At 45.1% G+C, this 60,948-nt stretch overlaps 1 protein-coding gene and 1 long non-coding RNA gene across 4 annotated transcripts; both read left to right on the top strand.

Annotated features, from left to right (window-relative positions):
* The first annotated feature begins 3,206 nt into the window (after positions 1–3,206).
* Positions 3,207–47,730, top strand: COLGALT1 (collagen beta(1-O)galactosyltransferase 1). 2 transcript variants are annotated; one of them, XR_014521840.1, is made up of 13 exons: positions 3,207–3,476; positions 8,522–8,632; positions 9,722–9,839; positions 15,183–15,317; positions 16,433–16,637; positions 24,483–24,602; positions 34,579–34,655; positions 35,385–35,491; positions 36,210–36,342; positions 41,973–42,100; positions 42,658–42,864; positions 44,743–46,485; positions 46,573–47,730. XR_014521840.1 is itself a non-coding variant. In XM_083486671.1 (12 exons), the coding sequence occupies exons 1-12, from the start codon at positions 3,235–3,237 to the stop codon at positions 45,008–45,010; spliced, it is 1,851 nt and encodes a 616-aa protein (XP_083342797.1). In that variant the 5' UTR covers positions 3,220–3,234; the 3' UTR covers positions 45,011–47,730. The 2 variants fall into 2 exon arrangements, 1 of the variants encoding a protein (XP_083342797.1); XM_083486671.1 differs by having other exon boundaries at positions 3,220–3,476; positions 44,743–47,730.
* LOC310699164 lies at positions 27,218–34,216 on the top strand. Of its 2 annotated transcripts, XR_014521953.1 has the most exons (4): positions 27,218–27,761; positions 28,062–28,275; positions 29,034–29,936; positions 33,624–34,216. It is a non-coding gene; the product is annotated as an uncharacterized lncRNA (long non-coding RNA). The 2 variants fall into 2 exon arrangements; XR_014521954.1 differs by having other exon boundaries at positions 27,218–28,275.
* Positions 47,731–60,948: the final 13,218 nt, after the last annotated feature.

Here is a 60,948-nt window from a genome sequence, read left to right as displayed (position 1 = left end):
TAAACCACAGAGCCTAGGACTTGCCGGTCAGAAGGTCGGCGGTTCGAATCCCAGTGGCGGGGTGAGCTCCCATGTATAGACTCCTATGTATAGACTCTTTTTAGAATGGGAGGTGAAAGATGAGGAGGTAAAAGAGATCATGATTAAGTGGGTGAAAGATATTGGTAGGAACATCCAATTATCAGCATGGGAAAGATTGTGGAACAAAACATGGAAATACACGGCCTGTTGTACACTAAAGGAAAATATTTTGAAGATGTTCCACAGGTGGTATATAACTCCCAGCAAACTCCAAAAAGTATAAAATGAGATCGTAACACTTGCTGGAGGTCTGGTGGGATTGAAAAAAAAAAGGGGGGATTTTTGGGATATTATATAAGAGGAGCTGAAGAATTTGTTTTGTTTTGTTTTAATAATTTTTCATTAAACTTCCAATTTATAACAAATCAAAACATAATCCAATTCAAAATAATAACAAATTAAATAAAAATTAAAAAAACAAATTACAATCCGAATTATTAATATTCTAGACCTCTGAAGAACTGTGAAGAATATGTTTAAGCAAACCTTTATATATATAAAAAAACCCCAGAAGCTTTCTTGTTGAGTATTTTGGACTCGGATATACCAAACGAAAAAAAGAGAATATTCTTATATGCCACAACGGCAGGTAGAATATTAATAGCTAGGCATTGGAAAAGTGGGAAAGTACCAACAAAAAAGGAATGGCAGGATAAGCTATTTGAATATCTCGAGTTGGCAACAATGACAGATGCGATTAGGAGACAACCTAACCAAAAATTCCAAAAGGAATGGGGAATATATAGAGATTATGTGAAAAACCAGTGTCCCCAAGTAAAAACTTGGATTTGCTTTGATTAACTTTTGCAAACCACAGTATGAATTATTAGTATAGTATGTGGAAAACAGTAGAAATGAAGAAAGGATAATAGGAGCAGTTTAACAAATAGATAAAATAGACCTGTTTAGAGGAAGATGGAAGTCTATTTGAGAAGAAAAGGAATGAAGATTAAAGAATATGGTGACATAAGTCAATATGCAAGACTGATGGATTTATGGTTGCATGTATGTATTTGGTATGTTTTTTCTTATTTTCTTTTCTCTCTTTTTGCTTTTTTATTTCTATATCTTCTTTTGTTTGTAGTCATTATTTTGGTGATTTTATTGTGTATGTTTGTAGTAAGTAATAAAATTAATAAAAAGCAATTTTTAAAAAATGTGTTCCTAATCACCTGCATAAACCTGGCGGTTCAGAAAACATTTCAGCATGGAAGTAGAGGGCACAGCTGCTGAATCTCTCTTGCAACAATATTCCACAATACCGGAATGTGATTTGTTTTGAGGTACAAAGCTTCTCCGTCTTAGGATGGGCAAACAGGTCACAGAATTTCTTTTCCTGGCCCTTTTTCTGCCCTCCTCCTTTCCTTTCAGCAACACAAGTGAAGAGGGGGAAAGCCTTTTCCCTTTCCTTCTAGACCACCTTCTGGACTGAGCGAGAGGCAAATGTGCGGGAAGAAGAGGGCAGCCAAGACCTCTGGGCACCTGAGGCAGACCCCAAGATGGCACCTTCTCCCTGCCTGGGAAGAAGGGCTGAGGGAAGATCTGCATCAGGAACATGCGGGAAGGAAAGACTTGTCAGGATCAGCTTCCCCGGTGGATCCTGGCCCCTGAGGCAGCACCCTCCCCTTGCCTCCTGCCCCTCACTGAAGTCTTATCTTTGTCCAGGGGGTGAACTTCTCCACAAAGCCGCCTCGCTGTCCTCCATCCAGGAAAGGCGGAGGCCTGACCCAGCCGGGCCAATGCCCTCAGGGAGGTGTTGATGCACTGGAGAACCTTTATCTGTTGATGCTGCCATGCAAACAAACAACATTGCTTCTTGTACTATTAAAGTCTTAACATAAAAATAGTCATAGAATAGAATCATAGAGTTGGAAGAGACCACAAGGGCCATCGAGTCCAACCCCCTGCCAAGCAGGAAACACCATCAGAGCACTCCTGACATATGGTTGTCAAGCCTCTGCTTAAAGACCTCCAAAGTAGGAGACTCCACCACACTCCTTGGCAGCAAATTCCACTGTCAAACAGCTCTTACTGTCAGGAAGTTCTTCCTAATGTTTAGGTGGAATCTTCTTTCTTGTAGTTTGGATCCATTGCTCCGTGTCCGCTTCTCTGGAGCAGCAGAAAACAACCTTTCTCCCTCCTCTATATGACATCCTTTTATATATTTGAACATGGCTATCATATCACCCCTTAACCTCCTCTTCTCCAGTCTTTGCCTTGAACTGTGTGGTGGTGTAGTGTGGGAGGGACCACAGGGCGGCTGCCCCAGGCGCAAAATTGTTGGGGGCGCAGTTTCAATGCTTGGTGCTGTCTCAATACAGCTTTGCGCTTCTGTCACAGGGATCCATTGAAAATGGTGTCTCCATGTGAATCAAGAAGTGACCTCTCCTGACAATGGAACAAGTCTTCTTATCTCTGCACCTGCGGATCTCTTGGATGATGCTCTTAGTTGAATGTGCATACGCACTCCATCCGTTTCCCTCCCTCCACATGGCCCTGGGCACTGGCAACCCACACTATGGGTTCTGTGTGGCCATCCGGCAGAGTTGAAGAGCATCATCGCATCCCCAACGCCAGTCCTTTGATCCTTTTCTCATGGGACTTTCTCACCTTATCCCTGTCTATCTTTACTGCTCTCAGCTTCCTTGTATGCTGTACTTCTTAATATGTAGCACCCAGAAGTACCGTACTGATTTCATCTGTGTTTTAATTAATTTTAAGTGTATTCATTCCTTTGTGGGAATTTTTTTGGGGGGTGTCTTTAAGTTGTTTTTATTTACATTTTAATTTTATGCACTGTTGTAGAGAGTTGCTTAAGCGGTTTATAAATCTGCCCGCCCCCGCTATGTAGTCCGGATTTGCCCTTGCGGAGGAAGATCAAGTATTCAAAAAACCCAAAAGCCGTTGTCCCCAACCGTCTCTGCCCGCCTAAGCCAAGCAGCCCCCTTCTGCGAAGCGCCTCTGCGGCCGGGGATGCCTTCGCCGGCCGCGCGGCTCGCTCGCTGCTGGGAGCGCGCAGCCCGGGCGCGTCCTCCTGGCGGGAGCGAGGCGCGCCGCCGCCGCCCGGCCGGCCTGGCGTTGGTGTCGGAGGGCCGCCTTCGGGGGCGGCTGCTTCCTGCCGGGAAGGCGGCGCTTGGTGCTCCGGGCGAGGCGATGGCGGCGGCGGCGGCGGCGGGGCCGCGCCGGGGTGCGTGGCTGGCGCTGGCGGCGCTGCTGGCGTGGAGCGGCGGGCGGGCGCGCGGCTACTTCCCGGAGGAGCGCTGGGTGCCCGAGTCTCCGGCGCGGCCGCCGCGCGTCCTGCTGGCCTTGCTGGCGCGCAACGCGGCGCACTCGCTGCCCGCCGCGCTCGGCTGCCTGGAGAGGCTGCGCCATCCCAAGGACCGCCTGGCGCTTTGGTGAGTGAGCGAGCGAGCGAGCGAGCGAGGGCGGCCCAGTCCCAGGAGTCGCTTCCCAGTTCCCGCGCAGCCTCGCCCGCCGCCAAAGCCCAGCGCGCTCGCCGCGCAGCTTGCTCGCGAGGAGGCCGCTCCGAGCCGCGGCACCCGGATGATGGCTGTGCGGCTGCCACGCGCATGTTTCGCCCGGAATCCTAGCAGTGTAGAGGGGGGAGGGTACCGAGGGTCATCTAGTCCAACCCCCTGCCATGCAGGAAACTCAGCTCAAGCAAGCAGGGCCAATGGCCATCCGGAACTTGTGGAGCGGCGCGTCCACGCTCCACTCCCCACTTTCAACAGAGTGAGACTCCCCCCCCTTTTTTAGGGTAAAGGTAAAGGGACTCCTGACCATTAGGTCCAGTCGTGACGGACTCTGGGGTTGCGGCGCTCATCTCGCTTTACTGGCCGAGGGAGCCGGCGTACCGCTTCCGGGTCACGTGGCCAGCATGACTAAGCTGCTTCTGGTGAACCAGAGCAGCACACAGAAACGCCGTTTACCTTCCCGCCGGAGTGGTACCTATTTATCTACTTGCACTTTGACGTGCTTTCGAACTGCTGGGTTGGCAGGAGCGGGGATTGAGCAACGGGAGCTCACCCCGTCGCAGGGATTCGAACCGCCAACCTTCTGATCGGCAAGTCCTAGGCTCTGTGGTTTAACCCACAGCGCCACCCGCATCCCTTGCTTTTTTAGTTCCCAGTAAATATGGGTAGAGCCGTGTTGCTGCGACGATTGAGTCCATACTCGGGGAAGAAAACAACCACCTCCAGCCACCACCCAGTATGCCTCTGTGCATGCATGCATTTGGCGGGCTTTGGCCCATGTAGTCCGGCATCCAGTGGAAGCAGAACTCAGAGCAGCTCCCCGCTTGTGACTCAGAAAGTGGCTTGAGGCTGCAGAACTTTGCCTTCCCGTCTACTCCATGAAAGATTAGAAAGCAGCTTTGGGAATGAGCACATGAAAATTACTAGTCTTCAAAAAATAGAGCAAAAACGGTTTGCGCACAGAGTAGCCAGCTGGAGGAAGGGGAGAGGAAATGTCAGTGCAGGACAGTTTACAAAAGTTTGCCTGCCTGTTTGCCAAGATTACTGTACAGTGGTGCCTCGCAAGATGAAATTAATTCGTTCTGCGAGTTTTTTCGTCTAGCGAATTTTTCGTCTTGCGAAGCACGGTGTCGGGAAAGTTTTGGAAAAACTTCAAAAATCACCAAAAACCTCAAAAAAGGCTAGCACACCGCGTTCTATGAGTTGCTCCTCGAAGTCAAGTCACAACTGTATTAACGGTGTTAAGAAAAAGGAAACAAACTTGCAAAAAACACAAGCCCATAGGGAAATTTGTCTTGCGAAGCAGCTCAAAAACTGCAAAATCCTTTCGTCTAGCGAGTTTTTCGTCTTGCGAGGCGTTCGTCTTGCGGGGCACCGCTGTACCTGAGTGGCTTGGGCTGAAGTTGTTTTGCAGCCAATTCCATCCTCAGGCTGGAATTCAAAAGTGAATTTTCATTTTATTTTCAATATTTATCAAAATACTGTATTTCTTTGGATTTAATAAGCAGCTTTTAAAAAATGTGAATTATATCAGCAGTAGTAGATAGAACATCCCACACAATGATGGTTTACAAGCCATAAGGAACACCATATCAGATAAAACCACAGCGGACCTTGCCACCAAACTCTGCCAATTTGTCCTTACCCACAACAACTTCAAATTCGGTGATGACCTGTTTCTTCAGATCAGCGGCACAGCAATGGGCACCCGCATGGCCCCACAGTATGCCAACATCTTCATGGCAGATTTAGAACAACGTTTCCTGAACTCCTACCCACTCAAACCTCTCTTGTACCTGCGATACATTGATGATATTTTTATCATCTGGACACATGGTCAACAGACCCTGGACACCTTTCACCAGAAATTTAATGATTTTCACCCCACAATCAACCTTACAATGAATCAGTCTATGCAAGAAATACATTTTTTGGACACTACTATAAAAATACAGGATGGGCGCATAGACACCACCTTATACCGCAAACCAACTGACCGACAAACATATCTACATGCCTCTAGCTACCATCCCAAACATACCAAACAGTCCATTGTATATAGCCAGGCACTACGTTACAGCCGCATCTGTTCCAATTCTACAGACAGAGACTCTCACCTAAGGGATCTACAGCAAACCTTCTCAGAACTAAAATACCCAGCAGATGAAGTTAGACAACAGATCAACAGAGCCAGACTGATACCCAGAGAGAACTTGCTGCAAGACAGACCCAAAAAAGAAAATAACAGAACACCTCTAGTCATCACATACAGCTCCCAAGTTAAAACAGTACAACGCATCATCAGAGATCTACAACCTCTCCTGGACAATGACAGTTCTCTTTCTCAAGCTCTGGGAGGAAGACCTTTCATTGCCTACAGACAGCCACCCAATCTTAAACAACTCCTAACCCGCAATAATACTACAACCAGACTTAACACAGACACTGGCACCAGAGCCTGCAATAAACCCAGATGCCAACTTTGCTGCCACATACACCCGGACAACACCATTACTGGCCCCAACAACATCACACATACCATCTCGGGACTATTTAATTGCTCATCGTCTAACATTGTGTATGCCATCAAATGCCAACAGTGTCCTTCAGCTCTCTATATTGGACAAACAGGCCAAACCTTACGCCAAAGAATAAACGGACATAAATCTGACATCAAGAATCACAGAACAGAGAAACCAGTAGGAGAACACTTCAATCTCCCAGGGCATTCTATACAAGATCTCAAAGTAGCTGTTTTACTACAAAGGAATTTCAGAAATAGACTGGAAAGAGAAGCTGCTGAATTACAACTCATTACCAAACTTAAAACCATGAAAAGACCTGGGCTTAACAAAGACATTGGATTCTTATCTCACTATACATAACTAAACCATTTCTCACCTTCCCACCCCTTGCCTTTTCCTGTAAGACCTATTACAGTCGTTAAGAGTCGTCAACAGGCTCTCCCAGCTATCTGCCTATCTCCCATTCCCACCATCCTTCTGAGTAACACCCCTCCCCACCTTCTCACTATATAGAAGGATCTGGCAACTTCTATTTCAGTGTATCTGAAGAAGTGTGCATGCACACGAAAGCTCATACCAAGAACTAACTTAGTTGGTCTTTAAGGTGCTACTGGAAGGAATTTTTTATTATATCAGCAGTAGTGGCTGATAATTGATCCCTCCCTTGATGGTGGTCCTGAATAAAATCCCTCTTCTGAAGCTGACAGTCACTTTGGCACCAAAATGCCCGCCACCCAAACAGATACTGTATCACAGTAAGGAAGGGCAGGGTTAATTTTCCCCCTCCTTGCCTGCTTTGATACTTTTTAAAACACACCCAGCAAGTAGATACGTTTAATACCATATATTAATTTTGTGTGGTTTTTGAGGCTGTGCCTAGTTTTTGGCACAGCCAAAAACTGTGGACCCAAAATCGTCGTTCACTGTGAAATTGGTTTGCAAGCCTTTGGGCACCAACATTGCTCTCCATAATGGCTGGCAGCCTAAGTCAGAATCCATTTCAAAAAGATGTAATATGGTACCTCAGAACATGTGCAAAGTGCCCCCCCCAAAGGCAGCAACATTTCATTACTGGAACATCTTGCAGCTATGGAAAGTGTGGTAAAAGGAAACACTGGCCGCCTTCTGTCTCCCCCTCTCCTGTTCTGGCAGCTGGCCAGGAGGATCTGAGTGGCTTGACAGCCCCAAGAGGCCCTGATCTGATGGGGGGTGGCTCATCCTAATGAAGAATGGAGGCAGAGTAATAGGTGGCAATTTGTCAGGTTTAGGGAGATGTAAGGATCATGATGCACATAAGAATAAGAAACATACTCATTGTAAGTAGCAAGGTTTGGGAGGAGGTTAGTTACAGTCAACAAATTAATCTGCAAGAAACGTGATCCTCAACACACATGGCCTGAAGAACTGTGAGATCGGCTCACACAGATCTCCACACTGACTGGGGCTGACAGGAGTTTCTAAAATATCAGATGCTATGGGCTTAGGATGTCTCATCCTGGCTCGGAATGAGGAGTGCTGTCTGATCTTTTAAAAAGATGGTGGGGTAATCATAGCTGGGGCACTCACGGGTAGTGGGTGGGAGGTGGAGCTGGGCAGGACATCCTTTGTTCTCTTGCTCCCCCCCCCCCCCGCTGCATGGAGCCAAGTGCAGTTATGGGGCCACAGGATTCCCATTGCTGCTTTGGGCCTTCAGGACAAGGCTGTCCAAAGAGGCAGCAGATTTGCTGACCCACAGATAAAATCCACATGGGGGAATGGATGTAGGGGAAGGGAGAGGACCAGGCTCCATGGCTTGAGAGTGGTACAGTGGGAGGGAGGCAGAGTCTTCTGGAGAAGGCGTGGGAACTCTAGAGCCATTTCTGGAAACTTGCCTTTGTGTGGGCCTTTTCTTCTCTGAAGGGAATTGCTTTCCTAAGCCAGGAAGGGCTCTTGATGGTGCTGCACATCCCTGCATGCTGTGACTCGAGCATCTGCTTTTGACGTTGCAGCACCAGTTCTTTGAGATCCTCCTCCCCTGAGTGAAGCAGACCCCAACTTTGTTGTGTTTTTACATTTGTCAAAAGTGTTTCTCCCAAACTTTCCCAAGTTAGTCAGCTCTGTTCCTGCAGCTTGAGTTTTCTTTCACTCTTTTATGTTCTGTTTCTTGTACTTCACTTTCTATGCTTGTTTTTTCTTTAGCTGAACTAATTTTGTACATTTTTTAAATCATCAAGTGGGGTTGGTTTTTCTTGGAGACTGTAAGCTGTGCTCTGGAAGAAATTATTCAAAGTGTGGGGTATACATTTTCAAATGAAGTTTGTGCCCAGTTAGAAACCTGTGCAGATGCTAAAATACTGGTGTCCTACATTTTGGGTAACCTTGGCAAGTGGCTGTTTGCAAGCCTGGAAGTGTGAGGTGGGGAGGAATGAAGCTTCCAAATCCATTGCCTTGCGTGTCTTTTAGGGTGGCAACTGATCACAACGTGGACAACACGACAGCTGTGCTTCGGGAATGGCTGATGAATGTACAGAACATGTATCACTCGGTGGAGTGGCGGCCCATGGAGCAACCCAGGTGAGCAAACCAGCATTGTGGGGAAGGGAGGAGAGAAAAGGGGCTCCAGTATTTGTGGGGAGAGGTGAAGAGAAGGGAAAAGAAAACAGAAACTTGATTTGAAGAGGGATCCAATTCCCAAGGAGAGAGTGAGAACACAGAGACTGCTCTGTGGCTGAGTTCCACAAACTTGTTTTTTTACCTTATGTTTTGCAGACATAGCCTTGTTGATGGGCAGCTTGTAGAAAAGGGTGGGTGGATTGCATAAGCGAGTCAACTTGGGTAGCCCCACCCCTACCCCGTTCCCCTGGACGGCTCTGTTCAGCAAGGCAGGGTATTCACCTCGGACACTGCACCGCAGGCACATCAAAACTGCACATTGTGGCCATGGATGAATGGCCCAAACAAGGCTTCTGGCGAATGATACCCTGTGGCCAGGCTATGTTTACTCTGCATTTAAAAATAAAATGAATTCAAATTCTGTGCAAGGAAAAGCAGCTTCTGCTTCTAGTATAAACTATGCAAATTGAACAGAGTTGTGTAGTTTCCTCTTGTTTTACACAATTCTGCAATTTGAACTAAATCTACTTTACTAGTTGGGAGGAAAGGCAAGATTCTTTGCAGTGCCAAGACACTGGAAACCTTTACACTGTAATCCAGTCTACGTCTACTCAGAAATAAGTCCTACCAGATTCCATGGCACTTGCTCACAGGTAAGTGTGTAAAGGACCTTAGCAGCCTCTTCTGCTTTCAGCACCTACTCTCCCTGTTTTTCAAGCTTATCTGTGTCATAAGGATAAGAGCCAACTGATGAAGGTCACAAAATCCCTTGGGGTAGCAAAATGCTTCCACTAGTGCAATGGCACTCCCCCATCTGTTCTGGGGGGCTCTCTCAACCCTCCAGAGCAGATCTGGAGAGGGCATGGGGATGCATGGGAATGGGAGAGGGAGACGTTCTGTAGAAAACCTTGTGCTGCCTGAAGCACTTTGTTGGGTAGCCCCCATCCATTGGCATTTAGCACATCTAGATTCCTCTGTTGGGGCAGGTAGTGTGGGGAAGAAGGTGATTTCTTTATGTGACCTCACCCTGAGCCTCACTGTCCCTGGCAGGTCCTATCTGGATGAGGAAGGTCCCAAGCACTGGTCCAATTCCCGTTATGAACATGTCATGAAGCTTCGCCAGGCAGCGCTGCAGTCTGCCCGGGACATGTGGGCTGACTACATCCTGGTAAGGAGAGGCTTGGGAGGGAAGCCAGGGTGGGGGAGCTGCATTTCTAAGATCTGATGGCTGACTTCCAGGGATCTTCATTTAGGGCATCACTGTATGCTGTGTGGCAGCCCAGCAGTCTGCACATGCAGGAGGGCTTTCAGTGCATGCTAGTGCCCTGCTCAGCTGCACAGCTGAGAGAGATAATCTGGAGACCAGTGTGGGCTGCGCAGTTTTAATTCCCATGGCTGGGAAACAAGCCTGACTTTTCTAGGGATACTTCAGTAAACAACTGTGTAATTTAATGGTTATAGTGTTTGGGTTGGGAATGACTCCTTTCAAACCAGCACCACTTTTTGCTTCTGTCAGATTGTGCAGCTGTTCCTTTCCCTGTGGTTCATTCCCTGCGTTAATTGTAGGTGGGAAGGATGTTTTTGGATTTTGGGTTTATATTTTTTTAAAAAATAATAATATTTATTAGTAGTTTTCAGAATTATAAGAAGAAAAAACATTAAAAAACAACACTATAATAGACAAAAAAACCCCCAACCAATACACCAATACAACAAAAAGATAAAAAGAAAAAAGAAAACAACACAAATCCCAGATTACATATTTAAAACTTCCATTTGCTTGTTTCATTGACTTCCTCACACCTCCCTTTTTGTATTCTAGTTTAATTAGTTATTTCAGCAAATTCTTTCCATCTTTCTCAATTTTTGTTAAAAAATTTATCCTAACCTAATTTAATCTAATAATTAACTCAACCAATCCTTTCCATCTTTCCCCATATTCTATTATTCACATTACCTTAATTAATTTAACCTTATCTTACCCTAAAACACCTTAAAGCTTGAATCTTAGTTATCAAATATACTTTACTCCTGATATCATTTCTGCTAAAGTCATATAGTTTCATTCCAACATTTCCCCTAATATTCATTAATTTTTAGCCAATTCCCCAAATAGAAAATTTTCTTTATAGATTTTCTTCCAATCTTCATCCAACGTCCCTTCTTCCTGCTTGGCAGGGGGTTGGACTCGATGGCCCTTGTGGTCTCTTCCAACTCTATGATTCCTGGTCTCGGATCGTGTCAGTCCTTATTGTCCATTCCATCTAGTCCATCAACCTGGAAGCCTTATGTCCGAGGCCCTTAAGTCTCTTCCATGTCCCTTCTACAATTCTTCTTCTTCTTGTTTATACTTGCCCTTTTCCTTGTCTTTTGTTGGTCTCTTTCTTAGTTTCTTTCCTTTCTCATTGAGGGGTAGGCCTCTGGGGGATTCCAAGCCAAAATTGTCTCCATCTCCCTTCATCAAACCCGCCCATTCCCCACAGTCCGACTCCCCACAATCCTCAATATAGTCCAAAAAGTATTTAAAAGCATATTCCAAGGTCTCTCCAACGTTGGGAACCTCCTCAACTCCAGACGCCCCCTGGCCCACTCCAACTTCAATCTTCAATGACAACGGCTCATACTCCTGTAGAGCCTCGGGACTCTCCATTTGTATTATTTGGGGTGCAACCGCATCCTCCTCCATTATCTTCTGCACTTGCCCAGTCAGTACAGATTCATGAGTTGGTCCCTGGATAATTTCTGTATCAATATTCCCTATTTGCCCACAGTTATTAACTGCAACAGTCAAATCCATTTTCTCATTCATCAAGTCCATCTTCTCATGCATCTGTTCCAGCAGGGCACTTGTCTTGCATAAGGCAAGCACCCATTCTTCTTTCCAACTCATCTTTAGTCAAGGTCAGAAAAGCCTGTTCCCACGGTCTTAATCTCACATCTGTTGAGCCCTCAAATGTACTGCAGCAACAATTTGACAAGCTCCCTCTAGAGGAGGCAATTTCTATTTGTATCCATTTTTTTTAGGCAAGTCCAACAAAGGAAAATTACTGTATTTTTCGCTCTATAACACACACTCGACCATAACACGCACATAGTTTTTAGAGGAGGAAAATCCATAGGCATGCCACCCATAGGCATTCCCTCCATAGGCACAGACATTTCCCCTTACTTTTTAGGAGGAAAAAAGTGAGTGTTATGGTGCAAAAATACGGTACTTTCGTTTTTCAGATATTTTTCAGATATTTTGTTTCTTTAGGATGCAAAAGGCAACATTGAAATCAGCTTGTTTCTCTTCTTTAGCTATCTGTCAAAATATTCCATTGACAGTCAGTGAACCTCTCCAACAATTTCTGTCTCTGACACCCCGTTCCCAGGTCAGAGACGGTGGAAACTTATCCTTCTTCACTTCCTCTCCTGCTAGGGTTGAACAAAGCCCCCCCCCCTTTTCTCCTGCTTCCAAGGGGGTTTCCGTAATTCTAAATGAAGGAAATTTAGACTTTTTTTGACAGCTTTCCAGGCTTTAGCTTACAAAGTTTTTGCTTTAGTCTATATACAAAAAGCGGAAGGCAGACTTCCTGTTTTGAACCTTCCCGCTTCGTTACCAAATTAAGAAATTTCTTGATCCAATTTTCCGTTTCTACTCACGGGTATTTGTTTTAAATCCAATTGTCCACAGGAAAAAGTCAGCGCTCTCCGGCAATGGCTGTGCGGCTTCACTCCGTGAAAGTAGCAGTCAGTTCGCAGCACCGCGCTTCTCACCCTACTTCGCTCCGGAGCCCCTAAATGGGATTCCCTGCGAGTAGGGGGGCGCTCCTGGTGCCCTGCCGAACCCCACGTTCCCAGGCTTCCTCCGCCTGGGATTTCTAGCGGGTCCCCACCTTCGCCGCGGCGGGAAGACCCAGTTTCCACGGAGCCTGTTCCTCCAAACGGAGGAACTCCGCAATTCACCGATGGCGCTGACCCGGAAGTCCCCCGGATTTTGGGTTTATAGGGTTGTTGTAGGGATTACGGAGAATGATGTGAAGCTCTTTGTGAATAACTTGCCTAAGCGCTGAGGATTGTTTTTGTTACATCCCCTACCTCCCAAGGAAATTTGGGAGAAGTGAGCAGACTTGTTTCCAAGCTTTCAATACATTCTGAACCAGGGCCTCCCCTTTGACCTGGGAAGTAGCTTTGGCCAAGCCAAGGGCCCCTGACGTTGCACAGAGAAGGGAAGGATGCGTGTGCCACCAAGGGCCCTAGGGCAGAGGTTGCTAAGATTACGCCTGTGGGTGCAAAGGTGCCCTCACGACATTTCCCCTGTTCCTACCAAGCCTCTGAGCCCCCCACCCATGGTCTTCCTCCTGAGTCATGAAGTGATGAAGTCACCCATCTCTCCTCAAAAAAGCACATAGAACTGAAAGTGGAAGTTGGTGGAGCACACTTGACTTCATTTCCTCTTTCCTCTTTCCCAAACCTCTGGATAATTCTGCTGGATCTGACTTTTAACCAGATCCCTTGGGAAAGTGAAGCATGTATGTTTGCACTTTTCTCTCTTCCTTTCCCCTGGGGGAAGGGAGAGAAGTGAAGTGCGGGGGGTGGGGGAACAGTTGCTGTGACCACTGGCCGAAAAGCTTGGTGGTCCCTCCATTAGAGATCTCAAGTCACAGCCCTTGGACTCTCCATAGGGAAAGGCAGCCTTTCTGCCCCCCGCCCCAGCCCTGCAGTGGGGAAAGACCTCTTCTCAAAACCAAATGTGGTATTTGATCAGAACCCTCAATTTCTTGTAATAAGATTTTGGTTGAGGACAAAAGTAACAGAAGAAGAGAGCTCACGGCAGGCCCTTCATTTCTGGGGTGAGACTGGCTTTGCCACGGCAGTGCCTTGTCCATTGAACTTATCCAGCTCTTTTCTTCTGCCACTTTGCTGTTCTGCAAATACTGCCAAATCTGGCATTAAAAGGAAACTATCCAATGCAGATCACAGCAGGTGATGCCCTGCCTTGCCTCACCTGATTCTTCTAGTACAGAGTGGAATATCTTTGGGGGCGATGATGCCACTTCCCTGTCTCCAATGCCCCTTCGTGCCCCCTGACCTCCTCAGCCTCGCCTCGCTGGGGGCGCAGCCGACATTCTTATGTGGGCTGCTCTTTCCCTTGGTGCTTTTCAGTCCTGGGCAAGCACAACTGGGGTGGGATTTGGGGGTGGAGTGGTAGAAGTCCAGCTGTTCTCACTGGGAGCCAGCCCCCTTGGCTTGTCATGACTTGTACTTCTGTTCTGGAATTAGGTGCTGGCCTGCAGCCCAGAATTGCTGGCAGGGAGTGATTTGTGTGTCTCTGTGCCTCTTGCTAGGGCTGGAGGGAGCTGCCCTGCTCATGAAAAGCAGAGGCACCTGTTTGTTTGTGGAGACGTCATCAAGTTTCTTTTAATCCTAGCAGTACCTTGGCTCTTAGGAGATAAGCCCACAATGGACCTCAGTTCCTGCACAGTTCCTCAAAGGATTTCTTATGGAAGGAGTGTCCTCGCATGCTTAAGCTGGCTTTTCTTGTAGTTGTCCTCAAAGCCAAGCATACCTCCTTCTGTTTCACAGATGAAAAAAGGGACACACTCTGCCATTTGTTTTTACAGCAATCTGAGTGGCGTCCTCCTTGTGTTACATGTGCAGAAAAGGGCCTCCTCCACTTTCTGTATTTTAATGGCCTCACAATATACTGTCCTATGCTCTTTTAGAAGCTAAGATGGTGCTGGTGCTTTTAGTTAAAAGGAAAAGCAAACGGGTGCCTCGCACTGCAGACCAAAATAAATATTGCCAGCTGGAAAATGGCAGGCTGTGAATTCCACGGAGCCTTAGGGCTCTTGTGCTCACACATTCACGTCTCTGCCTCCTGCATAGGAATGACTAGTAGCTTGAATGTTCTAGCTTCTTGTGCTACAATGGTGGTTATCCCCAAAGCTGCCCTTGCAAGCAAAATACGGACAAGAATTTACCAGGAACAGGTACCAGAATATCAAAGCCTTGGTCCCTACTAAATAGTGACCATGAGAAGGTACATATAATGCCCCTTAGAAAAGCAGCTGCCATCCGAGTTTGGGGTCCCTTCCTTCTGAGAAGGTATAGGGGGCAATAAGAAAGGTGGGGGGGGGCAACATGTCTTTCCTTTGCCAAGCAGATGGCTGACTCCTCACCATCCTTATTTTTCCCTTTCACTGACATCACAGCTGTCGCCTCTCATTTTCATACCTGTCTTCCTTTCTGAAAAGTTATTTTTCTGGCAATTGGATCTCAAGGCTGCATCTGCTGGACCAAAATCTCCTGGGTCCAGATTTGGCCCAGCAGCTGCCAGTTTTAAAATGTTGGCGTATCATAAGCATAGGTTAGAAGTTGAGGTCCTAAGACAGGGGCACAGTAATTTGTTGGCTAAGGTTTCTTGCTCACCAGCAACCTTGGACCTTGGGGATTCACAACATTTAAACTGGAACAGCTGCTGTAGAACTGACTTTTCTCTTCTTTTTCTTGCTGCATAATTCTGCAGTTTGTGGATGCAGACAATCTCCTGACGAACCCTGACACTCTGGGCCTTTTGATAGCTGAGAACAAGACTGTGGTGGCTCCGATGCTGGACTCACGGGCAGCCTATTCAAACTTTTGGTGTGGGATGACCTCTCAGGTAGGTGGATCCCAGCCTCTGGTTTAACTCTGTTCTTGCCATGTGTGCTTGAGACCACAGCCAAAGACTATCACTGAGGCAGTAGGCATGAAGGACTTGGTATATCCATGGCTAAGCACATTGTCAGCTGACATGACCTCAACGATCTTCTGTCCTTCAACAAATTCAACACAGAGAAATATCTACCAGGCATATTCTCTGCAACTTCCTTGCCTCCTAGCCAATACAGTTCTCACTTTTTCAGAATCTCTCTTTGTGTGTGGATCAAGGATGATGAGCATCTGCACTCATTCATTGAAAAAATGTTTATTTAAGAAAAGGATATGTTCTTCAAATTAAGAATCAAGCACCTAGAGCCATAACAAGATAATAAGGTATTTAAACACAAGTTAAAATTAAATCCATGTTTGCACATTTCCTTGAAATATTCTCTGCTATAGATATGCAAGATAATGAGGTTATGCATTTTGTTGCAACAGCTATGGCATGAACCAAGAAAGCAAGTTCTGACTTTACCCTATTGGAAAAGTGTAAACATCAATTGATTTCAAAACATTATGTGTCTATGGTGTGTTTTTGGAAACAGTGGCTTCTTTTCACAGTACATGGTAAAAGAGGACCAATATCTTCTGAATTTATTTTGCTATCTTTTTTCTTTAGATCTAATACAATGTGTTTTCTCTAAAATAATGAGTTAGTTTAACTATTCAGGCAAGTCTTTTAAAAACCGTGCAGCTAGAGCTCTTAAGTGCTGTCATCATGTATGAGACTGTTTTTTTATGCTCCTGCCTTAAAGGTAAAGGGACCCCTGAACGTTAAGTCCAGTTGCAGACAACTCTGGGCTTGTGGTGCTTATCTTGCTCTATAGGCCGAGGGAGCCGGCGTTTGTCCGCAGACAGCTTCTGGGTCATGTGGCCAGCATGACTAAGTTGCTTCTGGCGAACCAGAGCAGCACACGGAAACGCCATTTCTCCTGCCTTACTGTTCATATAATTCAGCACAAAGTCTCATTTTGCACATGATGCTGAAGTGTTGCAAGTTTTCCTAGGCTGGGCTCTATTCCTGCTTCTCTTTTCAGGAAATCTCATGTGGAATTTCCCTTCTGCTTCTCCTAGGGCTATTACAAGCGCACACCTGCTTACATCCCCATCAGGAAGCGAGACCGCCAGGGCTGCTTTGCTGTTCCCATGGTGCACTCCACCTTTCTTATCAACCTGCAGAAAGAGGCGACTCGGAGCCTTGTCTTCTACCCACCCCATCCGGATTACACCTGGGCATTCGATGACATCATCGTCTTTGCCTTTGCCTGCAGGCAGGCAGGTGAGTCAAAGCCCTATCTTTGCTCACAGAGAAGGATGTCGTCTTGGTTTGTGTGTGTTGGCCTTGCAGAGGCATCTGTTTGTGAGGATCTCCAAGACTAATTGAGATGGTTTTTCTTTGTTGAGCTGCCTTGCAGACAATTCTTCAGCATAGCTGCATACTTTCCCTTATTTTGCCTTGGAAAATAGGGACGCAGGAAGCTGCCTTACGCCTAGTCATACTGTGATTTCATCATTGCAGGAGGTTGGAGCAGATGGTCCTTGTGGTCCCTCCCAACATTGCGTCTCTATGATTCTATGAAACTATTCGCCAGTCTAATTCAGCATTATCAATAGTGACTGGCTACAGCTCTCCAAGGTTTCTTTTTTTTTTTTATAAAATTTTTATTGGTTTTACAACATTTTTAAGAAAAACAGACAAACACTAAAAATGACAAACATACACGTATAGTTTCAAACATATTTTCATAAACCTCTTTTCTTGGACTTCCCCATACCCCCCCTCTCTGCATCCCAATGTCCATAGTTCAACTAGCAACTCCCAATTGTTACTTTCCAATCTCTATCATCTTAGTCCTCTTTTATAATCTGACCTTATATCCCTGTACCCCTTTGTTTCTGGAAACCACGGCATTTTAGCATTCATTAAGTTTATAGTAGTCCTTAAGATAGCTTTTGAATTTTCTCCATTCTTCTTCCACCGTCTCTTTTCGTTGGTCACGGATTCTGCCTGTCATCTCGGCCAGTGTCATATAGTCCATCACTTTCATCTGCCATTCTTCCAAAGTGGGTAAATCTTGTGTCTTCCAATACTTTGCGATGAGTATTCTTGCTGCTGTTGTGGCATACATGAAAAAAGCTCTATCTTTCTTTGTCACCAATTGGCCGACAATGCCCAAGAGAAAGGCCTCTGGTTTTTTAGGAAAGGTACATTTAAGTACCTTTTTCATTTCATTATAGATCATTTCCCAGAAGGCCTTAATCTTCGGGCATGTCCACCAAAGGTGATAAAAGGTACCTTCAGTCTCTTTACATTTCCAACATTTGTTATCGGGCAAATGATAGATTTTTGCCAGCTTGACTGGGGTCATGTACCACCTGTATACCATTTTCATAATGTTTTCCTTTAAGGCATTACATGCCGTAAATTTTATACCGGTGTTCCATAACCATTCCCAGTCAGCTGACATAATGTTATGTCCAACATCCTGAGCCCACTTAATCATAGCCGATTTAACTGCTTCATCCTGTGTGTTCCATTTCAACAACAAGTTATACATTCTAGATAAATTCTTAGTATTGGGTTCTAACAGTTCAGTTTCTAATTTTGATTTTTCCACCTGAAAACCGACTTTCCTGTCCTGTTTAAAAAATTCCATTATTTGGCGATATTGGAACCAATTTTCTACTTTATGCTTCAATTTCTCCTGACTTTGTAGTTTGAACTTATCTCCATCCTGTTCTAAAATTTCCCAATACTTCGGCCATCCGACCTCCATATTGAGTTTCTTCACTGCTTTAGCCTCCACTGGTGACACCCATCTAGGGGTTTTGTTTTCCAATAGATCTTTATATCTTATCCAAACATTAAACAATGCTTTTCTGACAATGTGATTTTTAAAGGCACTGTTGACTTTATCATACCAAAGATATGCATGCCAACCAAAAGCGTTATTGAAACCTTCCAGATCCAAGATGTCCGTGTTCTCGAGGAGCATCCATTCTTTGAGCCAGCAAAAAGCTGCTGCCTCATAGTACAATTTTAGGTCCGGCAGGGCAAAACCCCCTCTTTCTTTAACATCTGTCAATATTTTAAATTTAATTCGGGGCTTTTTGCCCTGCCAGACAAATTTCGAGATATCTTTGTGCCACCTCTTAAAACATTCCATCTTATCAATAATCTGCAAGGTCTGAAACAAAAATAACATTCTAGGCAATACATTCATTTTAATTACTGCAATTCGGCCTAACATTGACAGTTTCAAATTTGACCATATTTCTAAATCTTTTTTAATTTCTAACCAACATTTTTCATAGTTGTCCTTATACAAATTCTGATTCTTAGATGTTAAGTAAACCCCTAGGTATTTGACCTTCTTGACCACAGTCAAACCTGTTTCCTCTTGAAATTTCTCCTTTTCCATATCTGTTAGGTTTTTCCCTAAAACTTTGGTTTTTTGCTTGTTCAACTTAAATCCAGCTACCTGACCAAACTGTTGTATTATTTCTAAAACCTTTTTCGTACTAGTGTTTGGCTCTTGCAAAGTCAATACTAGGTCATCTGCGAACGCTCTTAACTTATAATGTTTAGCTCCGACCTGCACACCTTTGACCTGCTGGTCATTTCTTATCATATTCAGCAACACCTCCAGAACTGAAATAAAAAGTAATGGGGAAATCGGGCACCCCTGTCGTGTTCCTTTTTCTATCTTAAGTTCCTCAGTCACAACATTGTTTACAATCAGTTTGGCTTTTTGTTCAGAATATATTGCAGCCATACCATTCTCAAAACCCTGACCTACCCCCATCCCATGAAGATTCTTCCTCATAAAACTCCAAGAAATATTGTCAAAGGCTTTCTCCGCATCCACAAAGATCAATACTGCTTTAGTGTTTATATTCACCTCTAGCTTTTCCAAAATATCTATTACATTCCTTACATTGTCTGCTAGATGTCTTTTAGGGAGAAAGCCTGCTTGGTCTTTATGAATCTTCTCCATCAAGACTCTTTTAAATCTTTTTGCCAAAATGTCTGCAAAAATTTTGTAATCCACATTAAGCAGAGATATTGGGCGGTAGTTCTTAAGTTGGGTCTTTTCAGTCTCTGACTTTGGTATGAGTGAAATATATGCCTCTTTCCACGATTCAGGTGCCTTTTTCCCCTCAAGGATCTCATTACAAACTTCTCTTAGTGGTTGAGTCAACCATTCCTTCAGCGATTTGTAGTATCTGGAAGTCAGTCCATCTGGTCCCGGAGATTTGCCCAGTTGCATATTCTGAATGGCAGCCTCTACCTCTTGTTCTGAGATTCTCTGGTTCAAATCCATCTTACTTTGATGAGAGATGTTTTGTAGTCCATATTTTCCGAGGAATTTGTCTATATCTTCTTCATTTTGCGGGCCTTGGGTGTAGAGTTTTTTAAAATAACTTAAAAAGCAATTTCTGATTTCATTGGGTTTGGATATGTTCTTTCCATCCACCTCTAGGCTTGTAACTGTATTTAGTTTCTGCCTTTTCTTCAGTTGCCATGCCAAAAGTTTGCCACATTTATTTGCTGATTCAAAAGTCTTTTGCTTCATTTGCCTTATCTTCCATTCAATCTCTTGGTTCATCAATTCCATATATTGTGTTTGATATAATTTGATCTCTCTTAAAATGTCCTGAGACTTTGGTTTTGTTCTTAATTTCCTCTCTCCTTCCTTTATCATTTCCAGAATCTTCTCTTTTTTCTCATTTTGTTTTTTCCTCTTTATTGAGTTTTGTTGAATCAAAAATCCTCTCATCACCGCTTTACTTGCGTCCCAGATCACTCTTTTCTCCACGTCGGTCCTCAAATTTATTTCAAAATAGTCTTTTAGGGTCTTTTGGGCCTTCGTGAGAATCTCCTTATCTCGAAAGAGGGTGTCATTCATTCTCCATCTAAATTGACCAGTTGTTGTGAGTTTCATCTCCATCTTCACGGCGTTATGGTCGGAGCAAGTTTTTGGGCAGATTTCCACTTTCTTAATCTTTGGAGCCATTCCACTAGTAACCCAGATTTGATCGATTCTGGTCCAGGTCATCATTGCTTGGGAGAAAAAGGTTCCCTCTCTCTCCAGAGGATTCCTTGTTCTCCAAATATCTATCAAGTCCATGTTTTCAGTCATTTCGAAAAAAGTCTTAGGGAGTCTCCCTTCTTTGGTGACTGTAAGTCTTTGTGCCTTATCCATATTGGTGGAGACCACGCCATTCATGTCTCCCATAATTATCATATTGTAATCCAGATAGTCCATCAAAGTTTCATGAAGTCTCTTAAAGAAGTCGGATTTGCCTTCATTTGGTGCATAAATTCCAACAACTAAGAATTTTTCTCCTTGTACTTGTATCTCCACAGCCAGATATCTCCCTTGTTCATCTTTAAATATCATTTTTGGAGCCCATTTCTCCTTCACATATATTACAACTCCTCTCTTCTTAACTTTGTCTGATGAGATAAATTCTTGTCCTAGCCTTTTGTTTGAAAGTAATCTCCTGTGGGCTCTGGTTATGTGAGTTTCTTGTAAGCATATCAAGTCCAATTGTTCTCTATTCAATATATGAAATACTTGTCTTCTCTTCAAAGGCCCATTGAGCCCATTACAATTCCAACTAAGGAATTGCAGAGCCATCTTGTTATTTTCCTAAGGCTCCTCCAACAGCTCCAAGTTGTTGCTCTTCTTCTGATGGTGGTGGTTTTTGTCCAAACGAGAGATTCAGGATATCCAGTGCTCTCCTCTGTTCTGCAAGTGCGTCCACAGTCCCCTTCTGTAAGTCCTCCTGGTATCTTGCCAAAAATTTGTCTTTATCTTGAATTGTCTTTATTTTCACTTTCTTTGCCTTGTAGTCGAATGACAGTCCTTGTGGGAACTCCCACCTGAAGCGAATAGAATTCTTCTTTAGCAAGAGAACCAAGTCCTTGTAGAAGTTTCTTAAATCCAAAATGTATTTTGGGATGTCTTTAAAGATCTGTACAGCTGAATTTCCAATTTGCAAGGCCTTTTCAAAGTGTAATCCTAGTATTTTGTCTCTTTCCTCCTTGGATCTGAGTGTAATCAGACAATCTCTCGGTGTCTTTCTGTCTTGCTTTTTCCCCAGTCTAAAGGCAGTCGTAATTTTGAATTCGTCTTCCTCAAGGTCCCAGCAATCCGCAAACTCCCGTGTCAAATATTCCACAAGGCTGTCTCTTTCATTCTCCGGAATCAGTCTTAATTTTAAGTTTCTCTCTTTCCTCTGTAACTCCCACAAGGCCAAAGTTGCATCATGCTCATAGACCTTCTTGGCAAGCGGCTCTAATTTCTCCTGTGTCTCTCCAGCAGTGGCTTTGGCCTCTTCGGCAATTTGGCGCGTGGTGGCGTTTTCCTCTACCAATTTATTTATAGATTCTGTATTCTGGTTTAATCTTGCTGATATTTCTGTTAATTTTTGTGTGTTCTCTGAAGTCTGTTTTGTCAAAGACTCCAGAGTTTGGTTTATCTTGAGCAGGGCCTCTGTCACAGCTTCCATAGAAACGGCTGCTCCTTTGTCTTGACCTGTTGTTCCTGCTGATCCGGCTGTTGCGCCTGAGATTGAGCCTCTTTTCTTTGCCTGTTGCAGCTGCAACTGTTGTTGTTGTTGTTGTTGCTTGATCTTGGCTCTTGTGACTATCTCTTCTTGTGGGCCACTCATGTCAAGGTCAATTCCCACGGGATTTATTCTCCCTTGGAAAATTCCACTGTCTTAAGCCGTGCCGAGCTTTACTTTATCCTCTAGAGGGAGCAAATCAAAATGGCCATAGAGCAAAATTTCCAAATACAAAAACAAAGGAGACAGTCCAAGGAGTAAGAAAAAAGGAAATTAACACAGTCAAAGTCAATGTTGCTAAATGCTTATAACTTCAAATTGCCACAGTTGCCCAATTTATACTGTTTCTTCTTATAATATACAGTAGTCAGGCACTGTGGAAACTTTGTATCAAAGTATCGCTTCACAGGAAAAAGTCAGTTCAGTGTACTGAAAAGGCAGACCGTTTCGTACTTTCAAATAGATGAGACAGCAGAGGTTTTTTCCCCCAAATAAATCATGCAGTTATTGGTCAGATTCACCTCCCCTCTGCCCTGCTTGCTAGAGGGGAGATCAAAGGTTTAAATGTCCGGTTTAGCTGATCAAAGAGCGGGTTTAAACGGATGCAGGTTTAGAGCTCCGTTGCTTTCGCTTTCATACAGTCGGGGGGAGGCAGACTTCCTTTGTTTAAATCTCCCCCGTTTTTAGCCCAATTTTTAAAATTCAAAGAGTCCCGGTTATTTTTCAGCTCTTACTCACGGGGAATCAGTCCAGATTTTCTTTTCAGGAAGGAATCGGCGCTCTCCGCTTATGGCGACGCGGCTTCACTTCGCAGGCTGGGTAGCGACTCTCAGCACCGCGCTCACTCCCGATGTCGATCCGTAGCCTTTAAAAAGGCTCTTTCACGGTACCGGGGGGCGCAAAGGTGCCCACCGAGTCTCCTTGTTCTCAGGCTTCAGCGCCTGGGATTTTAGGGGTCCCCCGCTTGCCGTAGCGGGTAAGACCCGAACTTGCGAAGCAGTCCTTCTCCGGAGCTCGGAGCTAGGACCGCCATTAAGCGCTGGCACCGACCGGAAGTCTAATTCAGCATTATCAATAGTGACTGGCTACAGCTCTCCAAGGTTTCAGGCAAAAGTCCCTCGTAGCCCTGCCTGGAAACACCCAGGATTGGTCCTCAGGGTTTTTGCTTTCACCATTGAGCTCCACCATTGAGCCACAGTATTTCTTCAGTCCCCAACTTGTTGCCTGCTAGAAACACTCCATTCTCATCACATACAACTGTTGCTCTTTGAAGCCAGGAGAAGAAGATTGGATAGCCCCATGCTGCTCCCTGCTGTTAGGAAATAGCACCCTGTGGAAATTACTACTCCAGAGGTGGGGAACATCTGGCCAGGGGGTCAGTCTTACCTTCCCTGGGGATGCAGTTTGGCCCATGAGGCCATTTCCCCCCCAACCACACCCTCTGATCAATCAGCTGGCATCACTCGTGGCAAGGGACAAGAGTGTGGAGTTCAAGGGATGTCTCTCCCAGGCAGCTTCTGTTTCCAAAAGGCCCATTGCCTGCACGTGGGACTCAAAACAGGAGGGGTGTGGATTGTGCTGAACTCCAGTTCCCTTCATCCCGGACTGTTGGCTGTCATGATGGAATGGTTGGGAATTGTACTCCCACAACATCTGGAGGACCACAGGTTCCCCATCTCCGCTTTAAATATTGCTGCACCTGGGCTAGTGTTGCCATGGAATGGGCAACCAGGTGGCAGCATGGGCAGGGAGAAGCAGATCTACTTTGCTGCCTGCCTGCTTGCTTGGGGCCAGTTCAGTTCAGCTGAGGCAAGTGCCTTCTAAACAGAAGCACAAATCCATGAATCCAAGGAGGCATTCTTGGGATTTCCAGGCACAACCAGTTCTACTTTGATCTTTGCTCCTCACCGTAACTAGGGCTATATGTTTTCCTTGCTAGCAACAACTAAAAACAAAAAATAGATGTGGATTTCTGCAAGCTATATAAATGGTGCCTCTTGAGGGGGGGGGGAATCACAAATTGGTCTTATTTTGCATACTTTGTTCTTCTGTGTTTTAATATTTTGAATTTTTTGTTCTGGGTTTGTTGGTCATGGGAGAGGCAAGGGTGCCGAAGCTGTGCCCCAACCACAGAAAATTTCGTTCAGGCACCTCTTTTGCTATTGAGAATTAACATAAGGTCTAGAAGCTTTGAAAAAGAAGAAAAGCTTCCCGAGAGTCCTGGGAAGCTGACTTCAGCACCCCTTCCTACATTTTGAGCTCCTGTAGAATTGCATGTAGCCCAAATAGTGCAGATTCCTTGGGCTGGTTCTCTACCTAGTTTTACATCTTTGAACAGGGTACTGGAGCATTTTGTGGGCTGCCAAGTGTACCATCAGAATTTATTTTAATCACCAATCAGCCCAACTTCATGCATATGGAGGTGAAACGTAACAGTGGCCATGACTCCTTGACTTGGAAAGGATACAGAGAGGGGTCTGTCTTCTGCTGCCCAATGACATCTTGATTTTATGTGCTCCCTTTTGTGGTTCCTCCCCGCTTTGTTTAGAAGTTCAGATGTACGTGTGCAACAAAGAGGTGTATGGCTTCCTTCCCGTGCCTCTGCGATCCCACAGCACCCTCCGCGACGAGGTGGAGAGTTTCATGCACGTGCAGTTGGAGGTGATGGGTGAGTTCTATGTGACTCTTGTCCAAAAGTTAGCAAGGCCTTTGCAAGTTGTTGTTTTAAACCAAAGAGGAAATTTTTATAAACAGACACCAGATTTTACCTTGTGTAAGGGTTAGGAGGAGGGTTGGAAAACTACCCTGGGGGTGGGGGCTGTGCATATCATTGAATACACCATGATAAGCGTTTCAGCAAGGCGCTGTGTTTCCTGCTTTGTTTGCTCTCTCCCTCCTTCCTCCTAAGCAGATCTAGGGTTACCATATTTCAAAAAGCAAAGACCAGGACACCCCAAAAGTTTCTGAGCTTTTTTTTTTTTAGGAAACCACTGGAATTGTTGAGCTTAGGAACTCTATCGGCTTCACTGGAGTCTTTCCAGTGATTCAGTGGCAAAATATACAAAGAATATAAATAAAGCACTGGAAAGCTCTTCTTTCTTCCTCACACTCACCCCCACCTGTGGAAAAAAAGAGGGGGAAGAGTTTTCGTTTTTATTTTCTGGGGGTGTTTATGTTGTTGGTTCCCCCTAAATAGCTTTCCACCATATTAAAAAGGAAGGGTTTTTTTGTTTTTAAGGAGACTATCTTTTTGCTTGTTTGCCCTCCCTCTCTGCCTTTGATAAAAAGAGAGAGAGATTGGTGGGATGAGGGCTTTTGGGGGGGCCTTCTGGGGGGGTGGAGGGGAAAAGATTTAGCTGGCTGCCTTATGCTGAAATGGGAGGTTGGGTACTATGTGAGCATGATGCTAAGGGTGTTTGTTGGTAAGCAGTGCAAGCAAATGTGTGTCTACTCACAAATAAGTCCTACTGAATTCAATGGGGCTTACTCCCAGGAAAGGAAAAGTAAGTTTAGTTGAATTCAGTGGGGCTTATGCACGCAAATATTCCACTTAGACCTCTGAGTGGGAAAGCAGATGCAACTTGACTAATAAATCACAAACTACTGTATTTTTCGTCCCATAGGACGCTCCGTCCCATAGGACGCACCTAGATATTTCCCCCCCAAAACCATGTCGGGGAAGCCGAACCAGGTCAAGGAACAGTGGGATGGCGGCGCTGCGCCTCCCTGCTGCCCCCTGAGCTTGTGGGGCTGGCCGATGTCTGCCCGGCGCGCGGGGCGCTCTGCTTCAGGGCGCCCTGCGCGCCGGGCAGCAGGCTGCTATCCGCAGTGTGGGGAGCCCTGCGGGGAACTCCTGCAGGGCTCCCCACCTGCGGATGTCTGTCCGGCGCGAGGGGCGCTCTGCTTCAGGGCGCCCCACGCGCCGGGCGGCAGGCTGCTATCTGCAATGTGGGGAGCCCTGCGGGGAACTCCTGCAGGGCTCCCCATGCTGCGGATGTCCTGCCACTGAGGTTTTATTTATTTATTCATTGACTTTATATACTGCCCTATAGGGACGCGGGTGGTGCTGTGGGTAAAACCTCAGCGCCTAGGACTTGCCGATCGCATGGTCGGCGGTTTGAATCCCCGCGGCAGGGTGCGCTCCCGTCGTTCGGTCCCAGCGCCTGCCAACCTAGCAGTTCGAAAGCACCCCCGGGTGCAAGTAGATAAATAGGGACCGCTTACTAGCGGGAAAGTAAACGGTGTTCTGTGTGCTGCACTGGCTCGCCAGATGCAGCTTGTCACGCTGGCCACGTGACCTGGAAGTGTCTGCGGATTGCGCTGGCTCCCGGCTTCTAGAGTGAGATGAGTGCACAACCCTAGAGTCTGGCAAGACTGGCCCGTACGGGCAGGGGTACCTTTACCTTTACCTTTATGCTGCCCTATACTCAGAGGTCTCGGGGCAGTTCACAGAACATAATCTAAAACCACAATTATATATATAAGCAAAATAAAAACAACCCAATAACATCTCCCCCCCCAAAAAAGAACCACATTTAAAAAGGGCATAGGATGTCAATCAAATCAACCCAAAGCCTGGCTAAATTGAAACGTTTTTGCCTGGCGCCTAAAGGTGTATAATGAAGGCACCATTTTTTTCAAACTATAGTCCGGCCCCCAACAGAGTCTGAGGGACAGTGAACTGGCCCCCTGTTTAAAAAGTTTGAGGATGCCTGTTTTAGAGAAAAGGTGAGTCTCCTATCGTGGAGAGAGGAAAGTTGAAGCTGAATTTTGGAAGGTTTAGGGCAACTAAAAGAAAGTCCTTCTTCCCACAACACACTGTCAAACTTGCTACTCCCAGAGACCCATTAGGCCCATTCATGGAGGGGGGGGGGAGAGGGCTGTTGATGGCTCCTAGCCAGGATGGCCATTCTGGAGGCAGCAAGGCTTCCAAATAGCAGTTGAGCCCATGTTCTGCTTCCTGGTTTCCCTCAATGGGCATCTGGTTGGCTGCTGTGAGACCAGGATGCTGGACTAGACATTGTTGGCCTGATCCAGCCGGCTCTCTGTACTTCCTGATGCTGCCTTGGGCAAAGCTTTCCTTCTCAGCCTGTGTTCCCTGGCCGTCAAAGAGGAAATGTATTTGGCCTACCTCCCAGGGGTCGCTGTGAAGACAGCATATAAAGGTACAAAAGCAACTTAAGCTTAAGCTTCTATAGCTGGGAGTAAACCTCACTAAATCATCAATCTATTATTATTATTATTATTATTATTATTATTATTATTATTATTATTATTATTAATTAAAGTTATATTCTGCCCTTCATCTGAGCATCACAGGGCAGTTTACAGTATAAAAACAGAAAAAATAAAAGTGTAACAGACAAAACAACCCCAGCCCAGACACAAAGTTTGAAAGGCCACAAATTGTTTAATCTGCCTAAAACCTGGTTATAGATGAACAGTTTACTTGTTGCCTAAAGATATTCAACGAATGTGCCAGGCAAACCTCCCCGGGGCAGCCTTCCTCAAATGGGGAGCCACTGCAGAAAGCCCCTGTTCTTATGTGGCCACAATCCTCTCGCAGAGGAGCACATGAAGAAGGGCCTCCAATGATAATCAACATGGCTTCCTTTTGCATAGGGATGCATAGGACCATGCTGCAGAAAGTGCCACTGAAATTGCAGGACATTGGACCAGAGCCTTCCTCCCTGGCTCATGCTTTCTGCTTCTCCAGTTCAAGGCAGCCTGACCAGCCCCGCTTGGCCTGTGTGAAGCCTCTCAGAGCAGCCTCTGCCATCAATGGTGCTTGTGTTTAGCAGTCGCCCCTCCTTTGGGTTCTGGAGGAGTTTGCTAGACTCCGTCCCTTGGGGATGATTCACAGTCGCTCTTTGTACAGGGCTGCAGCTACACAAAGGTCCTTTCACTAAATTTGACTGCCCTTAAAGGCAAAATGGTCACCTCTTTGAGAAGGTGACGGAGGTGGAAGGTAGGAGAGTTCCGTGTGCACCCTCTTTTCATTAATAACTGCTTGTTTTTCGCTAACTGAAAGGGCATTCTCTGTGCTGACCTTCCCTTGGGAGATTTCTTCGAAGGCAAAACTTCTGTAAGTAGCAGATGGCTTGTGGGCCCCAAGAGCCCATTCAAGGGTGCTGCTTTTGAGGTGGACTGTACCGCCTCAGAATGTACATGGCTTGGCTGCCATGCCAAAAGCCTTTCTGCATGTGGAAAGGTACTGTGTCGGGGAGAAAACGTTTAGTTTCTCAACATTTGCCTTTACCAGTGGAGTGGGATTTGTTTCAGGCATGTTTCTGCTGCTATGGACAACTGGTTTCGGTTCTTTAAAGTTGCATCCTCTTTGTGTTGAAACATGGGTGTCAGGGGTTTAGGAGCAGAGGCACGGGCAAGGGAGGAAACAGAGAGCGAAGGGGAGGAGGCAGAAGAAAAGATGAGTGATGACGACGACCCGAGATCTCCTAGTCTTTCCAGTGAATCAGAGGATTCACAGAAAGGAGCACCAGTGGCCAGGGCAAGGGGGGAGTCTAGGGGGGCACCCCAGGAAGATAGAGCCAGAGGGGACTCAGGGGGGAGCAGCTGGAAATCGGGACTAGCGTCACCGCCAGGAAGCAGGGAAGAGGAAGGGAGCCAGGGGGGGAGCGCTGGCAGCTCACCACAGGAGGGAGGGCATGAGTCAGGAGTGGCCACACCTCCATCGGGGAGCGAAGAAACGGTTAAGAGGAAAGTGGAAGGTTGGGCGCGCGCGCCAAGTTCAAATGCAGAGGAAGGCGGCGCAGTAAGCAGCCCCGAAAGGGAGCCAGGTCCTAAAGCCCGGCGCAAGGAGGCAGGAGGGTCCGGGTCAGCGTCAGAAGAATCCCGGAAGGAAGAAGCCCCGGGGGGTAGAGGGACCCAGAGGAGGACAGTCAGGCGGAAAAGGTGGAGCAAGGCTAGGATATTAAGTTGGTGCACACGGGGCGGAGACTCAGACGGAGCTTCGCCGATCTAGCTACTAGACGTAGAGTTGCGCGCAGCAGCGTGAGAATGGAAACTGTAATTCAATAAAGACTTTTACTTAATGATCGCTGGCTAGCGTGATCCTCTGTGAGCTAGGATCTTCAAGCAGCTCTGACAATGGGGGTTGATTTTTGTTTTTTGTTTGGCAAAACACAGCACTGGTCATTTCATGGGCAAAATAGCAGTGCCTGGTGTCTGAATATAGAAGCCTTCTAAAAACAAGACTTTGGAGGGTAAAGAGACATTCCTGCCCCCCCCCCCAACTCCCACCCAGCTGCTCCTTCAGATCTTTTCCTTTGGCAGGGCAGGATCTCGTCTTCTGTGCTTCCATGGAATGCAAATGTGCAAAAGCACATTCATGTAAGAAGAAGAAGACCTTGCCTTTTCTGTCAGGCACACTTTCATCCTTGTGGAATGCATCTGTGAGGAGTGGGACAGTCAAGTCTGTTGAAAATAGTGGTTGAAAAAGGTTGTGTGGAGGAAGATTTTTCTTTTTTAAAAAAAGGAGAACTTGGAGTTAGAGGAAGATATGTCATCGAAGCTTCTAGCCCACACTGAGAGCCAGCCTTGTGCCCAAACCCCCTCACCCACCCTCCAGGAAACGGCCAAGGGCACATTTCAACTTAGCCTTGAATCTGACTAGAAGATATTTGGGGTAATCTTGAACCCAAGCTACAGTGATAAAATATTGGCCAGGGGATGAGAAAAGAAAACCATGAAACCTTAGATATGTAATGAAATAAATTTAAAAGGACTTTAGTCTCCCACCCCCATATGCTTGTCATTTGCAGCCAGAGGGCAAGGGGCAGGGACTTTCTGAAATGTCCTTGCCTGGTTTCCTGGAGATCTATTTACAAAGTTAGTGTAAACTCAGAGGGAGTGAACTGTCTTCCTAGGGCTCTTGAGAAGTCAAAATTGCATTTTGCTAAGGCTAGACTGGCCCTCCAGATGTTGCTGAACTACAATTCCCACCAGCCCCTACCAGCACTGCCAGGGGTCAGGGATGAAGGGGGTTCTGTAGATATATCGATCAGTCCTTGACGTGCTAATTGATTTATAATCCGCAATTAGCTCTTTATGGCAGCTTCGGCAGGTCCGGCACACTTCCTCTGCGCGATCTGCTCCTTCTTCCAGTCAAGCCTCAGCAGAGTGACTCACAGCGGTAAAAGCTGTCACGTAGCTTCACTTAGTTTCAAACACACAGAGCACAGTAATGTCCATTTACAGCTCTTTATTGCATCATTTTCTCAGAAATTTCCAGGACTCCTCGCAGCCATTACGAACTGCGTCTCTCTCTCTCAACGACCGGAGAGGCACAGATAGACTCCTCCCAAATCTCCTCCCAGCTTCCAAAGCTGACGTCAGAATGCTGAGGCATCATGGGAAGAACTTAACCTGTTAAGTTCCAACTCCCATACCCCCTCTGCATCACATTCTGACAAGACCCTTTTGAGTTCAACACCTTCCCCTTTGCCTTGTGCCCCTTCCCGGCATCTTTCCCAGGCACCTATTGAACCCCTTCAACACTCCCAGAATCACACTGTGCGAATTTTGCCCACGCACTTGTCGCTTGGTATCTTTCAGGTGGAATGCCCTTTGTTGAGCGACTAGACCTTCTGGGCACAAACTCAGATGTTACCTCTGACTCACTGCCACCAGGAATTGTGTCCTCAGCATCACGGGATTCCCCCTCTGACTTAAAACATTTTCGAATCCTCTCCATTACACTCACAGGAGAACTGGGCTCGCTTTTGGCCTCCCTTTTTACAACCTGTGGAGAAACTACTGATACCTCCTCCTGTTCCTGACTTTGGTCAGTTACCTGATCGTCATCATCGGACTCAGCCTCTCTTTCCTCCCCCTCAGAATCTTCCTGTTCTGAATCAGAGAGACACTCTGAGAGAACATCACGCTTGACAGCAGTTTTTGACTTTTCATCCTGCTCATAGAACTCAGCGTGTTTACTGATCAGTAACTTACTCTGATCACCTGATGGAAACGCAAACCTCCATGCACACGCTGCTGGCTCATACCCACAGAAGATCATTTTCCGGAACTTGGATCCATCTGGCCCCTGCAAAGCAGCAGGTACTGACACCGATGCATGTGACCCGAACATACGCAAAAAATGAATCTGGGGTTTCCTGCCATGCAACAACCCAAACGGTGTGTCCCCTACCATGGAATTGTAGGTGCGATTCCAGGTGAAGCTCACATACTTGATTGCCTCCAACCAAAACCTTGGAGGTAACCCAGAATCTTCCAGCAACACCTGTGCAGTTTTAACCAGAGCCTGACACCGGATCTCTGACACTCCTCTCTGATTGTGTGAAGTCACTGTGTGACGTATCCCTTTCTTGCGAAAGAACTTCTGCAAAGCAGAACCTGTAAACTGAGCACCTCTGTCACTTGTGACAGCTTGCACTTTGGTGGAGAACCTTACTTCCACCTCCTCAATCCATCCTTTGATCAGCTGTGCTGCATCATCCTTGGATTTGAGACCGTGCGTCCAGGAATTCTGTGTAAAATCCTCCTGCATCGTAAGCAGAAACCTTGACCCTCCCAGACTTGGTTCCCTCACAGGACCCCACAAATCTATGTGAATCATTTCAAAAGGTTTTGTTGTTATCCTCTCTACTTTTGGATAACTGTATCCTTTTACCTTTGCCAGCTTGCAAGTTTCACAACTTATAGTATACCCACATTCTGCGATCTTACAACCTTTAGAAACTTCCGGCAGCACCTGCACTTCTTCTAGAGAACCATGAGCTGTTCGTGTATGCCAAGCATGTACGCATGAATCATGACTGGGAATTGTAGCACGCAGTGCTTGTGCTCTCTCAACCTTCCCATCACCCTCCAGAGACGTTTTAAGAATAAAAAGATCATTCTGCCCCTTTTTAACCTTGGCAAGCATCCTCCCTCCTTTGGAGATTGTGCACACATCATCCTGAAAACAAATCTTAAATCCTTTTTTCAGCAAATAAGGCACAGATAAAAGACAGTGGTTCATCCCAGGAACGGTATAACACTCCATCATTTCCTGTAAAATAGAAAAATGCACATTTACAGAATTAGTCAGAGTTCTTTTCTGTCCATTTGCAAACAGTACAGTTTTCCCGGCCGGAATTGCTTTGCAATTCCACCCCTCGACAGCAGGTGTCTCTGGAATCAAATTGCAGTTAGCTGCAGAGTCAATAACAAAACTTAGCTCTGTCCCACAGCTGTCTTCAGCCAACGCCAGACTAGCCGTGATCTGATAAGTCTCTTCCTGGCACCTGGCACGTCCACCAGCCTCAGTCCCACGCCTGGTTGTTTTCCCAGTCTGGTTGCCATGGAAACCCGACTGGTTCCCATGAAAGGTGTCCTTGACAACATCCTGTCTTGCCTCTCTGCTCCGGTAGGGGCAATCTTGTCGCAGATGTCCCGCTGCATTACACACGTAGCAACGGCGAACTCCAGTGGAAAAACACTGCCTGGGGCTCTTTTCAGCTGGCCTGGCCCTCCTTCTTCCGGAAAAGCACTCCTTGCCAGATCCGCCCCCCCTGAACTGCCGCTCCATTCCAGCAGGTTCGGTGGAAAACTTTTCAAACTTGCCTTTGGAACTTTCCGCCCCCCCGACTTGCTCACTAGCACTCCTTGAGGCTAAATCATCAGGAACAGGGGTTCCAGCCATCTCCAGGCTTTCAGCTTCCACCTGCCCTTGGCCTCCTGCTGAGTCTTCACACAGACGTTTCAGCACTCGCCAAGCCTCACACGCAGATTCAACGCCCTCCAGGTTGCAAATTAGCATGAACACCTGCTCTTAACATGCAGAACTCAGCTTTCATAGCTTTCTCCCTCTGCATTTTCTCCTCCAGAGAAACAGATTGCAGCATCTCTGTATCTCTGCCATCTCTGTCCACCAGTTGCACTGGTTCCCTCTGGGAAATGTCCCAAACCTCCGTGGCTATGAACCACGCTCTCACCCATGTTGCCCAGGTATTCCACGCTTGGGCGGTGAGTTCCTCAAGCTGTTCAAACGGAGCTTGAATCACCTCCTGGCCATCTGCCATGTTCTCCCGTTCTCCCAAGCGCCCCAAGCTGTACTCACAAAATCACCAGCTCCCCTGGCGTGGAGAAACGATTCCTTGCTGCTCTCAGCTTTCAGCAACACAGCGTTTTTCAGCTTGCTTGCCTCAAAGACAGGCTTCTGCTTCTGTCCGCCTGCTTTTCAGCTCGACACCGCAGACTTCAAAGCTTTCGGCAGCCTCCCGTGACAGTTTTACGAGCGGTAATTTAGGGTCCATAACCTGTAGATATATCGATCAGTCCTTGACGTGCTAATTGATTTATAATCCGCAATTAGCTCTTTATGGCAGCTTCGGCAGGTCCGGCACACTTCCTCTGCGCGATCTGCTCCTTCTTCCAGTCAAGCCTCAGCAGAGTGACTCACAGCGGTAAAAGCTGTCACGTAGCTTCACTTAGTTTCAGACAAACACACAGAGCACAGTAATGTCCATTTACAGCTCTTTATTGCATCATTTTCTCAGAAATTTCCAGGACTCCTCGCAGCCATTACGAACTGCGTCTCTCTCTCTCAACGACCGGAGAGGCACAGATAGACTCCTCCCAAATCTCCTCCCAGCTTCCAAAGCTGACGTCAGAATGCTGAGGCATCATGGGAAGAACTTAACCTGTTAAGTTCCAACTCCCATAGGTTCTAGCCCGGCCACATCTGGAGGGCCACAAGATCCCCATCCTTGGGCTAAGAAGAAAATCCATTTTAAAAATCCACCTAGACACCTCAGTGGTTCTCAGAGGGTGTGGCAGAGAGGAAGGCAAGTGTGGCAGGAAGATTCAAGGACAAACAAAGAAAGAGTTAAACATTTCAGTATAGTATAGTATTAAAATATTTTTTATATCTATCTGTGCCTCTCTTCAAGAGTATAGCTGTTTTTCTACAGTTCTCTGCAACATATTGTTGTGAACAGGGATTGTCAGCTCTGACAAATATGAAAGATCAGAAAAGAGAAAGGCTTCTTTGTGCTGATGAGGAGATAAGAGTTTGTTTGTATCAAATAAGATCCAATATAAATAAGTTTACCAGGCAAAAGCAAGTTCACACCTCTCTTTGAGTTTGTATCCATACTTATATTTTGGGAATGATTTGTGTTCTTATGTGGTTGCATTGTTTTATGCTTTCTAGATTCCGCCTGATCATATTATAAAGTAGTTGTGTTCTGTGTTATAATCAAGCACTTTTTGTTTTCCAATGTATTTCTTATCAATAAAAAAATCAGTGTGGTGTGAGCAATTTCCCCCCTGAAAGTTTGGGAGACTCAGTGCTGCAGGACTGGGGAACAATTTATGTATGTGCCTCCACATCAAAATTTAGGGTGCAGATTTATTCATGTGGCCTAGAAATGTCTTCGCGGACCAGAGGCAGCTCTTGGGGGATTCAGAATGGGAGTCTTTTCCAGCCCTGCTTGGAGATGGCAGGGACTGAACCTGGGATCTTCCGTGTGTCAGACAAGCTCTGCCACTGAACAATGGCCCTTCCCAGCATCTGACACGAGGCCAAGAATCTGGGGGGAGCTTGTCATAAAATGCATCTCTGCTCTTCTTTTCGTTAAATGACCCACCACATGACCCAGTTTTGTCTTTCCCTACAGTTAAAAACCCTCCAGTGGAATCTTCTCGATACCTATCTGTGCCTCCTAAAATCCCGGACAAGATGGGATTTGATGAGGTGAGGAAAAACAAGCAGACCTGTGTGAATGTGCTTGAACGGCATAATCTAAGTCACAAGATTTAAGCAGAGAACAGAATTTGACCGACCCTTGATTGTCATCATCTCCACCATCATGTACATCTGCTTCCATGGGGTCTGGGCAATTTCCTTTGGGTTTGGCCTAGTAGAGGGCAGTTTGAGGGACTTTTTCATTGGTGGGCTGTGATGCTGCTGCCTTCAGTCACCCTGCCTTCTGAAAGCCAAGTTGCAGACTTCCCTAGTTCTCTGACTTCTGGAGCCTTCTTTGTTCAGCTCTGCAGATAGATCTTAGAGTGTAGTGCCATAGGGGAAATGTCTAGACATGAGAGAGCTGGTGCCAGAATCCCAAGGGGATGAGAGTGGACTGTACCACTTCAGACTACAGGTGTGTGTTGCAAGTGTGGAGAGGAAGATCACCTTTTATAATGCCCCCTGCATAAAAGAAAACTTCCTGCAAGCAAAAAGGTTGCAGCCCAGCTTATTTCCTGCTTTGCTACTTGGCCATTTGCAGGGAGCTCAGCATCTTCTGCCTACACTCTGAAGCAATGCAGAGTCCATTCTGACTCTCTCCTCAAAGCTCCGCTATGTCCTTCAGTTGCTTGCATAGCTATGGCAAAGCCTGGGGCACTGCTTTGCTCCCTCCTCTGCCTTTCTGCCACGGTGGGCCATCGCTCTGCATTCTTGACGCCGCAATGCTTCCTTTCCCAGGTCTTCATGATTAACCTGAAGCGTCGGACCGACCGCCGGGAGCGGATGCTGCGGGCGCTTTATGAGCAGGAGATAGACTGCAAAGTGGTTGAAGCTGTGGATGGCAAGTGAGTGCCCGCCTGGGACAAAGACAAAAAGGGCGAGTGTTCAGGGTGGAATAGGGTGCTTGACCTTAGCCATGCCAATATCCTGTGTACTTAGGGGCCCAATGGTGTTGTAGTGGAATGGGCTCACACTCACCATATCTAAAAGGAGGGGCTGTAGCTCAGGGTTGGAGCCCCTGCTTTGCATCCTGCAGAAGGTCTTGGATCTGCCGTCAAAAAGGCTCTAAGGCAACAGGTTTGACATGAAGGGTCTTCTGCCTGGGACCCCCAAGATCTCCGGCCAGTCATGGCCAAAGCAGAAACTAATCTGCCCAAAGACAACACCCTGTGCTCTTTATCTTCCTTGTTTAATCTTCGCTTGCACGGAGCAAAAGATGTTGCTGCCAAATTGCTCACAGAAAGTAAGAAATAATAGGGGAAGTGAAATCTTGTGTTGGAGAAACTTCAGCGGCTGTAGAAAGAAGTAGGCAAGTTTTGGAGTGGCACACAACCCTGCTTCTTGGGCTTGACTGTTCTGTTCAGTGAAGAACTCTGTGCTGACTAGAAGCTTCTGCACCAACAGAAGTTGATCCAGGGAAAGAGAATTGTTTCTTCTTTCTGCATTACTTTTCACCCTAGATCACACAGCCATATATCTTTGGCATGTATCTCTGCCGCTCACTTCATGAATAGCTTGTGTTCTACTGACTGTCCTTTATTCTTTCATTCCATCTGTCCTCAGAGCAATGAACACCAGCCAGGTGGAAGCCTTGGGGATTAAGATGTTGCCAGGTTACAAGGACCCATACCATGGGCGTCCACTCACCAAGGGGGAATTGGGTTGCTTCCTCAGCCACTATAAGGTTTGGCAAGAGGTAAGTGATGCTCATCATGTCAAACAGCAGCCATTTTTTAATTATTCATTCAGGCGCAGTTCCAAGATGGCAACAGCTTAGCAAGCAGGCTTCGAAGCTCCGCAGATAACAGGACTGTAATTAGCGCTGGTTGCTACCCAGGGAAGTAATATTTCCTCTTTTTCTTTTTTTTTACTTCTGTACTTTTAAACTTACCAACCTATTGGGATTCTATCAGCACCCTCTTATCTATGCTATGAGAAACACCTTGGGCATCCTGGGCAGGCCGCCAGCTGCTAGATATTAACCGCCAGCTCCCTTTTCTACTTTGTTCCTGGAACTCCTGGCAGTCACCTCACAGAGAAGCTCTTAAATTGAACAAACTGAACACTTTCTATTTTTTCTCTCTTCTTCGGTTAAGGAAACCTCTCCTTGCTTACTCCCCACCGCAACACTATGCCTGCTAGTAAACGCTACAGGGACCCAGAGGAAGCAGCTCTCTCACCAATCTAATTAGATTCCAAACAGTCTAAAACAAATCTGCATTTACAGTTCCAACAAAAAAATGATTTTCTCTCCTTAAATATGATTATGAATATGGGGAGAATACTGGATCCAACAATGGGGCAAGTTGACCCTGTGCCTCTAAGAGAGGAAGGAATAACAAGTAGGGAGAGCACCCAATTAACTCCAAATTCAAGAACGGTTGAGCATATCTTTCAACAAATTAGAGGTATTGCCTCTCAAATTATCCAAAGAGGTCCACAGTTTATCAGTTAATAACAAGCAGGCATTAACAGAACACCAAAGTACCAAAGTGAAATGGCGACAAGAACTAAGTTCGACATAGAACGCGCAGAGGCTCTTAAAACAAACTCTTCTTATTTAATCTTCCAACCAAAAAAGATCTGCATGACAGTTTGTGGAAGGCCAGATCAAACTCCTAACTGGAAAGGTGCCTAGCGTTCCAAACGACATTTATCAGGCTTACTTGGCATTGGACTTACAGAGATCGACTTAGTTGGGACTGAACTCTTGAATACCACAAACCAAATCCAAAAATTATGTTTATGTCAAACAGCAAGGCATAGACTGTCTTTTCAGGAGATTAGGTCATCTGTTCCCAACCATGAAACCTTCAAAACCAGTGTATATGTGTGGTTCTGCACAAGCAGTTAAGGACTGCAAGACACAGTACTTGGCACAGAATCCAGTTCCCAAAGAATCTCCCCTTTCATTGGGGAAGTAGGAAAGCTTCCAATCCTCCTAGCTAGGCTTCAAAGTTTGTGGCCCATGGGGTTGAGAGATCTCTCTGTAGGACAGGGATGAGGAACATGTGGCTCTGGGGTGATGATGGGCTACAAGTTCCATAATCCATTTCCTCATGTTGACTGGGACTGCTGGGAATGTGGAGGGCCACAGGTTTCCCATCCCCACTATAAGATTTCCAGAAAGTGTGTGGGGCTTGTGTACCATTCCATGCCTAATTTACATAATTCACACAGGTTGCAGAATTCAGCATTTTGTGTTGCAGAATGTGGGTTAATGTGGCATGGGATTTCAGTGAGTGGATGTTTTAAAATGGTAGTTGGTAAACACAGTGCCTTCTCTGGCCTTCTTGCATACTGAAGAGCTCACGTAAGTGGCTTCCTTCTGTGTGGAGCCTATTGAATGCTGCAGATTAGCTTTCTGGAAGTGAATTAGATCTGGAAACAGAAATGCCTTTCTACAGATGCAGATCTGCAACCTTCCATTGGTCTCCTCATCCTTTTTGAAATGGGTGAAAATGGTTCAGTTTAGGCAACAATTGTATTATTGGCCCAAGATACAGATATAAAAGGAGATGAAGCAATATGCATTGGACCAAGTTGCATCAGTGGAGAAACATGGGGGCTTTAGTGTTACACAGAATTCCAGAGCAGTCCCTTTTGTGCTGGCACAAGTGGGATGCTGGCCTTATTTTGGCACAAGAGCCAGACTTGGGGTCTGCTGTGTGGCCTTGCTTGCTTGCAGTCTTGCCAAAGGTTGCAGGCAGCTTTACCTGTAGCAATTGTATGTTGATTGCCCTCTTAGAAGACAAAGTCCAGCAACTGGAGGAACGTGTAGCTACGCTCCAAAGAATTAGAGAGCTGGAGCTCTTCTTGGAAGCAACAGAGAACACCGTCTCCACCAAGGAGGAGACAGGGGACACCCCTGAGAAGGAGGTTAGTTCACCAACACAGGTGCCAGATATACAGTGGTGCCCTGCAAGACGAATCCCTCGCAAGACGAAAAACCCGCTAGATGAAAGGGTTTTCCATTTTTCGATGCGCTCCGCAAGACGAATTTCCCTATGGGCTTGCTTCGCAAAACGAAAAAGTCTTGCGAGTCTTGCGATTTTTTTCGCTCCCCCCCCCTTTCCTAAGCCACTAATAGCCTTTTAGCCGCTAAGCCGCTAAGCCTTTAATAGCCGCTAAACTGCTAAACCGCTAATAGCGCTAATCCGCTAAGCCGCTAATAGGGTTGCTTCGCAAGACGAAAAAACCGCTAGACGAAGAGACTCGCGGAATGGATTAATTTCGTCTTCGGAGGCACCACTGTATGGAGAAACGTGACTCGAAGAAGTAGGAGGCCCAGGGTTCGCTCTGATTGTTTAGAAATACACAATCGCTTTGAATTCCTCTTCCCTAGCATGGAAGACGAAGAACAGACTCCATTTGAGGATCTCTCCCTCATTACAGTCAATCAGGTATATGAAGACGAGCAGCAAAGTCAGTCCTCAGGGAATGTGCAGGCGACCTTGGAACGCACAGCTCACGGAAGAACCTCGACCAAACCTAAGAGGAGGCGTGTAGTGGTGATAGGGGATTCCCTACTGAGGGGAACAGAAGCAGTGATCTGTGGGCCTGACAAGATGTCTCGGGAGGTGTGCTGTATCCCCGGGGCTAAGATCCAAGATGTAACTTAACGACTGTAAGGAATCATAAAACCCACTGACAAATACCCCTTCCTCTTGGTTCATGTGGGAATCAATGACACTGCAAGCAATAGCCTCCAGAAGATCAAAAGAGACTACGAGGCTCTGGACAGGAAATTGAAGCAATTAAATGCACAAATTGTCATCTCATCTGTCCTCCCACTTGAACGACGTGGCCCAGGGAGAGAGGGGAAAATAGTGGAAGTGAACAGCTGGCTTCGCAGATGGTGTAAACAGGAACGGTTTGGATTCTTAGATCACGGACTGCAGTTTCTTGAAGATGGACTTCTGGCAAGCGATGGGCTGCACCTCGCAACGGTTGGGAGGAATGTTTTTGCCAAAAATCTCAGAAACCTCATCAGGAGGGCTTTAAACTGACTAATGTGGGGGAGGGAGACAGTGCTCCTGAAGGTAGGAGTCTATCAATTGATGAAGATGATCATCCAAATGTCATAGACCAAATGGAGCAAACAGCATGCAGACCTAGTGGTGGGAGGAAAAAATCCTTAAATAAGAGACACGGGGGAATGATTAATGGACTTCAATGTCTGTACACTAATGCGCAAAGCATGGGAAATAAACAAGATGAGCTTGAGCTCTTGGTACAGCAAACTAAATATGACATAATAGGCATCACTGAAACCTGGTGGGATAAGTCCCACGATTGGAATGTAATAATGGAGGGATACAATCTATTTCAGAGAAACAGACCAGACAAGAAAGGAGGAGGAGTGGCGTTATATGTCAGGGATGTGTATATCTGTGAAGAGATCCAAGATTTAGAACCTCAAAGCCAAAGTGAGAGCATTTGGGTCAAAATTAAGGGAGAGAAGAATAACAGAGACCTCATTGTGGGATAAAAAAATTCCTTCCAGTAGCACCTTAAAGACCAACTAAGTTAGTTCTAGGTATGAGCTTTCGTGTGCATGCACACTTCTTCAGATACACTGAAACAGAAGTTGCCAGATCCTTCTATATAGTGAGAAGGTGGGGAGGGGTATTACTCAGAAGGGTGATTGGCAGATAGCTGAGATAAGCCTGTTGACCACTCTTAACGACTGCAATAGGTCTTACAGGAAAAGGCAAGGGGTGAGAAGGTGAAAAATGGCTTAGTCATGTATAATGAGATAAGAATCCAATGTCTCTGTTCAGACCAGGTCTCTCCATGGTTTTAAGTTTGGTAATGAGTTGCAATTCAGCAGCTTCTATTTCCAGTCTATCTTTCTCTTTCTTGGATTCTTATCTCTTATCTTAACAGGGAGAAATGTAAAGTATTGCACTTGGGCAAAAAAAATGAGAGGCACAAATACAAGATGGGTGACACCTGGCTTGAGAGCAGTACATGTGAAAAGGATCTAGGAGTCTTGGTTGACCACAAACTTGACATGAGCCAACAGTGTGACGCGGCAGCTAAAAAAGCCAATGCAATTCTGGGCTGCATCAATAGGAGTATAGCATCTAGATCAAGGGAAGTAATAGTGCCACTGTATTCTGCTCTGGTCAGACCTCACCTGGTGTACTGTGTCCAGTTCTGGGCACCACAGTTCAAGAAGGACACTGACAAACTGGAACGTGTCCAGAGGAGGGCAACCAAAATGGTCAAAGGTCTGGAAACGATGCCTTATGAGGAACGGCTAAGGGAGCTGGGCATGTTTAGCCTGGAGAAGAGGAGGTTAAGGGGTGATATGATAGCCATGTTCAAATATATAAAAGGATGTCACATAGAGGAGGGAGAAAGGTTGTTTTCTGCTGCTCCAGAGAAGCGGACACGGAGCAATGGATCCAAACTACAAGAAAGAAGATTCCACCTAAACATTAGGAAGAACTTCCTGACAGTAAGAGCTGTTTGACAGTGGAATTTGCTGCCAAGGAGTGTGGTGGAGTCTCCTACTTTGGAGGTCTTTAAGCAGAGGCTTGACAACCATATGTCAGGAGTGCTCTGATGGTGTTTCCTGCTTGGCAGGGGGTTGGACTCGATGGCCCTTGTGGTCTCTTCCAACTCTATGATTCTGTGATTCTTCCAAAGCAGCAGGAAGGAATCCCTTAGAACCGGATTTCTCTGCATTTTTAGTATGTGCTGCCACCTCTTGGGCACATTGGATTATTACATCAGCTAGAATATGGAAAACATTCATGGTGTGATGATCTAGAAAGGAAAGGGACCTTTAGGGGATATTTGCCACTCAAAATCTGAATGCCAGTTTTGTTTCCCTGCTCTGGGAGGCAGAGCTACATACAATCTTACAGGGCTTTGTATATGCTGTGGTTCTGAAAGACTGCAGAAAAAGAGTGCCGAAGGTGGCATTGAGAATACCATCCGCCTTCTGAGTAAATAAGCTTTCATATTTAAAAATAAAAAAGCAAGTTTCTAGACCAGCCTTCCCAATCCTTGTGTCTTCCAGGTGTTGTGCTGATGGGACTGATGAGAGTTGAAGTATCTGAAAGACAAAAGGCTGGGAAAGGCTGGTCCAGACCCAGCAGAGCTACCAGTTGCTGGGGGGGGGGTCTCATCAGTCCCCTGCATGACTTCTTGCCCCTCTCTGTGACCATCAAACTCAAGCCAAGCAGCCAAAAATAACTTGGTCCAAGAAAGAACAGATTTAACCCCTTGAGCACCTTAGTGGAAAAACAGGATGGAAATATTTTCATTAAATAAATGAATCAATAAACAGTGACGTGTGCTGATTTTTGCTAGGTTGTTGAGAGAGGCCTGGAGAAGTCGGTGGTGTTTGAGGATGACCTGCGCTTCGAGATCTTTTTTAAGCGACGCATGATGAACCTCATCTATGACTTAGAAGAGGAGGGCCTGGACTGGGATTTGATGTAAGTATGGAAGTGCTGACTCGGGCAGCGGGAAGTCTTGGCAAAAGCATCCTTCAGTGGGGAACCTTGTATGGCAGAGTTGGGCAACATTTTTGCTTCTGGGGGATTCATGTGGGCAGGAGCGGGGAGTTAAGGGACCAACACCTCCCTGCTCCCTTTCACATTTACACGAGTTGGGTGGCCATATGTCATGGATGCTTAAGTTGAGGTTCCTGCATTGCATTGGTCCCTCAGGGTCCCCTCCAACTCTAAGATTCTATGATACCTGCCCTGCCATTCACACTCATAGGCACCTAGTTCCCCCCATGCCTTTCACTCCTGTTCACCTGCCTCACACACTCACACTTTAATCTCTGCAGCACTGTCTGCCAGGAACCCCATTAGCAGTGCAGGGACAGCAACCTTTTCCCTGCTGATGGCTGGTGGCTGAGCAGCTGGGGGGGGGCGCCGGGGGGCTTGGTGGGCTGCATGGAGAGCAGTGGAGGTCTGCCTGCAGGCTGCCCCCATGTGATTCAAAGGGAAGGAGTGTCATGATCTCAATCTCTGCTTGCCTTTAGTTACATTGGCCGGAAGCGCATGCAAGTGGAGCATCCTGAGAAAGCCGTGCCCCATGTCCGTAATCTGGTGGAAGCAGACTACTCCTACTGGACCCTGGCCTACGTCATCTCCCTTCAGGGGGCCCAGAAGCTCCTGGACGCCCAGCCCCTCTCCAAGATGCTGCCTGTGGACGAGTTCCTACCTGTCATGTTTGACAAACACCCTGTGTAAGGTTGGGGCTGGGAGGGGAAGAGGGGCCTGTGGCCTTGGGCAGGAAGGAGCAGGGTGCTTTGATTATTAACACACCCTTGGCACATGAGATGTAGCTTCTTAAAAGAGGGAGATAGAGAGGAGTCCCTTGCTGTTTTCTGTTGGATAGAAGTTGTTGGCATTCATCTGTCTCAAGACAATGGAAGTCAAATGGCCAGGGCCTGCTCTAGCTGCAGAGTCTTGCGACTTGTAACTGCTGCCTCCTGCATTGCTTTTGCTATATTAGCAGCACCGAAGTGACCTCCCTGGGACACACCTGGGCAGTCTGTATGAAGGACCTGGGATGCCCAGGCAACAAGACCTCTTGGCCTCGCTGATGTGGTCCAAAGGAAAGCAGATCAAGACATTTGGCACCAGCTGGACTGCAGTAGTTGCTGGAAGGAGGCATACAAGGCGCCATCCAGTACACTCCACTCCAGATTTGTGTAGGGTTTACTCCTGAGCCTTTTCTTCTCCCAAATATGCATCACAAGGCAGCAGGTAATAGGTGTAGGCCCTCCTGATTTACAGAAGGATTTTAAGTGGCAGCCTGTTGGGCCAGAAGGATGGCCGTGTCTGAGCTTCCTTCCACAGTCCTGTCGCACACCTCCTCTTTAGTTTGGCATGGACACCTTTGCTTTTGTCTCATCTGTAGGTTCTGTCCTGGCATGTATTTCTTGCTTGGAAAATGGTTTTTGCACTCTTCTCCCTTGCCTTGTTCCAAGTTGGTTTCTATCTTCTTTGGCCATGCCATCTATCTGAAGCCAAGAACACTGGACAGCTGGTGGATTTCCCTCAGTGTGGTTAGATCAGGGGGGTGTGGGGTAGCCAGTTCAAGAGGTTGCTGGACTGCAACTTCCACCGTCCCTGACTGTTGGCCAGGCTGGCTGGGGCTGATGGGAGCCAGAGTCCAAGCATCTGAAGAGCAACTGCATTAGCAACTCCTGGGCTAGATGATTGTACTCTTTGAGAAGGTAGGAATCAATTCTCTGTGGAATCTTATGTAGCTTTTGCCTAGGTAGCCTTCACTCTAGGTAGGGTTCACTCTCTCTTCTAAACAATGTTCAAAACTCCCATTGTTCTAGGCACATTTTGAGATACAGAATTTCATCAGCACAAGCAGTTTCTGAGCTCTGGGCACAGTACTGCACCTAAGATTTCAGATTAGGACTGCAGAGTGGAAGGAAAGGAGGACCTTTTTCTGCCTCCCTCTTTCCAGCTACTCTCTGACCCTCTTAAGAATATTGGGGCGGGGGGGGGGGGGCGGGCAGGGGAAGGACTAGACCATGTGAAAAATGAACATAATATTTTAGTTGCAGTTCATTCATTTTCAGCTATGTATTCTTGTTATTAAAAAAGCACACTTAGACATTCCGTTGTTGTGCCCATAACCAACCTTTAAGGTGCAATTTAGCTCTTAGCTTTCATATCACAGCTTCTAATATGTTTCTGCTGGAAGAATCTAGAGTGTTCTAGAACATAACAGCTGCCCAAGGAGCTGATTCTCTCACAGGAAGACAAGAATGTGAAAAAATATCTAACACTGAGGAAACCTGCTCCAAATAAGCAAGATGAGTGGAGAAAGTTATATTAGCAGAAGATATTTGTGCAGTAGACCCTTGTATTCACCGAGAAGTGAAATTATGAAGTTTCATCTTTCTAGCTCGTCAGAAACCTAAGACAAACTTAGCTAGTGAGGAGAAGGCATTCCTTCTCTTCAAAGGGGGTTCATGGTTTGCCTCATGTAACTCCAGGAGTCATACTTTTGTGCAGTTAGTTGTTTGACTGATTTACACGTGTGGCAGAGATGTATCTCCAGAAGCAGCTCTTTTCATGTGATGTTTGTTCTCCTACAGTTCTGAGTATATGGAGCACTTTGAGAACCGGAACTTGCTGGCCTTCTCTGTAGAACCGCTGCTAGTCTTCCCAACGCACTACACAGGAGACGATGGTTACATCAGCGACACGGAAACCTCTGTGGTGTGGAACAATGAGAACATCAAAACTGACTGGGACCGGGCCAAGTCCCAGAAGATGAAGGAGCAGCAGGAGCTGAGCAGTGAAGCCAAGAACTCTAATGTGCTCCAGTCTCCTCTGGACAGCACAGCCCGTGATGAACTATGACCCTGCTGGGGCACAGATGAAGGGGGCTGAGCAGGAGGGCATGGTGTAGCATGAGGCGGGGAGGGCTTTCCCCTTTCTCAGGGTTTATGGGTTGCTTCCCTCGCTTTTCACTGTGGGGTCCACATCTTTCATCACACCTTGTGGCAAAGCAATAATGGCAAGCTCCACTCCCTCTGCCATGCAGAGCCTGCAACAGAAATCGTTTGGTTTACATAGCTGTGCCATCCCCCACCTCTCCCACCCTCTGTTTTGGAAGTGGTGTGGGTGAGATCTTTCCATACTCAGTTGTGTAAGAGAAGTTTTATTCTTTGAAGAATTGGTACTGGCTCCTACAGGGAGCCCTATATGTTCTGGAAGAAGCAAGAGTGGTTAGTCCTTGAAAAAATGCAGGCCAGACTTGCAGACTACAGCACAATGATTCTCTGTGTCAGACAAACCATTTATCTTGGTGTACGTTTCAGACCTTTCCAGTTATTTTTATATAATTTTTTTACTGGTGACAGTTTCAGATCTCATTTTTGTGGAATCCTGATTCCCCTCCCCTCCCCTTTCTTTGTGCCTTGTCTGTGCTGAGATTGCAATGCCCAGTTTCGATGTGGAAAGTCAGAAATGTCCTTGTTTCCCTTGGGCTGATGAATGTTTTTCCTACCATGTCTCTTGATTTGCTCTGCAGAGACACAAAGTGCCTTGGTAGGTTGTAGTTTTCACTCCCCAGTGGCCAGAGATGCATGGTGGGAGGTGCCATCCATCGTGGGAGGCATAGTTGGAACCACATTTCCCTTCATACATTGTGACAAGCAAATATAAAGCATTGCCCTTCAACTTGTGGGACAGCATTTCAAGGCGGGTTGCGCCTGCAGCACTCCACCATTATTATTATTTTTGTTCGTTTTCAAAATAAAAAATGTGGGGCTGGGGAAGAGAGGGTAAGATATAGTTAATTAAAATGAGCCTCATGTTGCAGATCAGAGTTAAAAAGATGGGCCCCAGATCTGCATGCTGAAGACTATTAGTCCAAGGGCTCCTGAAGTTTGGAGAACTCTGTGCTGAAACATTGGAGCAAGTCAGTGGGGTGAAGAAAGGGGAGAGGAGGAAGAGGCTTGCAAGGTAGTGTTAGCGATCCTGTAAGGAACATTGGAAGGTTCTAAAAGACACAGCTCAATGTCAGCCTTGTTGCAGTTTCACCCATCCTGGAAGGACATACCACCATGATGCCCCTTCTGGTGACAGCAGAGGTGCCTCAGAAAGCATGGTTGTGGCATGCTAGCAAGCATCATCCAACTCTGAAGCAGATGGTGTGTGATGCATCATGTCACCAGGTGGAGGGGTTGCAGCTGGATGGGATGGGAGATCCCCAGCAGAGCTCTTCCATCACATCAGGATGGCGAGACTGGAAGTTCTGCCCCCAGACCTCTGTGTATTCACTTACTCACAAGATGCACAAAATCAAAACAATTCACAAAATCCAGTGCCTTGCTACTTCTTGCTACACTCGTCAAAATGTTTATTCGGCTTTACGCCCATCATAAAGCACAACACACAAAACAAATCAAATAAAACAGCGATCTGTTCTTGCTACATGAGATTATACTACATGAGAATTTCCTGCACAGCCCTATAGTTAGCTGCATTCTCTCACTGCACCCTCCACTTCTCAGCAGACATTTTGCATCTGATACTCTCCTCTTTCAGAGGTGTATATTCTTCAGCACATGGTACTTGGAACAACCTTGGACTACACATTTCTTCTGCTGATTGGAGTTGGATTGGCAGAACTACACCTGTGTTGCAATTTGAGCAGCTTTATTTAATATCCATAGGCAGACTTGTGGTTGGTGTGATGTTGTATATAGGACACACATAATTTAGGATGTGTGTAGCAAGATGCTACAGATGTTGCTTGGAGAGGAAGGCAGTGATGGAGTGAAGAAGAACCTCATACTGGTCTTTCCTCTTGAGTCATTTTGGATAGGGCAGTATGTGCTGACCTCACCCTTGTCCCTGTTGCACAGGGAGGCCAAAAAATGGAACCAGCCCAGAGGTAGAATGTGGCTTGTGGGGATCAAATGCAGTGAGAAAGCACACCCCCCCCTTCTGGATGCACAATTGGGTTGCAATCCACCAGCAAGTGGGCCATAAGCTTGTTTGAAGCTCCCATTAATTTCAGTAGGGCTTAAACAGAAGATTAGCAATACAGTAGATGGTACCCTTAAATAATAGTAATAAACCCTCAAAGATGCAAGTGACTATTATGTCTGTTAAGCAAAAGCAGAAATGAAGCTGGCTAAGCAGAGATTTGAACCCAGTTCCTACAGGTCCAAGAGCAGCACCAGCCCAGAGTGATCAATATTGTTGGTACCTGTTTAAGCCTTATTAGAATCAGCTTTCCTGGGTGAACGTCTAGTCCCCATGACGGCTGAGGTGGGTTTGCAAATTGGATTGTACCAACACACTTATGAGGGTAGAAAAATAGGCATAAGTAAAGAAATCATCGCTTCCATTTTGCTGTTCATCTTAATGACACCTGTAGACCAAAGCTTTTTTTCAAGTTCTCATGTTTGAGGTGCAGAACCTTGAAGCAAAAGAACTAACACATTAGGGTTTTATTTTTGTGACCATGAAATGATGCGCAAGTTTTATTAATACAACTAAAATAGAGCTGTATGTTATTTGTTTCATCTCCTTTGAGCAATCAGTACACTAAAATGATTTGGCTGTTGTGTAGTCCCTATCTGCCTTTTCTTCATTATATGTCTGTGATGGTGATGAGATTTTTTTTTTGGGGGGGGGGTCATTATATACTGTACTTATTTGAAAGTCAGTTTGTCCAGCATCATTGGTCTTCTCTAGCAGTCTGTTGCCACAGGAAAGTATTGGATATGTTTTAGGGTGCATGCTTAGTTCATGGCACCTGTGAGGTGCATCAGCATTGCTCAGCATGAATGAAGTGTTTGCCTAGAGCAGGGATGAGGACTAGTGGCCTTCTGGATGTTGCTGGACTACAGTGCCCATCCCTGACCATTGACCAGGCTGACAGTGGTGTCTGGAGGGCCATAGGTTCCCTGTCATTGGCTTAGTTTTGGTTCACAAACAATGGAATTTGGAAAGAGTTAATTGAAGGTAAAAGGTTTGAAAATGCTGTATTAGATGCATACGGGCCATGACCTATGTTTTTTATTTTTGCCTTCGATGCTACATTATTAGCTCCATTAGAAAGAAGAAGGGCCATACAGTGATCAGTGGCTTGAGCAGTCCCAGTTAACAGAGACTCTCCTAGGTTTCAGGCTGAGCCAGCCTGAGATCCTTTTTGACAGATGCTGGAGATTGAACCTGGGGGATCTCTGCAGGCAAAAGCCCCACTTTCCCATATGTAGAGGCAAGGATTTCAATATTGTCACCTCTGCCTCCACCATGTGTTGAAGCCTTTCCCAATCTGGTGCAATCCAGATGTGGCTGGTATTCAGCTCCTATCATCCCTGATCACAGGCCATGCTGCCTGGGGCTGATGGAGAGTTTTAGTCCAAAGATCTGGAAAGCACTAGATTATTGAAAGCTGGTCTGTTGCATGAGCTAAGCATATATCATAAAACAGAGCTTTCCAAACTCTGTGTTGCAACATGTTAGCGTGTTGGTTGCAGTGTGCAGGTGTGTTGTAAAAACACTCCCTGCACTCCTGGGACTGGAAAAGGGTTAGTTTACCTCCAGTTAGTTAGTAAAACTGAATTACTGTGTTGTGAAATGATGCATGTCTAAAAAGTGTGTCATCAACATGGAAAGTATGGAAAGCTCTTTCATAGAATCGTAGAGCGGGAAGGGACCCCAAGGGTCATCCAGTCAAACCCCCTGCAATGCAGGAGTCTCAACTAAAGCATCCATGAGAGATGGCCGTCCAACCTCTGCTTAAGAACCTCCAACGAAGGAGAGTCCACCACCTTCTGAGGAAGTCTGTTCCACTGTCATGCTGAGAGAGTCAAAAAAGAAAAGGAAGAGAAAAATAAGCCCACGTTTCAAAAACATCTGCAGATAGCCATCTTATGAGTCACTCCTGCTACGGATGGGGGAGGGTGTCTAAATTTATTACACAAATATAAATCCCTGCTGCTCTAGAGCAGAAATGTGTGTCACAAACTTTTCATAACGTGCTGGTGCAGAGCAGTTTATACATCCCTTTCCTGTTTTGCACGCTCCACCCCCTGAGGCTGCTTCCTTTTGGGTGCTGAGTCAGAACTTTTCTGCATTTTCAGCACAAATGGAGATAACAACACGCTGGTGGCTGCTTGCCTTAGGAACAGCAACTGGGAGAGGGAAATTGGGAGCCAGGGTATATGCATGCTTGACCTGTTTCCTACCAGCTGCTTTTCTTGCCATCATATTTATTCTCATGGCTTCTCTTTTATGTCTCCCTAAAGCTCCATAAGCTTTCTAGCTCATATATGACTATTTCATCTACACACCAACTAATTTTGCAACATTGTTCCTTAATTCATAAATCTTGTGTCTTGCTATTTTGCCTCATAAAATGCCTAAAAGGTCCAGTCCCAAAGCAGATTTCAGAAGTGACAAGGGGCTGGCTGGTACTTCTTCTCCATTTGATACAGCCTGATTCATGTCCATTAATTCTTAGTTTTGTTTTTGTAATTGTCATTCAGAAAATCTCTATTAATTAAGCTTCCCTAAAGTTGAAGCTCTTAAGACAATCTAAAAGAAATTGCACCATCAAAAGCCTTTTTGGTGCTTCAAAAACTCAGTGAGATTTGTGATGTTTTGTTTTCAGGAGACTGAAAATTGTACAATATTAAATGTTTTTTGTTAGAGGGTGTAATTTGAGAATATATAAGCACCTTTTTGACACTCTGTTTTCTAATCTTAATTAATATTCTTTCTTCCAAGAAACTCATGGTGCTCTGCATGGTTTTTCCTCCCTTCCCCATAACATCCTTACAAGGCTGAGGTAGAGAGAGTTTGTGTTACTGAGCCACATCAGTGAAACTTATGGCTGTGTGTGATTTCAAAGCCATCTCCCCCTAATCCTAGTCAAGCGCACACTAAGTTTACTCCTTCTTATAGTAAATTCTATCATTCTTAGTATTGTTGTTAAATGTAGTTAAATTTGTAAACATCATTCGGCTCCTCCATGATAACATGACAGCAACATTGCAGATAACAATAGCTCTCAAAGTGAACCATTCACAGTGGGATCAGGTGTTAAACAGGGTTGTGTTATTGCCCCAACTCTATTCATTATTTTCATTGCCATGATCCTACGCTTTGTCAAAGGCAAACTCCCCATCAGAGTAGAAATCATATATCAAACAGATGGAAAGCTCTACAATCTGAGCAGGCTGAAAGTTACCGCAACTTCCGTCATAGAACTTCATAGAACACACAACATAGTGTGTGCACGCTCAGAGGATGACCTCCAAACCATCCTAAATATCTTTGTAGAGGCTTACGAAAAGCTTGGCCTATCACTCAACATCCAAAAAACCAAAGTGCTGCACCAACAAGTACAAAATAACCCTTCTGCAGCACCACAAATCCAACTCAATGTTGTAACATTGGAAAATGTCGATCACTTCTCCTACCTAGGTAGTTATCTTTCCACAAGCGCCAACTTTGATGCCGAAATCCAGCATCGCCTGAGCTGTGCGAGTGCAGCTTTCTCCCAATTGAAGTGCAGAGTGTTTGAGGGATTCACAGGGAAACCAAAATACTTGTTTACAAAGCTATTGTACTGCCAACCTTACTATATGCTTGTGAAACGTGGACCACTTATAAATGCCATCTTCAACTTCTTGAGAGATTCCATCAACAGTGTCTCCGAAAAATTGTACACATCACTTGGGAAGACAGATGAACTAATATCAGTGTACTGGAAGAAGCAAAGATCACCAGTGTTGAAGCAATGATTCTTCAACATCAACTTTGTTGGACTGGTCACGCCTGATGATCATCTTCCAAAGCAACTACTCTATTCCGAACTTAAAAATGGAAAGTGTCATGCTGGTGGTCAACAAAAGAGGTTTAAAGACTGTCTCAAGGGAAATCTAAAAAAATCTAAAATTGACAACTGGGAAACACTGGCCTGCGAGCGCCCCAGTTGGAGAACAGCCTTTATCAAAGGTGTCATGACACTCAAACTTTGAAAACACTTGAACTCAGGACACAAGTGGAAGGCACGCTTGGCAAACCCTCACCATGATCAACTCCCACCTGGAAACCAATGTCCCCACTGTGGAAGGACGTGTGGATCCAGAATTGGCCTCCACAGTCACTCACGGACTCACTGTTAAAACCGTGTTTATGGAAGACAATCTTATTCAGCTATGAGTGATCACCAAAGAAGAAAGAAGTTCTATCATTCTTAGTATTGTAGTTAAATGTTTATAATAATAATGGAGAAGGATTATAGAATGGTGAGAGGCAGATTTGTATTTATCCTTTCAAGGATTTTCCTATCAGTATTATGTGCCCTGATGCCAACAGCTCATTAGAGAGCCAGTGTGCTGTAGTGGTTAAGAGCGGTAGATTTGTAATCTGGGGAACCGGGTTCGCTTCCCCGCTCCTCCACCTGCAGCTGCTGGGTGACCTTGGGCCAGTCACACTTCTCTGAAGTCTCTCAGCCTCACTTACCTCACAGAGAGTTTGTTGTGGGGGAGGAAGGGAAAGGAGAATGTTAGCCGCTTTGAGACTCCTTAGGGTAGTGATAAAGCAGGATATCAAATACAAACTCTATTATCATGGTAGATGGTGGCAGAGGGGCAGGAGATGCTTGAGTTTCTCCTCCTTGGACACTGGAGCATAATTCCTCACTGCCCCACCATCCCTCCTGAATGAAGCGAGACAATAGAAGTAAAGGTAAAGGGACCCCTGACCATTAGGTCCAGTCGTGACCGACTCTGGGGTTGTGGCACTCATCTTGCTTTATTGGCTGAGGGAGCCAGCGTACAGTTTCCGGGTATGTGGCCAGCATGACTAAGCCTCTTCTGGTGAACCAGAGCAGCGCACGGAAATGCCATTTACCTTCCCGCCAGAGCGGTAGCTATTTATCTACTTGCACTTTGGCATTCTTCGAACTGCTAGGTTGGCAGGAGCTGGGACCGAGCAACGGGAGCTCACCCCGTCGCAGGGATTCGAACCGCCGACCTTCTGATCAGCAAGCCCTGGGCTCTGTGGTTTAACCCACAGCACCACCCACATCCCATGATGTGTAATAGCCTTCTAGTATAGTCCTGGAGCAAGGGCTTCGTTATGGGGGGCCAAGACTTAGCTCATTTATGATTAACTGTAAGACAAACAAAAGAGAAAGCATGATGGAAATGATAAAGAAACAGCTGTTTCATGACTAACAGTAGGAAGAAGGCAAGACAATAAGATTACTAGTGACTGCTGCTTCCTTTCCATCATGCTGGGCAGCAGCTGAAGAAGGAGCAAAAAGGGTTTTCTTGTGTGTGTGTGTTTCTTTGTGGCTGATTAGCTGCTCTCCTAGCAGCGTGCACAATTTGATCCATCTTTTAGATTTAGGGGAGCTAGTCTCAAAAGTTTGTTGGGGGAGACCTAGGTTTTTTTTTGTGGGGGGAGTTATTTGTCCTGTCTTCACGCTTTTTATGATGGAGGACCGCTGTAGCCACCCCCAACGACACGTTCTCAAGATGGAGGGGGAGGGAACAGCTGCAGTCGCCTGCGGTTCCTGCGCAATGTTTGCAATCTTGCCAAAGGTTGCAGGCAGCTTTACCTGCAGCAATTGCATGTTGATTGCCCTCTTAAAAGACAAAGTCCAGCAACTGGAGGAACGTGTAGCTATGCTCCAAAGAATTAGAGAGCTGGAGCTCTTCTTGGAAGCAACAGAGCACACCGTCTCCACCAAGAAGGAGACAGGGGACACCCCTGAGAAGGAGGCTAGTTCACCAACACAGGAGCCAGATATATGGAGAAACGTGACTCAAAGAAGTAGGAGGCCCAGGGGTCGCTCTGATTGTTTAGAAATACACAATCGCTTTGAGGTCCTCTCCCCTAGCATGGAAGACGAAGAGCAGACTCCATTTGAGGATCTCTCCCACATTACAGTCGATCAGGTATATGAAGACGAGCAGCAAAGTCAGTCCTCAGGGAATGTGCAGGCGACCTTGGAACGGACAGCTCACGGAAGAACCCCGACCAAACCTAAGAGGAGGCATGTAGTGGTGATAGGGGATTCCCTACTGAGGGGAACAGAAGCAGTGATCTGTGGGCCTGACAAGATGTCTCGGGAAGTGTGCTCTCTCCCCCCGGGGCTAAGATCCAAGATGTAACTGAACGACTGCAAGGAATCATAAAACCCACTGACAAATACCCCTTCCTCTTTTTTTTTTTTTTTTGCATTTTAAAATTTTATTGATATTCCATATATATACGTTATATTCGTAATTCGTACATCTCATACATTTTTGACTTCCTTCAGTGTCGTTGACATTCATTCGTATTTGTTTCTTTATAACACATTCCAATCGTTCATACTGCCATTCATACCTCCCTTCATGCATTATTTCCAATAGGCAATACTTCTTAATGCTTTACAGTGCCTCTTTAAATCCCACTAGCGTTGTATTTACTAAACATTTGTTCTCCAGATAACCCACAAATTTCCCCCAGTCATTAATAAACTTTTGATCCTTAATATTATTATATAAAATTATATATTGGATTCTTAGATCACGGACTGCAGTTTCTTGAAGATGGACTTCTGGCAAGCGATGGGCTGCACCTCACAACGGTTGGGAGAAATGTTTTTGCCAAAAATCTCAGAAACTTCATCAGGAGGGCTTTAAACTGACTAATGTGGGGGAGGGAGACAGTGCTCCTGAAGGTAGGAGTCTATCAATTGATGAAGATGATCATCCAAATGTCATAGACCAAATGGAGCAAACAGCACGCAGACCTAGTGGTGGGAGGAAAAAATCCTTAAATAAGAGACACGGGGGAATGATTAATGGACTTCAATGTCTGTACACTAATGCGCAAAGCATGGGAAATAAACAAGATGAGCTTGAGCTCTTGGTACAGCAAACTAAATATGACATAATAGGCATCACTGAAACCTGGTGGGATAAGTCCCACAATTGGAATGTAATAATGGAGGGATACAATCTATTTCAGAGAAACAGACCAGACAAGAAAGGAGGAGGAGTGACGTTATATGTCAGGGATGTGTATACCTGTGAAGAGATCCAAGATTTAGAACCTCAAAGCCAAAGTGAGAGCATTTGGGTCAAAATTAAGGGAGAGAAGAATAACAGTGACCTCATTGTGGGAGTTTACTATAGATCCCCAAGCCAAACGGAGGACATAGGTGATGCCTTCCTGGAACAGATGGCCAAGCATGCAAAAGGAAGGGAGATAGTAGTAATGGGGGACTTCAATTACCCGGATATTTGTTGGATGTCAAACTCAGCCAAGAGCATAAGGTCAAACAGATTCCTCACTGGCCTTGCAGACAACTTCATTGTCCAGAAAGTGGGAGAAGCAACAAGAGGAACAGCCATTTTAGATCTGGTCCTAACCAATGTTGATGACCTGGTTAGTGGGGTAGAAGTGGAAGGATCATTAGGCGTGAGTGATCATGCTCTTCTGAAGTTTACTATACAGCGGAAAGGAGCAGCCAAGCATACTAGGACTCAATTTCTTTCTTTCTTTTTTTTTAAATTTTTAAAAAAACTTTTATTTCCAATATTCACTCTTTTAAAATCACAATAAGAAAGTAAAAAAAAAGACATCGCAAAATAAACAGATGTAGACAATAAAATATCAAGACGTAAATACATTTCTCCAAAAGTATTAATTATCATAACATCATTCTGACTTCCCTCCACCACGATTTAAGCTATATCCCATTGATACCCTTCTTGCAGTTCCTTCTTTCTACCTTTATCTTTACTTCACAGATTCTATAATTCACCTACTGTTATTTTAATGTTACCTAAGTTTTTCTCCATGTATGATATAAATTTATTCCAATCATTAATAAAGATTTTATTACTCTGATGCCCGATCTTCTGTGTCATTTTTGCTAGCTCAGAGTACTCAAATAGCTTGTTTTGCCATTCACTAATAGTTGGGATTTTAGATGATTTCCAGTTCTGTGCCAACAGTAGTCTAGCTGCTGTCGTTGCATACTGGAACATGGTTTGATCTTCTTTTCTAATCTCCTCACCGACCATTCCCAGAAGAAATGCCTCTGGTTTTTTAGGAAATGTGTATTTCAGTATCTTTTTCAATTCATCATAGATAGAACCCCAGAACCTCTTCACTTCTTCACATGACCACCACATATGATGGAAGTTGCCCTCTTTTTTTTTACATTTCCAACATCTTTTGTCTCCAGTCTTGTACATTTTTCCAAGCTTAACAGGAGTAATATGCCAACGATACATCATTTTTTCCATATTTTCACGGAGGCTAACGCATGCTGTAAATTTCATGTCCTTAGTCCAAAGTTTCACCCATCTCTCATATTCTAAACTATATCCCAAATCTATGGCCCACTTTATCATGACCTCCTTCACCTCCTCGTCTTTTGTATCCCATTCCAGTAATTGATTGTACATTTTGGATAGAAGCTTACTCTTTCCTTCTAATATTTCCACTTGGAATTTTGATTTTTTTCTCATTCATCCCTATTTTTTTGTGTTCATTCCATAGGGCATTAATTTGGTGAACCTGTAACCACCCTATTGACTTATCTTTTAGTTCTTCAAATGATTTAACTCTCCACCCCTTATCCGATTTGGTCAGGAGATCTTCGTAGGTCCATCTTTGGCTTCTCGTGTTTAAATTTTTAAGGGATGAGATATTAACTGGAGATAGCCACCAAGGTATGCCCTTTTCCAACAGTCTTTTAGTTCTATTCCAAACCTCTAACAACACTCCTCTAACAATATGGTGGGAGAATCCCTTATGCACCCTTTCTTTATCCTGCCATAAATAGGCGTGCCAGCCAAATCTAGCATCAAATCCTTCCAGGTCTAACACATCTAAATTTTCCAGAACTATCCAGTCCTTAACCCAACATAGGCATGCAGCCTCATAATATAATTGCAAATTCGGGATGGCAAACCCCCCTCTTTCTCTCCTGTCTGTGAGCAGTTTAAACTTAATTCTTGCTCTCTTCCCCTGCCAGATAAACCTGGACAGGGTCCTCTGCCATTCCTTAAACATTGTTGTTCCTCTAATTACTGGAATATTATGAAATAAAAATAATATTTTTGGAAGGATGTTCATTTTTATGGCTGCCATTCGTCCCTCCCAGGAGAGTGTTAATCTACTCCAGATGTCTAAATCTTTTTTAATCTCACTCCAGGTTTTTTTGTAATTATTTTCCACTAAATTTATATTTTTTGTAGTTACCCAAATACCCAAATACTTCACCTTTTTCACTACCTTAATTCCTGTTTGTTGTTCTAATTGATTTCTTAAGTCTTCCGCCAAGTTCTTAGTCAGTATTTTTGTCTTATTTTTATTTAACTTAAACCCAGATAACTTCCCAAACTCCTTAAGCACTTCCAAGACTTTTTCCACGCTTTTTAATGGCTCTTCTAATGATATCACTAAATCATCGGCGTATGCCTTTAATTTATATTCTTTCACTCCAAGTTTAATTCCTCTTATTTCCGGTGTTTCCCTTATTTTATTTGCAATTATCTCCAGTACCATAATAAACAGGTGGGGGGACAGAGGGCACCCCTGTCTTGTACCTTTTGATATCATAAATGAATCTGTTAAGTTATTATTAATAATTAATTTCGCTCTTTGGCTCGAATAAATTGCTTTGATACCCTCCAAGAAGGGCCCCTCTATCCCTACCCTTTCCATACACTTTACAAGGAAACACCAGGATACATTGTCGAAAGCTTTTTCGGCGTCGACGAATACCAGAGCTGCAGGAATTTCATTTTTAAACTCTAAATATTCAATGATGTTTATTATATTTCTTATGTTGTCCTTCAGCTGTCTGCCTGGCAAAAAACCGGCTTGGTCTTTATGAATTGATTTTGTCAAATATTTTTTCAGTCTTTTTGCCATTATCTCAGCAAATATTTTATAATCGTTATTGAGTAGTGATATCGGCCTATAGTTTTTTACGTCAAGTTTATCCGCCTCCGGTTTTGGTATTAGGGTAATATGGGCCTCTCTCCACGAGTCCGGTATCCTCCCTCCCTGTAAGATGTTATTAAATACATCACATAAGACAGGTGTTACATATTCCTCCAGGACTTTATAATATTTTTGTGACAGACCATCTGGACCTGGAGCTTTCCCTGGTTTCATTTTTTTAATAGCCTCCTTAACCTCATCCGTCGTTATTGGTTTATTTAGATGGGATTTTTCATCGTCTGTCAGCCGCTCACCCCCATTTTTCTCCAAATATCTTTCTATTTCTATTGTATCTTCATCCTCCTTTCTTTTGTACAAGGTTTCATAGAACTGAAGAAACTTTTCCTTTATTTCATTTGGGTCTTCTATTATATGTTCCTCTATTTTAATCTTATTAATCACCATTTGTTTTTTCCTTTTCCTTAGTTGCCATGCTAACAATCTCCCCGTCTTGTTTGCAGACTCAAAGTATTTTTGTTTCATTGATTTTATCCTCCATTCTACCTCTTGCCCTAATAATGTTGAGTATTGAGTTTGCAGCACTTTAGACATTTGTTTTATCTTTTCATCCTCTGGGTTTATTATTAATTTTTCCTCACATTCTTTCAGTTGTTTCTTCCTTTTTTAATTCTCTTAACTTCCTTCTATAACTATTCTGCTGAATCAAGAATCCCCTGAGGACCGCTTTACTTGCTTCCCAGACTATGTCAATTTTGGTTCCTTTGTTTAAATTCCATTCAAAATACTCTTTCAGGGTGTTTTTTGCTTTCTCAATAATCTCTTCGTTTTCTAATAGGTATTCGTTCATTCTCCACCTGTACTGTCCCAATGATCTACCTTTTATTTCCAAAATAATTGGGTTGTGATCGGAGAGTGTTCTAGGTTCTATCTCACATTTCCTTGTTCTTAATGATAACTCTCTTGAAATCCAAATCTGATCGATTCTGCCCCAACTCTGATGTGCATCTGAAAAGTGTGTAAATTGTTTTATTGTTGGGTTTTTGTACCTCCAAATATCAATCAGATCTAAATTTTCCTGTAAATCTTTAAAAGATTTTGGGAGTTTCCCTAGGTTCGTCTTTCTCTTTTTTTCACTCCTATCCATTTCAGGGTCGGGGACTCCATTTAGGTCTCCTAAAAGAATTAATTTGTGGCTCTCTAATTCTAATAACATTTGTTCCAATTATTTAAAGAATTCTTTTTTTTTGTATTGGGGGCATAGACCGTTATTACATTAATTTTTTCTCCTTGATGATTAATTTGAACTCCCAGAATTCTTCCCTCTTCATCCTTACATATTAGTGTCGGTTCCCATTTCTCTTTAACATAAACCACCAGTCCTCTTTTTTTACTGACATCAGAATTAATAAATTCCACCCCCAACTTTTTATTAATCAATACATGTTTATGTTTTTTAGCTATATGAGTCTCTTGGTAGCATATCACATCATAATTTTTGTTCCTCAAAACTTTCATTATTTTATTCCTTTTGGATTTTTCATTTACGCCATTTACATTCCAGGACAAAAACTTCAAAGACATTACTAAAACTAAGTTCTGGTTGCTCCTCTTTCTCTTCCTAACCTTCTTCCTCCGCTTCCTCCGCTTCTTCGCTGCTCTCTAGTCCCTCTTCATTCCCCTCCCCCGCCCTCTCCCTCCTTCCCCCCTCCCAACCTCAATTTCTTGACTTTAAGAAAGCCGACTTCATAAAACTTAGGGAAGTGCTGGGTGAGATCCCATGGACAGTAATACTAAAAGGAAAGGGAGTTCATGATGGCTGGGAGTTTGTTAAGAGGGAGATACTAAAAGCACAACGTCAGGCAATACCAATGAGACGGAAACATGGAAGGTGCCTAAAGAAGCCAGGGTGCCTATCTAAAGAACATTTAACTGAGTTATGATTAAAAAAGGATGTGTACAAAAAATGGAAAAGGGGGAAACCACCAAAGAGGAATTCAAACAAATAGCCAGCACGTGTAGACACAAAGTCAGAAAAGCTAAAGCACAGAATGAACTCAGGCTTGCTAGAGAGGTTAAAAGCAACAAAAAAGGCTTTTATGGGTATGTTCGTAGCAAAAGGAAGAACAAAGAAACAGTGGGGTCACTCAGAGGAGAAGATGGTGAAATGCAAACAGGGGACACAGAAAGGGCTGAACTCCTCAATGCCTTCTTTGCCTCAGTCTTCTCCGATAAAGAAAACAATGCCCGACCTGAAGAATTTGGAGCAAATGATTCAGCAGAGGAAACACAGCCCAGAATAACTAAGGAGATAGTACAAGAATACTTGGCTAGTTTAGATGTATTCAAGTCTCCAGGGCCAGATGAACTGCATCCAAGAGTATTAAAAGAACTGGCAGATGTGATCTCAGAACCACTGGCAGTCATCTTTGAGAATTCCTGGAGAACAGGCGAAGTCCCGGCAGACTGGAGGAGGGCAAATGTTGTCCCTATTTTCAAAAAGGGGAAAAGAGAGGACCCAAATAATTACCGCCCAGTCAGTCTGACATCAATACCAGGGAAGATTCTGGAGCAGATCATTAAGCAAACAGTCTGTGAGCACCTAGAAAGGAATGCTGAGATCACCAATAGTCAGCATGGATTTCTGAAAAATAAGTCATGTCAGACTAACCTGATCTCGTTTTTTGACAAAATTACAAGCCTGGTAGATGAAGGGAACGCAGTGGATGTAGCCTACCTTGATTTCAGCAAGGCATTTGACAAGGTGCCCCATGATATTCTTGTAAAGAAGCTGGTAAAATGTGGTCTTGACTATGCTACCACTCAGTGGATTTGTAACTGGCTGACTGACCGAACCCAAAGGGTGCTCATCAATGGTTCCTCTTCATCCTGGAGAAGAGTGACTAGTGGGGTGCCACAGGGTTCTGTATTGGGCCCGGTCTTATTCAACATCTTTATCAACGACTTGGATGATGGACTCAAGGGCATCCTGATCAAATTTGCAGATGACACCAAACTGGGAGGGGTGGCTAACACCCCAGAGGACAGGATCACACTTCAAAACAACCTTGACAGATAAGAGAACTGGGCCAAAACAAACAAGATGAACTTTAACAGGGAGAAATGTAAAGTATTGCACTTGGGCAAAAAAAATGAGAGGCACAAATACAAGATGGGTGACACCTGGCTTGAGAGCAGTACACGTGAAAAGGATCTAGGAGTCTTGGTTGACCACAAAGTTGACATGAGCCAACAGTGTGACGCGGCAGCTAAAAAAGCCAATGCAATTCTGGGCTGCATCAATAGGAGTATAGCATCTAGATCAAGGGAAGTAATAGTGCCACTGTATTCTGCTCTGGTCAGACCTCACCTGGAGTACTGTGTCCAGTTCTGGGCACCACAATTCAAGAAGGACACTGACAAACTGGAACTTGTCCAGAGGAGGGCAACCAAAATGGTCAAAGGCCTGGAAACGATGCCTTATGAGGAATGGCTAAGGGAGCTGGGCATGTTTAGCCTGGAGAAGAGGAGGTTAAGGGGTGATATGATAGCCATGTTCAAATATATAAAAGGATGTCACATAGAGGAGGGAGAAAGGTTGTTTTCTGCTGCTCCAGAGAAGCGGACACGGAGCTATGGATCCAAACTACAAGAAAGAAGATTCCACCTAAACAGTAGGAAGAACTTCCTGACAGTAAGAGCTGTTCGACAGTGGAATTTGCTGCCAAGGAGTGTGGTGGAGTCTCCTTCTTTGGAGGTCTTTAAGCAGAGGCTTGACAACCATATGTCAGGAGTGCTCTGATGGGGTTTCCTGCTTGGCAGGGGGTTGGACTCGATGGCCCTTGTGGTCT

This window comes from Podarcis liolepis, assembly GCF_965112155.1.
Source record: "Podarcis liolepis genome assembly, chromosome: 2".
Lineage (NCBI taxonomy): Eukaryota > Metazoa > Chordata > Lepidosauria > Squamata > Lacertidae > Podarcis > Podarcis liolepis.
This window is presented reverse-complemented; position numbering and strand designations above follow the sequence as displayed.

Coding starts and splice junctions, on each gene's coding strand:
- COLGALT1 (XM_083486671.1), top strand. CDS start 3,235: ATGGCGGCGGCGGCGGCGGCGGGGCCGCGCCGGGGTGCGTGGCTGGCG. Junction 16,638..24,482: donor CTTTGCCTGCAGGCAGGCAG/GTGAGTCAAAGC, acceptor CGCTTTGTTTAG/AAGTTCAGATGTACGTGTGC. Junction 42,865..44,742: donor ATGTTTGACAAACACCCTGT/GTAAGGTTGGGG, acceptor GTTCTCCTACAG/TTCTGAGTATATGGAGCACT.